Source organism: Leiobunum rupestre, chromosome 1 (assembly GCF_980474605.1).
Source record: "Leiobunum rupestre chromosome 1, qqLeiRupe1.1.hap1, whole genome shotgun sequence".
NCBI lineage: Eukaryota > Metazoa > Arthropoda > Arachnida > Opiliones > Sclerosomatidae > Leiobunum > Leiobunum rupestre.
In genome coordinates this window covers 87,229,025-87,301,113 of record NC_143384.1, presented here as the reverse complement: position 1 = coordinate 87,301,113, position 72,089 = coordinate 87,229,025, and the positions used below count along the sequence as shown (strand labels likewise).

General features: G+C 33.9%; 2 protein-coding genes across 2 annotated transcripts; both read right to left on the bottom strand.

The window, feature by feature from the left end:
- Positions 1-24,613: 24,613 nt before the first annotated feature.
- On the bottom strand, positions 24,614-51,656 carry LOC149968690 (uncharacterized). Its single transcript, XM_090156046.1, has 2 exons — positions 51,591-51,656; positions 24,614-25,036 (listed from the first exon to the last, which is right to left on the bottom strand). Exon 2 carries the CDS (start codon positions 24,989-24,991, stop codon positions 24,614-24,616), a length of 378 nt encoding a protein of 125 aa, XP_090012172.1. The 5' UTR covers positions 24,992-25,036; positions 51,591-51,656.
- LOC149968691 (uncharacterized) lies at positions 48,252-49,759 on the bottom strand. The gene has a single exon (XM_090173234.1). The coding sequence runs from the start codon at positions 49,698-49,700 to the stop codon at positions 48,306-48,308; it is 1,395 nt and encodes a 464-aa protein (XP_090029360.1). The 5' UTR covers positions 49,701-49,759; the 3' UTR covers positions 48,252-48,305.
- Positions 51,657-72,089: the final 20,433 nt, after the last annotated feature.

The window sequence follows — 72,089 nt, the reverse complement described above, 5'->3', positions numbered from 1 at the left end:
TAAGTCAAAAGTGGTTAGTTAGTGACTTAAACCCTACAGTTTGGGGATGTATGAATCAGTGGCGGCGGAAGCCAATTTATAGGGGAAGGGGGGTACAAACACGCAAACGCGTCCCACTTGGTAACGCGGTGGAGGAGGACAAAAGACAGTAATGTAGATGGGCGATCTGTGGTAATTGGTAGTTTTACTGTACTGCCAATAACGATTATTACAACTGCTTTGAATCTAGTTTAAACATACCTTTCCGTGAATTTCGTCGTGTGCGCTGGTTAAAAAACAATGCTTCATATATACTAAATTCGAATGCCGATTCAAAAGAATGTATTAAGTTGTTAACTTGTTACAAAGGTTAACCTTTAAGCAAATTTGAGTAAAAATTCCGCCAGTGTCAGATAATTTTAAATCACTTTTAGGAGCAACATAATAGTATTTAAACTATGTAGGTTATTAAACACCCGAGGCGCTAAATTAATAAAGAACAACTTACATTAATGGTTTCCAGATTTCTATAACTGGAAAATGGTAAACACAGTCAACCCATTTAATATCTTTTGCACTAGTCTATTTATTTAATTTGAATGGAACTCAGAATCGTGGCACGAAATTGACCAAAATAGGCGCCACGCCAACACCGTCCTGAGAAACCGTTGCATAGCAGAGTTGCCAATGCTGGAAAGTCGAAATTCCCATTGTTGGATAGTAAATTAGTACATAATGCTTGTACTTCACTTGAAGCATTTTCACCGTTGGGATAATTGTGAAACAGGTTTTCTGTCCGTCCATGTAAAACCATTTCGGTAATTCAGAATGAACTCAGCTAAGCGTAATATCACGGTCGTCAGCTAGTTTACTGACACTTAGCCCTAATGTTTTACTACACAATTGTACCTCCTCCGTCTTCAATTAAATATTTCGCGCTAGGCCTGGGATTTATTTGCCTTGGCTATAATCTGTATCATATAAATATTTTTTTCTTTCTTCCAAAGTTCGTTCAATGATTTCCTTTATGCCAAGAAGTACATCGAGCTGCTTAAACTCCAACAAAAGTTTCGCTTATTTAGTTTCTTCGTAACAACATTTTTATAGAATCATTATGCATGTAGAAAATGATACTTTTCAGAGTGCAATGTATGTATTTGTACCCCCCTAGTGAAATCGGGGGGGGGGGGGGTTCAATGTACCCCTGAACCCCCCGATTCCGTCGCCACTGGTATGAATTAAGATAATCTATTACGGACAAAAACAACTTCGCAACCGCCGGATCCGGGATGTCTTTGAAACATGATTTTTTGTAACTTTTTAAAAGGATGCGGAGCATTATGTGGTTGTCGAAAGCTCAGATTTCACTGTTCATCAGTTTTCGGTAATTAAAAAGTGCAATCAGGGCAAAATGGTGAACAGTAGAATCAACGATAAAAGAAGAAAAGAGCGATAAGGAAATAGACAATCCAGCAAACAATACAATCAAAGAACAAGAAAATAAGGAAATCGAAGAACCAGTGCCGCATTATAGACTAGGCCTACTAGGCACAGGGCTATGAGCCTCCACCAACGGCCAAAATAAATTGTGTACTCAAAATCAGTGGACTTTTATTTTTTCACTGATTTTGCAGTTAAAATTACACTCACTGATGAAATCAATGAATTTTGCTTCCCTTACTTAGACCCCCCCCCCAACTTAGTGCCTAGGGCCCTACTTTCAGTAAATGCGGCACTGCAAAGAACAGGAAGAAAATTAGATCGAAGAACAAGAACAAAATGGATACGAAGAACGAGAAGAAAATGGAAACGAAGAACAAGAAGCTCAAGGCTAAGAATAATAAGTTTAACAAACAATAAATATTTAGACCATTAAGTTATCATATCACCTTATTTGTGATTTATTTTTTTATTTATTTATTCATCAATAGTTTGATATTTACTGTTTAATTTTTATAACACTTTTTTCCAAAAATCTCTTTGGTACCGTTCGCTTTGAAATTGTATGTGCAGTGGTCGTGATGACCAAGAATGCCCTCTGGTGTTTGAATGTCAATTTGGGCAGTCTTGAAACTATATATTTTTTTTAAATAAGCGCAACATTTTGACTAAAAATTTGCCTTAGAGAGTTTTTCATTCGAATTTTATATTAGAAAACGAAGAATAGGGTATCAATTATTATTTAATAATAAAATAAATACTTGATCAACTAAAGTCAATAAAAATTAAGCCTTATCCAGAGCAACAGGGCTATTTAGGCATATTACTAGAAGTTTAAAGTGATATCGAAGAAAAATACCGTTTTTCGGTATAATTTAAAGATATTTTAAATTTGTTAGCCGGTGACCTTTAAGAGTCTATAGACTTAAACGCGCCTCCCCAATCGACCGCCATTACCGTACAGTCTACGGAGAGGGTGATAAAAAAACCGGTTTTGGGGGGATGAAATTTCTGCGGTAGAGCGCTTGCTACGATAATGGCGGCGCCCAGTAAACGTTTCTAATAAGAGTGTATAAGACCATATTCTCTTTCGATTGTGAAATTTTTATGTATGGCATATTGTTTTCGCGAAAAAAAAAACCTGGAAGCCATACTAAAAACATTGACACTGCGATTGCGCAGAAACGACTGTTCAGACGCTGAATTCACATAGGACCATTTTGGCCAAGAACGTGCTCAGAATAATTTCGTATTTAACAGTATAGCTGTAAAAGTAATAATAACGAAGATACTGGCGGTCATTTTCCCGCCAAATTTGTTTTTCATACACCCGAAACGAAAAAGTGTCTCAAATTGGTTGTACTTATATATAGGCTTCATCATATAAACATCACTCTTCTGCTAAATAATTATTATTTAACAAAGAACTGCTCTAACGAAAACCGAGGGGCAGATCACTTAGCTTTTGAGTGGCCTAATAATCATGATTAGATAAAAAAATTTATCATGATTAAATCACTTTAATCACGATTTAATCATTTTAATAAATATAATAATAATCAGCTAGACTAATACCCAAGGCACCACCCTAGGCCTAAGTCATCGATCGACTTTTAAAGCCCTTTTTTTAATCACGATTTAATAAATATAATCACGATTTAATAAATATAATAACGATTTAATCAATATAATAACGATTTAATCAATATAATCACGATTTAATTAATCGATACCTTTTCAATCTTGATTTCATATTTTAATTGGTTAGTAGTCTAATTTTTAATATCAATGAACTTAATAAAATACGTCGTAAAATACTAAGACAAGTAGTGTTTTTTAATAATAATTTTTGTAGTAAATATGGAGTAAATCAACACACATGCTTCTGCTTTTCTCTACCGCTGACGAGAGCGCCCCTAGTGGGCGATCGTCTCGTCTACTCTCCCTTATCAGTGCAGCAGCTGCTCGGCTAGCATTTTGACGAACCTTGGGCTTAGCCTAAGTTTTTATCTATCGCTCTGGCGGGTGGCGAATACTATTCCCAGAATCGCAAAACCCAATATACATGCGATATTGTATATAGATTTACTAGACCTTTTTATTTAAGAGGTAAATTATAAACGCAGGAATCGTAAATCGATGTTTCAATCATGATTAAATCGTTTTAATCGAGATTTAATCGTTTTAATCGAGATTTACTCATTTTAATCGAGATTTAATCCCTCTAAACATTTTAGTCGCAATTTGATCTTTCAATCACGATTAAATAATTTCAAACATGATTTAATCCGATTTCGTCATTCCAATCATGAATAAATCAGATTTCATCACTTGAGGGTGACCTAATAATCATGTTAGCAGTGCCGTAACTAGCCTTTTATGCGCCCGGTGCGAGCTTCTACAACTGCGCCCTTGAAAAAAAATTGTTTAAGAGGGGGTTTACATACGTAGCGTCGAACCATTCGAAGTCGCACCGTTACTAATCCTTTGGCTGGACGCGTTTTCGAAACGGGTTTACAAGGTCGAACTTTGACCGACGGGAAATCGGGGCGATCTTTTTTTAGGGTTTTTTTTGTATATTTAGGAGGACTTTCCAGAGTGGAAATGGACGCGAATCAAATTGGTCAAAGCTTATTTCAGTTGTTTAATATTTTTTGGTTTGTGACCAGTAGCGGCGCTAAGGTTTTTTCACGGGTGGGCTAAATATTTTGTGGCCCCTAAGAATTTTGTGGCCCTTACCATTTTAGTTACCCCTTATAATTTGGTAGCAGCTGTGGCTTGCCCTCCAATATGTCTCTTATAGCTTCTACATATTTAAAAATTTTAAAATTTAACTCAAAGTATAAATTGCACTCTTCTCTTTTTTTTACTAAACTCGTCAACAACCAACAAAGGATTGTCTCTTACCCTATTAGATAAATCTCTATTTATAGAGAGCAAGGCTAAATTTGTTAATCGATTTTCAGACATTGTTGTTCTTAAAAATGATTCGAGTCTATTAAAACTACGCTCTGAAATAGTATTAGCAACAGGTATGCATAATACAATTTGGAAATATTTTACGAGATCTGGGAATGCCTGCTCGTATGTCAATAAATATTTATAGCAATCGGAAACATTTTGCAAATTTTGAGGTTTAAGATATTCATTGGTTTCAAGCTGCGTTTGCAAACTTTCTGTGTTTATGTTTTCACCGCTTTTGGTACTAAATAACATTTTAGCAACGTTGACCTGATTTTTCAGAGACTCCATTTCAAAATTAAATCTTTTGTAGTTTTGACAAAACGCAGTAATTTTTTCAACGTTCAAAAACTCGCTCGAATTTGGGTCTGATGCGCAAAGTTCTTCATAAATAGAACAATTTTCTAACAATCTTTTTTTCATTTCTAATACGAATCTATCTAAAATTTCAAAATAAGTTGCTTTAAGTTGGTCGCCAATAGTTTTGAACTCCGTTTCCCGACTTCCTATAGTACCCGTTATTATGGTACCTTTTAACCTTTTCTTTTGAATAATTTTTCTTTTTATGGGTACTTTGACGGAACTATTCTTTTCTGGTACTGGAATTCAGGCTGAGAGAGCTAATTGTTTCGCAACATCCCAAATTTGATCGAATCTTTCAGAATTTCGGTCTGTTTCTAACTTTTTTATTGTGGCACCGCAAATTGCTACGGCTTGAGTTATAACTACTTTTGGATTTTGCAAATATTCAGACAACACATTTGTTACGCCTAAAATCTCATCTAATGCTACGACCATTAATAAAATGCTGAAATTTTGAATCTGGGAATGGTACCCTCTACATTCGGCTGCTTCCTCAGATTTGCCATTTTCAATTAAGTTTTCTAAAGCTAAAACTACAGCATTATATCTAGTTCTAAAAAAAATGTATACATTTTTTTTACTGGACCATCTAGTGTCACAACTCTGGGGTAATTTTAATATTACATCGTATTCAAGCTCTTTTTGGGCCTCTTGAAAATACTCACTTCGAAGTGGCGAATTACTTTGAAATTTTTAAATTGCCTGTAACAAACCAAGTGTTTCACGATTTATTGGTACATTCTTACAGGTATCCACCAAAACTAAATTTAGGCGATGGGCGTAACAGTGCACATATGGATACACCCACAGCATCCTTAATCCTAATGTTCACTCCCGACTTACTTCCACTCATTACACTCGCTCCGTCATATGTTTGCGCTACACAGTTTGATATTTTTAACCCATTTGATTAAATAATATTAATAATCGCGGAAGATAAAGATTCAGCGTCAAATTTATGTAAATCAACAAAAGACAAAAACCTTTCAAGAACCTCTCCCTTAGTGGTGGTAAATCGAACACAAACACTTAGTTGTTATACACCGCCTTTGTCCCTAGTTTCGTCAGCAATTATTGCGTAAAAACCACCCGAATCATTAATATCCTGAATAATCATTCTTTGAACAAGTGCACCACTAGTGTTAATAAGCTCGTTTTGTACTGATCCGTGGGTATATTTTGCTACATTGGGCATGCTATCTACTTTTTTCTTTAAGTCAGGTGAAATGCGCTTTAACAATTCTAGGATTTCAATGAAATTTCCACGATTTTGCTGATCGTCGTTCTCTCGATGCCCTCTTAACGAGATATCCTGTTGAGCGCATGTTAAAACAATTTACACATGGGCGGATAAAACTTCTCTGTTTCGAATAGTATCTAAACGGTGTTGCGTATTTATCTGTGAAGTTATAGCTCCTCGTTTCTTAGACTGTAAAAAATGAATGTACTTCGTTTCCGCTAATTGGTGGGTCGATTTCTCGGAAGTAAAATATTCGTGAAATTTCTCATTCATATTTTTCCAATTTTTAAAACCAGTTGTGAAATATGTTTTTTTGCCACTGCTTGGAAAATGACGGCAGCAAAAACAGTATACCATGTCATTTTCTACAGAATAACAATGCCTATTTTCAACTATATTTAAAGGCAACTTCCCTTGCATTTAATTCAGGGAAATCACTGAAAACACTGCAAATCAGTAGCTTCCATAACGTTAAATCAAAAGTGAAATCACGTGAAATCTGAAATCAGGGGTACAAAATTTTGCAACAGTGAATAACCCCTCGATTGAACCCTCATTAAAAACAACCTTGTCCAAGTCTGACTAGCTGTGTAGGTTAAAAAATAAAGTGGTAACATATATTTGGTGAAAAATTTGCATTAATTAAAGTTTGTCTTGAACTTGCAGATTCATAGTTTTCAGAATTATATGTAAGGGAAGTTGCCATTAAATATAGTTGAAAATAGGCATTGTTAGTCTTTGTTCACCCATAGATTATGGTAAAAATGGAAAATTTCCATTTAGACAACTTTTTCAAATTTGAGTTTTAAATAAATGATATTGGTAATGGTGCAGAGTATCTAAATTTCAAATTCAAATTTCAACAAGTTGTCTAAATGAAAATTTTCCATTTCTATACCATAATCAATGGGCGAACAAAGATTACAATTGAAAAAAAAGCTTAAGCTTTGTTGAGATTTTAATACTCTGCACGCTATATCACTTATTTAAAAGCTCAAGAAATTGTTTTTTCAAAAGTGATTGAACCCTCACTAAAAACAACCTTCCCCAAGTCTGAACCACTGGGTAGGTTAAAATGAAAATGGTGAAATTGTTTTTGAGTTCAATAATTCTGGTTCAGTGTGAAAAATGTGTATAAATTAACGGTTATGCGTTGAACAATCTTCAGTGTTTTCAGAATTAAACTTAATGGAAATTGCCTTTAAATATATTTCAAAATAATCACTATCAGTTAGAGCATAGCGCCGAACCAATTTTAAACGGCGGCGGCGGGAACGATAATTAGTTCGGCGGCGGCGTGGCGCGCCGATTTTCCGAAAATAATCGGCGGCGTTGAAAAAAATCGGCGGGGGCGGCGCCTAAGGGGAAAAACTGCCCCCCCCCTCAGAAATAGCGCCAGCCTTTTAATAGACCGCTAGAACTTAAATTGTTAAACACATTTAAAAAATACATGTTTAATATAATGTATTTTATTAAAATAGGAACCACTTGTTTCCAAAACAAAGAAAAAGTAACTTTGGTTACATACTATCAGATGTAACTTATTTAATCATAAGTGTGCCTGAAAGAATTTTTTCATATTGATACCTTGTTGCAAGGATATGACGTTATTGACGTCACTTCCCAGTCGATGACGGTTTTATCCTCATCAAAACTAGTTCTCGCGTAGGGGGGAAGGAAGTTAAAACCAGTATTACGCGACGTTAGTGCTGTATTTTCTTTGGTGGCTGTCAAAGACTATATAAAGTTACGCGTAGCTTTATATAGTCTTTGGTGGCTGTGAAACAAGGTCTCTTTTAAATTTTTAATACAGATATGTTAAACAGAGGCACACTTATGAGTAACTATGTCACATATGATACTATTAAACTAAAACATTTACGCTAGTAATAACAATACTGTACTAATTTACTACCATTTCACTAGTATTATTATCTATACACTCTTTTTAGAAACTTTTGCTGGGCGCCGCCATTATCGTACAGACAACCAACGAGCCAGCCCTCTACCGCATGAATTTCATCCCCCCAAATCCGGTTTTTTCCCCGCGCATTTAAGTCTATTATCACAAATTATTTTACCTTTGTATCAAAGGAATTTTTAAAATGTAATAGAATAGTTATTGCTGAATGCAGCCAATGCAGCTGATACGTTTCTGTACTTATTACAAAATACGATGCGAGGCAACTCCAAAGCCATTTTAATTTCTCTCTCTCCTATCCCAGCTATCTGCTGCAGAAAATCTTGGTGCACGCGGTGCAGTGGTGCCAGATCTTTTGGAAATTATTAATTATTTTTAATTTTATAACGCTAGTACGGTGCACCCAACAGCCTAGGAATCGTAGCACTACCAAAAGAAAAATCTATGTAGTTTAGATCTCAAAACGTAATTATTATACTTTAATAATGGAAATTAATTCGGCGGCGAAATGAAAATGTTTCGGCGGCGGCGTTTCGGCGTTATCGAAATAATCGGCGGCGGCGGCGTTTGATCGGCGGCGCTATCCTCTACTATCATTCTGTGTCCACTTATTGATTATGGTAGGAAATGGGAAATTTTCATTTAGGTAGTTTTTTTTTAAATTTGAGTTTGAAATTTTGATACTCTATACCATTTATTTAGAAGCTCAAGCAATTTTTTTTTTTCAAATGTGATTGAAATCTCACTAAAAACAATCTCCCCCAAGTCTGACAGGCTGTGTAGTTTAAAAATGAAATGACTAAATATTTTTGGTTTCAATAGTTGTACTTCTGGGTAAAAATTTGCATTTATTAAAAAGTATCGTGTTGAACGGTCCCGGAGCTTCAGTGTTTTTAGAATTAAATGTAGGGGATGTTGCCTTTAAATATAGTTGAAATAGTCATTGTTAGACTGTGTTCACCAATTGGTTTGGCTGAATGAAAATTTTCTATCTCCTACAACAATCAATGGGTAAACACAGATTAACAATGCTTATTTTCAACTATAATTAAAGGCAACTTCCCTAACATATAATTCTGAAAACACTGAAGCTCCGTTCAACACGATAACTTTAATAAATGCAAATGTTTCACCCAGAAATACAACTATTGAATCCAAAAATATTTAACCACTTAATGTTTAATCTACAAAGCGATTCAGACTTGGGGAAGGTGGTTTTAAGTGAGGGTTCAATCACATTTGAAAAAAAAAAATTGTTTGAGCTTTTAAATAAATGGTATAGGGTACAGGATATAAAAATTTCAAACCCAAATTTAAAAAAACTACCTAAATGAAAATTTCCCATCCCCTACCATAATCAATGAGTGAACACAGATTAACAATGCCTATTTTCAACTATATTTAAAAGCAACTTGAAAACACTGAACCTCTGTTCAACGCGATTACTTTAATTAATGCGAATTTTTCACACAGAAATAAAACTATTGAATCCAAAACTATTTAACCATCCTTATTATTGCTCTAATTATAGTTAGTTAGTATTGGGTAAAGTTGTTTATAAGTGAGGGTGAAAATACTATTAGGTGTGCTATTTTTTAAACTTTAATTTAGTTAAGCCTAGGCCATTTATTTATATGAAAATACAATGCATATATTTACTCAACTTTAATGACTTCATTATTTACTTAAGTATTACTTAATTATTATGAAATTCTACTTACTTATTTGTTGTGTTGATAATTTTATCTGCATGGAAATATCTGGCCAAGTCCGATAGAGTGAACCACGACCTAACCGTTACTCTTTGAAAACCGCGATCAGCAGTCTATCTCAACAAGAGGGCAAGACATAGGCAATTTGGTATTAATATGTAACACAGGCGCTCCCTAAACGACCCGTTAGATGCAACATAGATGTTCCATGTTCCACAGATGTCCTATGGACATATAGAGTACGGATTAGACCATTTAGAGTAAACGTTGAACATCTGTATTGCATTTGTAAATATGTAAATAGCATCTAAGTCATACATAATGAACATCTGTAAAACATATGAAGGCATTTTATGTGTTCAACCGATGTTTATAGGTGCTCTTTAGATGTCATAAAGATTTGCTGTGTAGACGTTGCTACTAGATCAGCGTAAATACCTCGTCTTCTTTGATTTGATTTTTAAATTAGCTAAACACTTTATTTTAGTCCATCAAAACATTAGGTACCATAGTTACCTTTCTTTCGTTATCGTTGCCCCCCCCCCCCCCCCCGGCAGTCCTGGTCGCGGATCATCTCAATCCACGGCGATATCTGCTCTTGGTCTCTTGCCGAATGAAGTACGCCGCCTCCACTTTCCATGGCTCCGTCTAGTTCAACCGTTGCGTGTCTGGAAACCATGTAACCTACCCCGCAGAGTTTGAAAGATATAATTATCTTATCTGTGTTAGATGTAATGAGGTCAAATGGAATGGAAAATATTTGGACGTATTATAGAACCATGGACACTGTATCTCTAATAGGACGGGAGAAGTAGCGTTATTAGGTACCCCATCCACTGTCCGTTTGCGGCCTACTTTGTTAGTGAAAGTAGTCGGCTGTACCGGAACTTCGGGCAGTCAAGGTCGTTTCGGAGGCAGGCGCTAAATGCAAAATGGCTCGTGTCTTGAGCGGTTTGGAAAATTTTGAAGTATTAATTTTAAAGAAAAATGGAAACGAACATTCATACTCAGGAAAGTGAGAATTTTTCTATTAAACTTTTTATGTGATTTATTTATTTAATTTTGATTAAATAAAAAATTCGCTTTTTTAGAGTATTAAAATAAGTTGTCAACCCTTGGCTAAAAATAATTTATTTTATATAGGATAACTACAATTAAAAAGAAACAAGAAGAATTTGAGGAAAACTATTATGGAGTAACTGAAAATAAGGGTGAAAGCAACGCTAAAACAATTTTGGAAGAGTATATAGACAGTGATATATCAAATCTAATTGATCAAGACATCGCTGAAAAATCCTTGTCTCCCAAGTTCTTTATTGCAAACAATAAAAAAGGATCATTTCCTCCACCAAAGAAAAAGCTCAAGAGACCATCACCTGATGGTTTATTTCGTAAGTGATTGTGAAAAAGGTGTGCTGACCAATGCCAAAATTCACTAATAGAAAATCCCCATGACAGGAATAGTAGTTTCCATAGATTTGATGGTCCTTCGCAATCGTGGAAATTTAATTTAGAGTGTACGAAGAATTATCCAAATAACCGAAAAATGCAACAGAAGCCAAGACATAGAAAAACAGGTACCTCGTCAAAAATATTACTAGAAAAATTTAATCATTAGTCAAAAGTTGTATTGCACTTGAACATCGCGTTTTCCAAACCTAAATATTCACATGTTTGATCAGTAACTTGGGTGGAACCACCACCTCAACATCCTTGTTTCAAAAATTATTAAAACCTTCGTAGACCTATTATCTAAGAATGAGATAATTATTCCTAATTCTAAGAACCGATGCTTCTACTAAAACAAAGTATTTTAATTTATTTATATAAAGATTAACTTGATACATTTACTTGGAATCATTTTTATGATAATTATTAAATTGAATAAATTTAGCGCTAACCATTGGTCATGGGGGCGAAAGTCATGGTAAATATTTAAATTCTGCTTGACTACGTTGAGTATGGTGCAACGCAACACTAAGCGACAGCTTCTTCTCAATAAAGGCGCGCGACGCCTCATCAGTAGCACGTTCCAGTTAGCACGTGCCATGGAGCATGCGTTGGAAGTGAGAAAGCCCTCCAGGGTTTTTAAATATCCCTTGCATACGATTCTGTAGACTCCTAATAGTTGCCCAAGAGCTCATGGTTATCAGATATGTACACTGCCCTTCTGAAAAAACATCATCCCTGTTACGCACATGTCAAACGTCCAACTTGGGTTTTTCGTATTGCATTCCTATACAACATAGGAAAAAAAGGGTAGACTCTGCCCTGCTAAAGGTCCTAAAATACTTCTATCATACGCGCGATTTCATATTTAATTTTATGCCAGAAATGTGCCTAAGACGCTTTTTTCATTTTGGTCAACAAAGGTTCACGATTAAAGCACATTTCAATATTAAATTTGAGATTGCACTGAAGCGATTGTTCGCATCAACATTTTTACATTTTTGAAATTTCCCCTAAAAATCATCAGATGTTACAGAACGTTGATCATTTCTTCAATCGCTGAGTGTCTCTGCTGTTGATATAAATGTTGACAAAATATAACTCGTATTTAGTGAGTTAGTAGGAAACTCTTAATTTACGGAATGTTCCTACTACAATTCATGAAAGATGCTACTAAAAATTATTATTTTTCCAAGTGGTACTAGGATAACATTTCTTTTTAAGGCTGAAAACACGGACGGTTCCGTCCACAAATCTTTTACCCGGAGCTGTCATTTTCTGCAAGCCGACCCATTTCGTGGTCGGCTGAGATACTGTAATAAGACCTTGTCGACTCTGAGCCGACTCGAAAACGACGACCGATTTCGTTGTCGGTTGAGATACTCTGATAAGACCTTGTCGACTCTGAGCCGACTCGAAAACGACGACCCATTTTGTTTTCGGTTGAGATACTGTAATAAGACCTTGTCGACTGCCAGCCGACTCAAAAAATACTACATTTGTAAGTTGTTTTTTAAACCTCTAATTTTATCTCACTTACAATTGTTAGTTTAACAGAAAGGAGGTAGGTATCTAGAGCTCGGCGTTTGGATAAGGGATAACCACTTTATTTATTCTTTTACATGTTAAATTGCTATATAGCCGTGGATAATATCCATGGATAAACAGGGTCATTCCATACGAAATCGACCAACGTTGTTGCTCGATAGTGGCGGATTTCTACCAAACTTTTTTTGCGGTTTATCTACCTAAAATATAAAGATTACAGTGAAAAAAAAAATGGAAAATTTTAAAAATTCCGTTACGATAGAAATAATAATTTCTCTCAGTCGATGCATAGCTTAAAATATTATTAAATTTCAAGTTTACGCTTTTTATAAATAAAACGATAAGGTCTACCCCCTAAGGAGCTACTGTAAAAGAGTTCAATGCAAATGTTGAAAAATCGAAAATTTCAAAAAATTTGTTTTTATAGAAATAAATGTTTCTCCAATATTAAATTTAATGACAATTGTTCTATATATAAGGATATGTTAAGTTTTAAGTTTCATTAAATTTCAAGGAGAAACTCCTGGTAAATATAACGTTGAGTGCAACCCCCCCATCGATCGTCTTCATTGAAACGTGAGCAGATACAGCAAAATAGATACCAAATTCGGCACCAGCAGACATTTTTAGCTAAGATTGCTATTTTACATATGTAAATAGTTATTTCCGGTGGCGATATTAAAACAAAATTAAAATAAGTCCGCTAAAAAAATAAGCCTAAAAGCGGTAAATTTCAAAAATTCATAACTTTTCAAATTTTTGAAATTACGCCGCCAAACTCCAGTAATCTTTATATTTTAGGTTAATGGAAATTTTTATGATTAATCAAAACTTTAGCGTAATAGATAAAAACAAAATCACCACGGTTTGTATATGTATCACCCGTTATACTTTTCCGAAGGTTTAAAAATGCCGTTTTTAAAAATGATACTGATCGGTTTCAAGCGTGATGTATCTACTATGTGATATATGTTACATATCACATATACGATAAGTTAAGTTAGAAGAAACCCCCTATGGTCATAAATGTAAAATTTAACCATGGTTAGTTTAAACTAGTAAATAGTAAGTAATATACTATAGAGACAGATACTTCATGGTTTAAAATAAACTTTTATTAAAAAGAATATTGGGGAAGCTTTTCGAGCCCACTCGCTCCTTTTCAACCCAGATAGAAATGGCGAAAAATCCAAATACAGACAGATAGCGAAATCAGCGTACAGTTATTTTTGTTGAACGCGCTCTTCCGTTTTTATGGCCAAGAAACCTTTTAAAACTGCCCCAATTACTCACTTTCACGGGGGAAAGGTGAAAGTGAGTAATTGGGGCAGTTTTAAAAGGTTTTTAAAAGTAGATTAGTCCATAATTAAAAGGGATAATATAGCTAAACCCTAAACAAATTTGAAGAAATTAAAAAACTTACTAATAACTCGTACCAATAGGTCTTCGAGCAAACAAAAAGACGCGAATCTTGGATCAAATAGATCTTCGAGTAATAAATTACATAAAAACTAAATAAAACAGCCAGAAATTCCAACGGTAGACCGGTTTCGTTCTATTTGGAACTCATCAGTACCGTGCGGGAAATCTGGCTGGCGACTGTACTCTAAAAGAAAAGCTAAGCCTAAACATTAAAAATTTCAAAACGCGTTGCAAAACAACGGAAAGCCGAAAAGTGGGGAGTGTGCTGGAGAATAGTATACGATAAGTTACCCTTACAAAAATATATGACTGTAAATTATCTGAATATATGCTGTATCTTGGATGGATGGCAGGAAATGGGCTATAATAAGGCTGAACTGGCCTGCAGGACAATTCAACGAAATTTTATTTAAAAACCCGTTACTGTAATTTGGCTGCAGTGGCTTCAATTTCTGTTTATAGGCTGGACTTTGATTGTAAAAGCAGCCAACTGTCTGTAGGGAATTTGTTTATATCTGAAAGGAAGCTGTAAAAGTAGCTATAAAGCAACCGTGACATAATTGCTGTAATTTTACTGTATTTTGACTACAATTGTAGCCTACGCGACTGATTGCTGTTATATAGCTGTTAAAACATCACAAAACAGAAATTTGGTATGACTGCATTTTGGCTGTAATTTAGCAAGCTGAATCTGAGCTGAAACTAAGTTATTTTTCCAGCCTACCAGCGCCATGTATTAGATATAAATAAAATTATGATATTCATTTCTAAATTTCTGTATATACACTCTTTTTCGCGCCGTTATTTTAACACTCTTACTTGCCTCCCGCTATTCAGCCATTGCTTCTGCCCTCTAGCATCCACTCTTTGGGCATCAGTGATGGAGGATGGTACTGAATGGGGGAAAACCAAACATGGACGCGCCCAGAAAATACCGCGAAAAAGATTGTAAACTGTTGTAAAAAAATTAATTATAATAATAATTTCATATTTATATTTTATATATGCCTGAGGTTTTATAAATATTTATGAAGTTTTATTAAAATTATTTGATTATAATTTTTATAATTAAATCAGACGATAAGTTCTTAAGATAAAAATACAAATAAGAGACACGAATATAGTAATAGTATCCGCCAAAAGCGCAGCACTAAATAAATTGCGGAAGCACTTCTAAGTTCGTTTTCGTACTTGCTTTGTGTGAAATATTTCTAAAGCCAGAAAAACCCTTGGGTACGGTCAACTTTGATTATGCACTTCCAAGTAAGCAAATGCGTTATTATAGTTGGCCGCGCTTTGAATTTACCTTTACTTGGAACATAGCCAACTTTGACTCACGCTGTTGGCGCTGTGCGAGTCAAAGTTGGCCGTGTTTGGAATCAGCTGACCGCGCTTCGGGTTACTCTTCTGTTTCCTTCTTCAACTGGCCGCGTAGTGCGTGATTATACGGTAATGTACGCTAGCGCTTTAAATGTTACAATTAGTGATTTAAATTTAATTTAAAAATGTATAAGATTGCTTTAAATGTGAAAGACCTTTTAAACCTTAGTCGGTTAAGACTCTGTCTAATAGTGAAAAGAATGATCATGCGAATGCCTTAAAAAAAAAGCAAGGCTTAGAAAGAAAGAAAACACATGTTGCTCCTGAAAATGCAATTATCTACTGGGTTGAAGAAAAAAGACTACAATTCTTCCATTAACTGCAGTAAAATTCCAATCAAACCGATATGAAGGGGCACGTACTAAAATATCTTATGGAAAAGAGTTATACGACGGAATTATAATAAATTTCAATTAAGTCATTAATTATTAATATGATATTTTTACCATTCATTTAAATTTAATACACAATGATAAATCGTTGTGTATTTTATTTATCATAAATGCACTAGTTGGAGTTTTTAGTCATACTTTGCATAGTTACTAATATCTATTTTACTCAAACAGAGAAAAGAGATCTAAGAATAAAGGAACTTGAAAGTTAAATAGGTTCAAACTGTGCAAAATGTGACAACTTAAATAGTGGTAAGTTTTAAATTGTAATCAGCTCTAGTTGTGACTATAGAATTAGTAAATAATATAAATTTTCAATAAAGCCACAAGACATATGGAGAACTTGATTAGGACAATAAAGGTTCCTTCATCAGGGTCATCTATCCGACAATCTCATGTGCAGTCACAAGTAAGTTAATATCAATACAATAGTAATATATCGCAATCCATGTACTAAAATTCAAGTTTTTAGGATCAGTTTTTCCAGTGGAAAATGAAAAAAACTGTACCTTTTATTCGAGGGGTGCCCAATTTTCATAACGAAATCTCCAAAGCAAAATCTTATCTTTTGCACCTCTCCCTAAAAATCAGCTATATCAATTTTAAATATGTTTCATAGAAATTTCTCAAATGAATGTTACTGAAAAAAATGGAAAATTCCTATTCCAAAACACGAATATAACGCTATAACAGGTATAAAATGCCTAAGAGTTCTAATATCATGTATATTAAAATAATTTATCTTAGTTTAGAACATTTAAAGACTAAATGAAAAGTGGAAAAGTTACTCAGAAGACTATTAAAAAGTGCTTAACAACCGCTGCAGTATTATTGTTCACAGTTTCAAGAGAAAAAAATAATTCCGGGATAAAGGAAGTAACAAAAAGACAAGAGAAACAGCTGGTAGTGAAGATTAAGATGATGATGAAGGTTCTAGCTAAGCTAAAATTATTTTTCTGTACAATTTTGAAATTTATTATTAACAACCAACATTTAATGATTTTAAAAATTACATTAGAAATTAAAAAATTAAATTAAATAAAAACATTTGAAACTGCATATTTGGAAAGTTTTCGTTTTATAATAGCATTATACTAATTAAAATTAAGCTGCATCGAAGCTGTTGGGATCTGTAAATTGGCTACATTGGGACTGGTAAGTATCGGTAAGAAGGCTTCTAATGGGCTGCTATTATCTGTAGGAGGGCTGAATCAAAGCTGTATATGTCTGTAAAAGGGCTGCTAATGGGCTGTTTTTAGGCTGCAAGGATCTGTAAGAGGGCTGCAATAAATTATTTAACTAGCACATATAGTACACTGTTAAAAAATAAGGTGCATTTTGGTACCGACTAAGGTATTTTATGTTGCATCCCCAGACGAACCTTTAGAGGTATCAAATAATGCCTCTTTAAGGAGGTGCTATAAGGTACGTCTTGGTGAAGGTATTTATTAAAACCTCCTTAATCCTAAAGGTACTGTACCATACTTAAATACGCATTTGATTATACCAAGAATGGTTCCCATTGCTACTTATAATTTTGTGTAGGTACTAAATAGAACCTAAATGGGTGTTTGATTATACCAAGAATGGTTCCCATTTGTACTTATAATTTTGTGAAGGTTCTTAATAGTACCTAAACGGGTGTTATATTATACCAAGAATGGTTCCCATTTGTACTTATAATTTTATGAAGGTTCTTAATAGTACCTAAACGGGTGTAATTTTATACCAAGAATGGTTCCCATTTGTACTTATAATTTTATGAAGGTACTTAAAAGTACCTTAATGGGTGTTAGATTCTACCAAGAATTCATTGTGGTAACAAAGAATTTTGGATACGAAAATATTTTCAACATGAATTATATTAATTAGCTTTGAAATATAACTAATGATATATTTCAAACAGTATGATATGAAGTAAATAATTTAAAATTATATATTTATTTCAGAACCCCGAAACTATAAAGTAAATTTGGTCATAACCAACTTGTTAAAATGGGAAAACGAAATCACGTGACAACCATATCACAGCCAACATGCATTCGGTAACTCCTGTTCATAGTTGGCCGTGCGACGGAAAATAAAAAAATATTCCTTTCAGATACTGCAGACAGCAAATTAATTTTAACCTTTCTATTAAGATGGTTTAAATAATAATAATAATAATAATAATACTTTAAATTAGATAATTTAGATTTTATTACTCAAAATTTAAACCGCCATTAGCAAAATAAAATGAATAGTGGTTCGTATTTCTTAGGATAGATGGCGCTTCAGTTCTCCACAAAAAGTCACGTGACTACCATCTTTTCAGCCCCCCTAGACTTTATAGTTTCGCCTATTGTTGCATTTAATTTAAAAAAGGCGAAATATTTTCACCTAGAAAACAAAGCGAAATGGTGCTGCCATCTGAAATACAGATGTAAAAAAAATGATAAGATAGTATCACTGTCGCCATCTCTTAGTAAATATACAAAATTGATAGATAAGAAAAATTATGTGCAACACTGAGTTACGACTAATTATTGTGAAAGAAACTTTTGGTTACCAAAAAAATTTATATATTTATAAAATTGAGGGTTTCGTACCACCTCAGGCGATAAAACTCAAAAAGGATTCGTTAAATGCCATAAATGTACAACATCAAGAGTTCAAACCCAAAACGTTTTCCGTAAATACCTTTAATGGTAAGAAATACCTTTCCCGTATCTCTTAATACCTGTGCCGATTAAACAACTCAAGAGTACCTTTCAAGGTACTATTCAATACCACGATATAGTTGTAAATACCTTTCCGGTATCACTTAATACCTGCGCGGATAATAAAACACAGGAGTACCTTTCAAGGTACTATTCAATACCACGATATAGTTGTAAAAACCTTTCCGGTATCACTTAATACCTGCGCGGATAATAAAACGAAGGAGTACCTTTCAAGGTACTATTAAATACCATGGGGTCTTTTTAGGTACCTGAACAATACCTTTATTTTTTACAGTGTAGCTGCAATTACAGATTTAAGTGCTGTAGTCTAGCTGATTTTGACCCAATTTCTGCCATGTTTTAGACCAAATACATCCATATTACAGTTTTCCAAATCTGCTGGAATATATCTGCGCGATAGCCCATTTACAGCCATGAAATTTTTGTAAGGGAAGTTAAGTTAAGTATTTGTACGTACAACCATCCGTTTGGGGGGGGGCATGTGCCCCCTGTGCCCCCCCTGGCTATACCACTGGAGCAATCAAAAAGGTGTGTTTAAACTAAATATAAATATTTCCCTGATGATGGACCAATAGAAGAAGATCCAAAGAAAATAGTTTGGAAGATTCAAATAATGAATGTCACCAGAAGAAGATAACAATCAGTTGCAAATAGGAACTACTCAGGACTCGCCACCGGAACCTATCGACCAAGTAAGTGGACAACCCGAGACAAAAGCACATGTCATTGGCCCGTACATTTCCCAAGAAACGAACTGACAGTGAGAAAGCAAATGTGCAGATGTTTAACATCAAATTGGTATTGTCAATGGGGTTAATCTAGCATACAGTACTGAAGTCGTTGTTCCATCAAGTTTTGAAGAAGCTATAAGATCCCCACAAAAGGCATATTGGAAGGAAACCATGGACCGGGAAATGAGCGTATTGAATGAATGAGAGGTAGCTATCGTATATTATCTCAAGAAAGATCATACGGTACATATATATCGGTATAAAGCTCGTACTGTGGCGTATGGATATGGACAAAGACAGGGTATTGATTACGAAGACGTCTTTGTCCTGTCATACATTTGGCACTTATCTGACTCTTTGTTTATTTATTCGTCATATGCCATGGCTGGGCACATAATAATGTGGATGTTACAAATGCGTATCCTTATGGGAAACTCACAGAAGAAGAACTCACACGGGCGAGAAACCCTTCCAGTGTGACCAGTGTGACTACACATCTGCATGGAAGGGGTAGTTAATTCCACACAGAAAAACTCACTCGGGCGAGAAACCCTTCCAGTGTGACCATTGTAACTACGCATGTGTACGGAAGGGGGATTTGATTCTACACAGAAGAACTCACACGGGCGAGAAACCCTTCCAGTGTGACCAGTGTAACTACGCATGTGCACAGAAGAAGGGTTTGATTTGCCACAGAAGAACTCACATGGGCGAGAAGCCCTTCCAGTGTGACCAGTGTAACTATACGTCTGAGCAAAAGAGTCTATTAACCAGTCGCAAAAGAAGACACTTGGGAGAAAAGCCCTTTGGATGTACAAAGTGTGGATATCGGGTTAACCATAAGTTTAATTTACTTCGCCACGAAAGAAAAAGGCACTCTGTGGAGGCAAAGGCCCACAAATGCCCCACTTGCGACTTAACCTTCGCTACCATTAAAACCCTCCAAGCTCACCTTCGAATTCATGGTCCATCTCGTAACCAAATTGGCGCCCCGAACAGTCATCACCAAGAAACAGTACGCCAATCACAGCCAAGTCAATGTGTCTCTAATTTTCAAACGGGAGGTGGGTATTGTTCGGTGCAACAACGACTTTTAACCAAGGAACAGTTTGAATATGTGACCGAAAAGCCTCACCGTGCCCACGCCATGAAAGTAGAAATTGCCCATACGGACGCACACAGCAAAATTGTTAAGAGAGAAAGCTCCGATTGCGTCAACTTCGATGTCAGCTGCGTCAAACTAGAACCTTTTTATGATTTCATTGACCAAGTTCCGATTACGACAGTCGTAACGAGAGAAGAGTTGGAATTTCGCCCAGTTGGCGACAATAACGAGGGTGTCCGAAGAAACCCAGATCAAGATCTAGTTTTATCCCGAAGAAGAAAATAATTTTGTAGAAAGATATTGTTCATTTTAATTTCATATTTTCGTTTGTTTTCAACTAATTTTAGAGAGGTTGAGCAAGGAAACAATTTGTTTTTTTTTTTATAAAATTAACACAAGCAGTGAAAGTAGTACTTATGTAGTGTTAACAAATGCTTTGATTAGGACTGATTTCGTACACGTCTTCAAAGACATATTTGGCATTTTTAAACTTTCTGATTTTTTTAAAAATTAAATATTATATTTGAGATGTTTTAGTTTATTTCATTTGTTTAAATATTAACTGTTATGGCAACGTTAATGGTATTTACAGGTGTAACTCATCCAGAAATAGTTTTTCTGGCCTGAAGTTTTTCCTGATAGGTCTCCTTTTACCTATGTACTGGAATTTATTATACTACCCCGAAATTTTCAAACTTTTACCATGAGACAGCCGTTGAGTTTTTTATTTATATTTCATTTTATACAAAAAAGGAGGGCTTTATCCAAAGGGGATTGGCCGGAGCCGAGGTGGGTAGAGGTTGATCTGGCAACTCTGGAAAAGGTTGCTACGGGCTGCATAGTTACGCCCCGGTCTCCAATGCCGTTCTAAGGCAAAGGCGAGCGAGACAACTGCTTCGAGCCCGCACCTCAAGGGCGCCCGCACCACAAACTTTTAAGAAGATATGGTTTTCAAAACAACTAGATCCTGGATCGAGTGTGCATTTTACTATTTCTACGAGTAAATTACAATTTTTTGTTTTTTTTTGTCACTTGTACTATACAATTCGATATTTGAGTGGTTATAACGCTGTTGGGGAGGGCCCACAGTGGCCCACACCACAAGTCTGCTTTGAGGCCCAAAATTGGTTAAAACGGCCCTGCCGGTTTCTATATGTCGACGTCGTATAACATCGAACAATTGTTATCGATCATCAGCTAGGCTACCTGATATTCGATAAGAATTTATAATTTGTTAACGTGAATTTCGTTTACAGAACGCAAGTGGTTTCTTATTTATTAACAGTTTAGTCTTTTAGGAATTATTTTCACCATAACCATCTGATTTTTACCTTATATTTATCAGCTTCTGATTAGTCAATTTGCATGAGGTCAAAGCAATTTAACCATAAAATGATTGATCCTCTTCTAGGCAGGTTGGCTGATTTAAATCAACTTGATTTTCAAAAACAATCATTGATTGGAATAATTATGATTTAATGTTATTTATTAAAAAACCCTCAAATCACTCCCAATGTTGGAATTAAAGCTATATTGCTTAATACTACCCCTAATTTTAGAGGACCCTTAATCGGAAAATATTCCATTGGGGGCCTAGCTTAATATTTTTAAACCAAGATCGTCGTTTGTTTAAAACTACACTTTCTCGAAAATTAAACGAATTTCCAAATACTGGGAAGGCAGCGAATAGGCTAAAGCTACAATGCAGTAACAAATCTAAGCTTTTAAACAAATAGCTAGCGAGTGACCATTAAGCTACTTCAGCAGTAGGCACGAAACGTTTTGGGTAAATTTTGGGTGGGTCCTTAAATGGAAAAAGAGCCTATTTGAAGCTTCAACATTTTGTTTATTTTAATCGAGAGGGAACGTTGTCGACCTTATTTATATTGTTTTAAAACCTAAGAATTTTACTACTTTAAACGAAACAACTGCCATTTACTCTCTCGGGAAATACATTTTTTCGTTAAAAATGTACTCGGTACCCGAAGTTGTCAACCCCATCCCACTGCATTCCCTTTCGACCTTTTCCTTTGCTTAGCATGAGGTCCGCGAAAATTTTGATTGGATCAAAACTTGGACCGATCCAATGGGGATCAAATAAAAATTGGGTCAGATTTGAATCAAATCTGGTATAAAACTGGATCAAATGCAGTTGTTATCTATTTTTTTTTAAGACATACTTCAGCGTGACCACCGTGATCTCTGACGTCAGCTTAGGCTTCCCTTGGTTGTGACAAGTACCATCGTAGTAGTAAATTTTGAACCCGATAGATAGCGTTGAGGTTATTCAAACTCTCTTGTTATAAAAACAATGTTGTTATTGGCGAGGTAAAGTGTTAAATACTTTGTTCTAAACTTAATGGACCCAGATATTTTGGATCAAAATGAAATAAAAAACATTGGATTCAAATAAATTTGATCAGAAATCCCATTGTCTTTAAAAAATTAAGTTTTGATCTAAAGCATTTGATCCTTTCCGGATATGATTTGTTCTGATTTTGATCAAAAAAGCAACATTTAATCGAGTCATTTTCGTCAGGGATCCGGTACCACAGTTAAGCAAAAACAACATAATCCGAATATTGCGCCGTCCCGTTCGGGTCGTCTTTGAAAATCGAAGGGCAGCAGTAGCGCCGCCAGCAGTAGGCACAAGTAGGCACGTGCCTCAGTAGTGGCGCCAGCAATAGGCCGGGGTAGGCCTGGGCCTACTCGAAATTTAGGTAGGGGCCTCCAAAATTTAATATATGGGCCTCCAAATTATTTTATATAAATTTTCTGTAATTTCTTTGCGAAATAATTTATTTATTTATTTATTTTCCAATATTCAATGCGAGTGATTGGCTTAACGCCACTGCTGTTTTTATTCCTTTTAAAGCTACAAGTAACTTTTCTTTGACTGTAGTTTATTTTTTTATATCCGTTCACAAAAAAGGATCAACACACTCAGTTCTTAGTAATGTTTAAATTCATAATAAACTATAAGTTTTTCGTCGCGTACCCATTTTACCCAAATATTTCACCCCTTGCTTCAAAAAAATTAAATTATCCACGTGGAAGGATTTGAAAAAATTGTGGTGGGGGTCCTCCATTGAGTTGGGAATAAATAGAGGTACAACTAAATCTGGCTGGCGCGGGACCAATTTCATTCCATAAGGAGACAATATCAACTTTATCGTTCTACCGTGGCGGCATCTGTCTCTAGTGGTGGCAACTATATTGAAATTGAATTTTTACGCGAATCTGACGCGAAATTGAAATGTATGATTTCTTTTAACAAACAAACCTTTGAAGTTGTTTAAAAATAATTTTATTCTGTCAACACGATCCTTACTCAAGTTACGGTTAGTTAGCTAATAATTATTTATTTTTAGCCATATAACTTTACAAAATATAGATGGCGCTACCAGCCTAATTATAAAGATGAATTTCGTACAGTCTTATCCGAACAGGTCCCGCGTAACCATGGCAACCGAAAACGTAATTGTAATTTGTGAAGATAAAATTAAAGATACAATTTAAATAATATTTCAGATTTTCAAAAATTTTCGGGTCCTCTAACATTAGGCTATGCCCTCCTAGCTTAAAGCAAGTGTCTTCTCTATCATTGCCTACGTTATTTTTGATTGGGGCTATGTATCGAAGATGGCTATGGTTGCTCAGATCACCGGGAAGGTGCTTCCACCTAGTATCGACTTTCAAAAACGTTTTATCGTATATTTTCAAGTCAACAATTACGTGTTTGCCGAAAAGCCAATCAAAGCGAGGTCGAATGAGCACGTGATTACATATAATCTTTCTGATACGTTATTACGATTAACCAATGAGCTAAAAGCATGCTTTTTGGCCACGCCATATGGGTAAATTATGCTGGGTAATGTGCCTAATCAACTTGTTTAAATTTGCACGGTGGCGACAAATGTCGATAAAGAACGCAATTATACTAGGGCCAACACTTGCTTTAATATGATATTATAGTCGCTCCAAACGCTAATTCCGAGGGGTCCGTTACTCTTGATTCTTTGATTATACTTCGATTCCGCGATACTAGTTCAGTTCCGCGATTCTTGTTCGGCTCCTCGATTCTGGTTCGATTCCGTGATCATTAATGTTCGGAGTTTCCATAATATAGTGTAAAATAACTTAAAAAAGAAAAACTCCAAAATATAAGGGTAGCAATGTCAACCACCAAAAATTCTTTAATTCCCACGCTGTAAAGGGGCTCACTAAATTTTCCGTCTGCTCGAGATTCAAACCTTGCCTTCCAAGTTCCAAATTCGAGCCGATTCGAGCCGTCGAAATTGAAATCGATTGCTATACGCCCGAGAATACGCCAAGCTAATACCGAAGCTAAAACGCTGGTCACACGAGAAGGGTTTCTCGCCCGTGTGAGTTCTTCTGTGGTTAATCAATGCACCTTTATGTGCAGACGCATAGTTACACTGGTCACACTGGAAGGGTTTCTCGCCCGTGTGATTTCTCTTGTGGTAAATCAAACTACCCTTATTTGTAGACGCGTAGTCACACTGGTCACACTGGAAGGGTTTCTCGCCCGTGTGAGTTCTTCTGTGGCGACATAAATTATTCTTATACTTCGTTTCGTAAACGCATTCTGTGCATTTGTGCATCTTCTCTCTTTTGGATTTATGAACTGGTGTGGCTCATACAAAAGCCTAAGACAAATAAAAATTAAAATATTAGCGAAAATCAATTAGGGTTGTCGAACAACTTTATCATTGGGTACCAGTAAGTCGAAATAGAGACACTGATGACCCTTAAATTTCATTAGTTTTAGTGGGATTTTCAAAATATGTATAGTATATCTGATCGTTTCTTTTCGTCGAATTAACCTATCTTTAATATTGTATACCCTATGAAGAAGATTCTTCGTGTGCTTTACTCTTTACCGATGGGGTCATATGCTTCTGTGTTTATTTATTTTCGGCATAAAACCATACGCCTCCGTAACAAGTTTGGTGTAGAAGGTTACACAACTTCGGAAATTTTGTCTTTCAATACTACATTGAAATTAAGTGAATATAATAACTCTGCAGGGTTGCCACAATATTTTTATATTCCAATCCCCGATTTTCCCTGGTTATTTTAAGATAATTACCTGACTTTTTAAGGGTAAAATTTGGCAATTCAGAACTTAATATTTGACTTTAACTGAAGTTAATAAATTTAAAACAATTTATATTTCAGTACAAAAAAATAAAAAAAGCAAAACTTTCAAGGAACTAAATAATTATCACAGAATTAATCATAGATCTAGAGTAAAACTACCTTTAAAAAGTGTCAAGATCAAATTTTATTACCCTGACATTTTACAAATTCTAAAAATTTCCTAATCTTCTTGGCTCATTTTGAAATTCAGTGACTTTTCCCTAATTCTCTGACGTTTGGCAACCCTGCTCTGATACATACCAATATATCTAGACTTCCAACTTAGAGGAATTTCGGCTACTTTTATTATTGTAAATTAATTTTCTAGGTATTTCTAGAGGTTTTTTTTAAGAATTATTAGCGCGAAAACCGTTAATTTGTTAAAAAAATAAAGAATAATTTATCGATAACGTAGGATTTGCAACGTATAAAAGAAATGTAAACAAACAACACAAATTTTTATAATTTTTTCATTTAAATATCTTCAGTAAAATTTCGCGTCAAAACTTGGCAATAAAAACCGTTTTCAAGGTTTGACCAACGTTATAAAATCAAGACTATTTAATCATGGATTAACTATCGGATTGTACTCTCTGGTACATTTTAGCTTGTATCAGTTGAAAACGTCGTCAGGGAAGAAAATGATTAGATTACTTATCATTCTTAACAATCATCTACAAATACAAAATTATTTGAATTTACATTAATAAAGGTAGGTTTATTTCATTTATTTATTTTGTTTTGTTCAATGAGAAGGAGGTGTACGAAACTAACCCCCGGCCACAGTTCATGATGTTTCCCTTTTTGCCCATGCAAATCCATCAAATTATATTTTGGTCACTCCATGTCAAATGTCCCGTGCGCGATTCCGACGAAAGCTTACACGATAATAATTTAGATAGTTTTAGTGGGAAAGGCATACTTAGGCATATAACTAAAAGTTTTAATTAATAAGCGATATCGAAGAAAAATACTGTTTTTCGGTATAACTTAAAGCTATGTTAAATTTGTTAGCCGGTTAACCTTTGACGTTTTTAGAGATTATACAGCCGGATAAGACAATTTGAAGAAGAATGACACCTCTTTTGTTGAGTTCGGGTAAATAGATTTGGATTTAAAGGTGAATCGAAGACTCGGGCCATTTTCCAAGATGGCGTAGAAAGTTGGCACCGCAGACTATAGATTTCGAAAAAAAAAACATTGAAGCCGTACTAAAAGCATTGGCACTGCGATTGCGCAGAAAAGACTGCTCAGACGCTAAATTCACATAGGCACATTCTGGCAAAAACGTGCTCAGAATTATTTTTCTATTTAACAGTATAGCTGTAAAAGTAATAATAACGAAGATATTGGCGGCCATTTTCCCGCCAAAAAAATGTTTCATATACCCGAAACGAATATAAAGGGTCTAAAATTGTGTGCACTTAAATATAGGCTTCATCATATACACATGCCTCTTCTGCTAATTATTTATTATTTAAGAAAGAACTGCTCTATCGAAAACCGAGGGGCAGATCACTTAGCTTTTGAGTGGCCTAATAATCATGATTAGATAAAAAATTTAATCATGATTAAATCAATTAAATCACGATTTTATCATTTTAATAATGATTTAATAAATATAATCCCGATTAAATCAATATAATCACGATTTAATCAATAAAATCACGATTTTATCATTTTAATAATGATTTAATAAATATAATCCCGATTAAATCAATATAATCACGATTAAATCAATTAAATCACGATTTTATCATTTTAATAATGATTTAATAAATATAATCCCGATTAAATCAATATAATCACGATTTAATCAATAAAATCACGATTTAATCAATATAGTCACGATTTAATTAATTTAATCAAGATATATACAATTTAATCAAGATTTAAGCAATCGATACCCAGGGTTGGCAAAATCCCTTTTTTTTTCAAAAAGAACAAAAACAATGTTTTTTATTGTTTTAAACAAGATTCATTGTTTTAACTGTTTTTAAATCAAACAATAAAAAACTAGGGATGTTAATTTTCCGGAAAAATAAAATGCGGAAAATTTTCCAGAAAAGTTTCCGGAAAATTTTCCGAATTGCGGAAAATTTTCCGAAAATCGGAAAAAGAAAAATTTGAAACATAAATTACCTTTTAAGGGTTTTTAATGTGTTTAACTTTTTATTGATATAAAATGTCTAATATCAGTAAACATACTACAAAACATTAATAGCGTTACATTGTTATTCAGTTTAAACTAGTCTAGAGGTTTAGTTTTACTTTCAGATTCGAAAAAATGAGGCGAAAATACCGCTTTATTTCAATTTGCAAACAATACATTAGACTAATCATGGAATTAAAACTTTTTTTATTTTTTTTCGGAAAAATACGGAAAATTTTCCGGAAAAAAGGCCTCGGTCATTTTCCGCGGAAAATTTTCCGACTTACAACACTATAAAAAACACATAATAATCAAACTATGTTTAAAACACGTTTTAAACTATTCATTATACTTAAGAATAGAATCAGACTCACGAATAAACTCATTTAAAGAAATATAACGTATCATTAAACGTATTATCATAAGTGGCCTAATTACCCTAAGTGTGTCAATAAGATGAAATTTTCAATGATACCTGTTTTAACGAAAGTGACGTAAATGACGTCATTTTTCCAGTGACGAAATTTACGTAATGTGTTTGCGAAGCGGCGTCTGCGGCGCGAGCATTAAAAATACCATATAGGGTACTTGTACGGAATTCGCGAGTCCTACGTTTCTTTGGTCTGTTTAGAACAAGCTCAAATTGAAGATTTTCTGTGGCCCACTTAGGGTAATTATGACACTTATGGTATTATAAATAAACTCACAGGGGAAGAACCAAAGAGTACACGCTTATTTAAACGAGCCAAGAATTTGGCGAAGCGTTGTTGACCGACCATTGACGGCCTTAGGGTTTTCGATGCCCCATGCAAATACTACCTAACCTGTAGTAGGGTTTTTAATATAGCTATCAACCTGGAATTTTAGGTCGCATAGTACTAGGAAAAGGGAAAATAGCTAGTTATCCACACATTGTTTTTAGTTTTGGTTTATTGAAATGTGCACGTCTGCAGCAGTCATAAATCATCACAAATAAACAATGTTATAAAAAATAAGAACTTAGATACCTCTTTAATCTTAAAACTTCCATCCAAAAATCTAGGAGTGCCGCCTAGTCGGTTTTAACCCGATCCGTCCAGACCGGCCGTGTTTCTTGTTACTTTAAACCCGGCACAACCCGAGTAAACAGCAACACTACTTTTATCTCGTGCATAGGTAGTGTCCCAAATAGATGTATATTGACAGCTATATACATTCTATTTAAACAAAAAGACAAAATTCGTAGGTTTTTGCACTGGTAGGAAATTTATGAAATCATATCGAGCCCTTTCAGTCACTCTTTTCAGAAAATCTTAAAATCAAACTACCCGTTATCAATACAATGGAATGGTTTTTTCAACCTTTTCCATTTATATTGAATAACCAAAATCTTACCAAAAAATTTACCTTGTACAAAACATGTTTAAAACAGATAGTTTAAAACGTTTAAAAGAAATTGGTGTTTGTTTAAAATGTTTGTTTTAAACGTGTTTTAAACATTTTGTTTTAAACTTGCCGATACCTTTTCAATCTTGATTTCATATTTTAATTGGTTAGTAGTCTAATTTTTAACAACCATGAACTTTATAAAATACCTCGTAAAATACTAAGAAAAGTAATGTTTTTCTAAGGGTTTAATAATAGTTTTTGCGGTAAGGGTTTCAATCTTGATTTAATAATTTTAATCACGATTTAATCATTTTAATCACGATTTAAATATTTTGATCACGATTTAACTATTTTAATCACGATATAATCATTTTATTCTTGATTAAATCATTTTAAACGAGATTTAATCATTTTAAACGAGATTTAATCATTTTAAACGAGATTTAATCATTTTAAACGAGATTTAATCATTTTAAACGAGATTTAATCATTTTAAACGAGATTTAATCATTTTAAACGAGATTTAATCTTTCTAATCATTTTAGTAGCAATTTAATCTTTCAAATCACGATTTAATCATTTCAATCACGATTTAATCATTTCAATCACGATTTAATCATTTCAATCATGAATAAATCCGATTTAATCACTTAAGGGTGACCTAATAATCATGCTAGTGATATGCCCCTCGCCGAAAACCCCTTTAAATGCTTATCTGTATTACACCAAAAAAGACCCGTAAGGGATCATCAGCACAATCTTTTTAAAAGCATATTAGTTAGGTGTGCACATTTTCATAATATAACATAATTCAACCGAAAAGACAGGCTTGAGAAATGAGTTTCTCCCTTTACCTGCGATCAACAGATAGGTGGCTAGGGCTTATAGCGTATACGGGATTTACGAGAGCATTTCTGTGGGCGCCGTCATAAGATGTCGGCACGCCTTTTTCATTGGCTGACATTCCTTGTCGGTGCATCGAAGCCGGTAGCTTCCACAGCACTATCCTCCAAAAAGGGGGCGGTTACCTCGTAAATCGCGTATAGGTAATTCCATAGTCGAGATTACAGTTTATATTTCAACAGGTTCACGTCACTTTAAAATAAACTCCCTCGCCAAATCGAAAAACGGCAAAATCGCCTAGGCCTTACATCTCTATAGTTTTTGATACGCAATTTATACGAAACCTGCTAAAAGACTATACTTGACATTCGATACTAAAAAAAGTTGTAAACCGTGCTAATCATAAAACGCCTCGCCAGTAAAATAAGATAATTTGACAATATAAATCTTACCAAAATAACAGACAGACAAAGCCACGAACTCCGTGCTCGCACAAAACTCACCGGAATTAATCTGTCAGAATCTGGAATGTGTCAAGAAATATTTGTACAGATACAGCAGGGTACACGATGAAAAAAACGATAAAGAAGTTTAAAGGGATAATGAAATCGGAAAATAAAGTACCTTCAAACTATTCAGCTTCCAAAACTACATATTTTTCCAATTTACAGTCATTAGAAAAAATTTAAACTCAAATTTTAAGAAAATAAAAACTACGCTGAAAAAAACCGACGCCGCCAACGCGAAATCGCCCTGTGTTTTGAAAATCCCGGAATCTTTACGGACGACCAATAAGAGGCGACTTTTGAAGTTAAAACGTCACCTCTCATTGGGTGTCCGTACAGATTCCGGGATTTTCAAAACACAGGGCGATTTCCCGTCGGCGGCGTCTGCTTTTTTCGGCGTAATTTTTATTTTCTTAAAATTTGGGTTTAATTTTTTTCTAATGACTGTAATTTGGAAAAAAATGTAGTTTTGGGGAAGTTGAATAGTTTGAAGGTACTATATTTTCCGATTTCATTATCCATTTAATAGAGTATTTCTGGTTAAACGTAACCCACGTTCCAACTATAAGAAGCAGGAAACTATATAATTTTAATATTCTAAAATAAAATTATATAGTTAACATATAAACCGTTTTCCCGCTTCTTATAGTTGGAACGTGGGGTACGTTTAAATTAATTATTACTGATCTTCTATTATGCCTACCCTGAAAATTGTTACGCCGTTCGACAGGCCGCATTAAATAGTATAAACTATGTAAATTTAAAAGCGATGATATGTGTCAATTTTTAGTAAATTAAAATTAATTTGCAGAAAAGGCAATACTTGTTTATTTTTACTATTTTATATGTAGTAAAATATTAAAAATGAAAGTTTTTTAAGGCCTACCCCAAAAATTGTTAAGCCATTTGACCGGCCGTTTTTTAAAGTATAAACCATGTAAATGTGAAAGCGCTGACATGTGTCATATTTAAGAAAATTAATATTATATATTTACATATTAACCGTTTTATCGCTTCTTATAGTTGGAACGTGGTGTACGTTTAAATTAATTATTACTGATCATCTATTACACCTACCCCGAAAATTGTTAAGCCATTCCCCAGCCCGCTTCAAATAGTATTGCCAAAATGGTATTCGAATACACATTTATTAATGAAAGTGGGGACAGTGGAAACAATTATTAAGCTTTGGAATGGCTTTGTAGATGACTTATTTTTAAATAAAAAGAAATCTTCGGACAATGAACATAAATAAGTTAATAAATATAGTTAACGGCTTCCCTAAAAAATATACAGTTTACACACGAAGAGATACAAAACACTTTATTATTTTAAAACATTTTAGGCCATTATTAGACATTTTAGTCATACCATGATAATAATTCTTTTAAGTGTAGTTTGTATCAAAAACTTACCCTTACAAAAACGTTTCAAAATTTTTTAATCTTCCCATAACTATAAAATAAAAAAAATCTTAAAATCGTTATTAAACAAATTCGTAAAAACCGGTAAAAGATAAAATTAAATTAACGAAACAATTTATAAACATTGGGCATCCGAAATATCTAAAACCCAGGCCTTGACTACCATGGTTGGAATCCTCCCACAAATATCTGCCCATTAGGGTTTTTACCTGTTGAAGAACTCCTTCCGGGCAGCAACCCCGGCCAAAATTAGGAAGAATTCTAAATACGTGGCCTTGAAAACCGGTTTATTTTCACTGCGGTCGCCATTAAAACTCTCGGAGCTTTCGGGCGGGATGGTCTCCCCTTCACGGATCAGGGAGGTACCTGGCAAGCATGGGTCGGTGGCTTTCCTCTCGCTACGCATCGCCGTCCAGAGGGGCAACACGGCCTCTGTGTTAAACACTTTTCCCTCGGGCACCCCGTGAGGCAATTGTTTGTTGTCTCTGCCTTAAGTGCGTGTCGGTGGTTATTTTGTTTTATTATTTAAAAAAAAAACCAAATATATATGAATATGGGTCTACTAGATTCGGTATTCAATACAAATTCAGTTAGAAATTAAAACCAAAACCAAAATATGCCATAGATGACATTGTTAGTCTAGTTCATAAAACCGATAAAACTCTAAAGTCAGAAGTAATTAAAAATAAACCTAAAGAAGATGAATTAAAAAAAAACAGGTGTAGTATATAAAATTGATCGTGAAGTTAAAAACCGTATATTTGAGACGCCTATATTAGAAGGCGGTCCTTCAAACCAAAATCCCGTATCTTTTCAGGCTCATTTTGCTGAAATTAACATTATCATTATTATTAATATTTATTATTATTATAATTTATTATTATTATTAATATTTATTATTATTATTCTTTATTTTTATTATTTATCATTATTCATTATCATTTATTGCACAGTAAAATATTTAACTCTGTAAAAAAGAATTACATTTATTTTAATAAAAAACAATCAGAGTTTTACTAGTCTTCCCTATTATTTAGCACAGGGAGACTTTCATAAAAATGAGTTTTTCTGGTTCTTGTAAATTTCTAGTGGTGTATCATAGGCTCTTTCTAAACGGTAGCTTTTCAAGCTTAAAAAACCAATAGCACGTTTAAGGAAGGAGATTGGATTGTTGTTTTCGTTCTCTGTAATTTTAGAGGAGAGCATAAGTCTAAGGGGAAAACATTAGATAAAAATAACGGACTGGCAGCTCTTATTTAAAACATAACATAAGATCATAACATTGACTGGGTCTCAGAAGAAGTAGTATGTCAAGAAAGTGAACTCGACGGATCCCTCGCGAATTATGGCGCTTTATTTGGCTTGTACGGAAATAGTCATGTCAGCACTGTCCAAATATTGCTTGAGTGCGGAGCTTCCTCCAAAACGCGAAATACTCGATCTAGCTAAAAAACAATGCTACCAAAATAAATCCGAGTTCCTTGAATGGTTGCAGTCGCGTAAGGACATCGGAGCTTTCATTTCGACATTGCCACCTCGAATTACAACCGATGATTAATATTTCCAGAATTTGATTGACGAACTCAGTCGACAGTTGGCCGAGAAAGAAAAGGAATGCACTCTCTTGCAACTAGAATCTGTCGCGTTGCAAACCAAAGATTTGTCGGAAATTGACATGCCGGATGACACGAGTAAATTGCTCAAGTGCGCAAGCTCTAATCGAGAGTACTACCAAGATAGTTTCGCTGCATTCGCAGATAGAACTGATCATGGGGAAATGGTCTCGAAGGAAGAAATCCGGACTGCTTGATGAGCAAGAGACCATGTCACTCAAATCTTTCTTGACCACGTCGTTTAAGTTCTTTACCGACAGTCTAAAAAATGTCTGGTCTTTTAGAAGCCGTTACTGCCAGTCTTGAATATGAGACAAATAGACGCCGTTGCTCTTCTCCTCCGCATACAACCTATCTTCTGATAGCTGACAAGGCGAGGCGCGAACGTCAACCACTCTATGACGCTTCTGAGACGGTTAATCTCTTTTGGTCGATTGTTTGTTGAAGAACAAGGTCCGTGTCAGTACTCCGAGGGCAAATGGCAACGTCTTATTCGTAGAAGTGTTGCCGAAGAGAGGTAAACTTAAAGTGAGAAGGGTCTATAAACAGCTTCACGAGCCACGGAAGAAGATATTAATATTTCCGACAATGAATCTACAGTAGTCAAGAATTAATAAGAGCTCGTCATTCTGAAGGCTCTACACAATCTACAAGAAAGTTTCATTTTCGCTATCATGGAAACAGTGCATCCCTTTTGGAGTACAGCAAATATGATTATTAGATTTACTGTCCTAAACCTAAACCAGCTACACAAGTGTAGACGTACGAATCAATTTAACTCTCTACTATTTTGAGTAAATAATAGTAAATTTTTTAATAATAAATTATATTTTGGTAAATAACGGTATTTTGATGATTTTTCTTAAATAGTACATATTTTGTGAAATTAACTTAAGTAAAAATGGCACAAAAATAAAACTGCAACAAAAAAGACAGAAGAGTAAACCGCAAAGGCTTTAACTTAAAGATAAATCTCAGAAAATATTTTCCATTTGAAGTGCGCGTCGAAACATCAAACGTTAACAGAAACGTAAAATAATTAATTTTTTCCTTTGGGTTTCTGAATATTTTTCCGTGGCATTTGTACGAAAGCGAGATCTAGGCTTAAGTATAAATTAATACATTGTTCCTTAAAATGTAAAATCTGGAAAACATGGTTTAAAAATTAATTCATATTGCTACGCAGTTTGATTTCTACATTTTACATCGTCAGGTGAAGTATTACCATCGATAACTGCCCCATGAGGAGGCTATAGCCTACTTTTTCTGGGGTCAACAAATCGATTATAACAAGCTCTTCAAGTAGTAGAAGGAAAGTAAGGTCGACACGCCAGTCCCGGGATCGGGATCGTAAGGATCCGAGATTTAAGGGGTGAAATGGGGGTAAAATCGTCGAAAAGTCAATGTATTTATGATATTTCTTGCGACGATTTGTTTTCCCGTATATCAACATATTGTGTCCAGGCCAACTTGTTCATTTATCTACGCTTATCTCGAAAGATACTTGAACGTATATCTTATCAAGTTTTATCGTACGGAATAAGTTGAAATGATGTAAAAATTGATAACCTAGGCGACGCGTGCGCAGATTACCCCGGGGGACGCGGTTAATTTGAATTTAATAGTGTTTTGACGTCATGGAATATTCGTTGTTAAAGTAGAATGGAAATATTTTTAAACTTCATTTTAATATCATTGTAGTACGCTTGGCACTTGAACCAATCTCATGAGTATTTCTTAAAACGAATATCTCGATCGCGTTTTATCGTACGAAATAAGTGGAAATTATGTAAGTTGTATGATACTTGATAACCTAGGCAGGAAGATAGCGCGCGCGTGCGCGGATTACCTGGGAGGCGCGGATTGCCCGGGCGCGCAGTTAATTTGAATTTAAAACATGGATTCCCTCTCCGAAATAATTCATGTAACCAAAATTGGACCGCAAGTTTTTTTTCTTTTTAGGGGAATCTCTATGGGAGTTTAACATTACAATAAAGCTAATAGGTCCAGTTTGGGGTACGTTTGGTCCGAAATGGGGTACATAGGGCCGAAAATGGTGACTTTGGTCGTTTTTAGGGTACTTTTGGTCTATTTTGGTCCATTTTTGGGTACATCAGAAAAGCAGTTGGAAAAACGAAGAGCCTTATTTTTTTTCCACCCATCTCCAAACTCCAAAAATTTATTGCTATAATTTATTTATCCCTTCCGTAGGTATAAAATAAGATAAAAACCACTTACCTATATTTTAATTACGGTAAATTAAAAATACTTAATTAGTGTACTAAGTTACGTTTAAAAGAACCTTTTGTAACAATTCCCATATGTAAATATAGGTATAAGGATTGAAAAAATACTTAAAGTGGTTTTACTGATAAAATCTAAAGAATTTAACTTTAAAGGGTATCTTAGATTATTGTTTTTAATTTTATTCAAGTTGAAAACGTATTAAGAGTCCTTCAAAGTACTATAAAAGGATTTTATTTACGAACTTAATTCATATTTTCTTCAAACTTTCAATTCGCTTTTATAACTATTTAAATACGGTAAAATATAATTCTTATACACAAATATAGTCAGAAAGATACTATAAAACACTATAATTAAAATTAAATTAAATTTGTGTGGATAAGATTTGTAAATATCATTTTGAAACTAGTAACTTTCACGCTTTATTTAAGTCAAGCCAATAAAAACAATTACCTATATTTTAAATACGGTAAAATGTAAATAGGTAGAATTACACTATGAAAAGTTCCTTTTTCTTCTTTTAATACGACAATACACAACTCTGATACGCAAATATATAAAGAAAATAAAAAAAAAATTTACTCTACGTTCGATACGTTAAAATACATTTCCGATACACAAATATAGATAAAGAAATACTATAAAATGTAAAAAGGTAGAAAAATACTATACATTAACCATTATGAATTTAAGCTTACAACATCCTTCACGTATAGAGCATAACATATATGTTCAGAGTTAACTTGTTTCCTCGTTATCTTTATCGCATGTGTTTTAAATAGCGTATGGAATAAGTTAAGAATGTACTGAAATGGTGTATGTTTAAACCTCGTAGAATAAAGAGTAAAACATATGTTCAGAGTCGGCTTGATTACTAAAGCGAATAACACAGAGACGTTTCCGGTGTAGTCACGTAGGAAGAAAAATACTACAACACTCTCTATACTCTACATTCAACACGTTAAAATATACTTCCGAAATGCCAATATAGGTAGTAAAATACTACAAAATCTCTATACTTTACCTTCAATACGTTAAATTACATTCCAATATGTAAATATAGGAGGAAAAATACTACAAAAGCCTCTTTTCTTGGCGTTCAATATGTTAAAATAGATTTCTGAAATGCAAATGTAGGTAGTAAATACTACAAAAGCCTCTTTTCTTGGCGTTCAATATGTTAAAATAGATTTCTGAAATGCAAATATAGGTAGTAATTGCTACAAAAGCCTCTTACTCTACGTTCAATACGTTAAATTAATGATATGCCTCCGATCGAATCGTTCATTTTTCCTATTTAAATATACGCATTTAAATTAGAATTGCTTCTAGTGTTCGGCAGTCGATTAATTTTTATCCACAAACTTTCCGATTTATTTAAAAAACGTTGGTAAAAAGAATATCATTTTAACTTATTTAATTGTGTTTTTTACCCAACCAAGCATTTATTTGAATAAAAGTGGTATTTATTTAAATAACCAATAGTTAAATAAAAATTGTTAAATGTTTAAATAATCGAAAGTGAACACGCCTATTTTTTAAATAAAACAAACAGACTTTAGAGTTGATAAGATTTGTAAATATCATTTGAAATTAATAATTTTCACGCTTTATTTAAGTCAAGCAATTACATTTTTAAAAATGAAAGAAGTTAAACAATATAAAAATTTGTAAATATTGTAAATATTTTTAGGTAATAAAGAAATTAAGAAATGTTTTAATTAAAATATCTTTCATTTTCTACTACATTTTTAAAAATGAAAGAAGTTTAACAATATAATTATTCTAATATAATTTCAAAATCAGGTATTATTTAAAGTACAAATGCGTAATTTAGTGAAGCAATTCTTATTTAAATACTTTTATTTAATTAATTTGTGTATCTGAAATGTATTAATTGAAAAATAAGTGGGTTTTACTATTTATCACGGTTTTTTATATATATATATATATATATATTGGAATTGTTACAAAAGGTTCTTTTAAACGTAACTTAGTACATTAATCTATTTTGGAAGTTCAAAACGTATTAAGAGCCCTTCAGAGTACTATAAAAGGATTTCATTTACAAACTAAATTAATATTTTCTTCAAACTTTCAATTCGTTATAATTTGAATTTAAATGAAAACATCATGGATTATAGGTGCGTAATCTACTATTAGACCGAACTAATTAAAAAAAATACTTAAAGTAAGTGAGTTTACTGATAAACTCTAAAGGAATTTTGGAATTTTCTAGAATAGCAAAGAAAAACTAAAACGTAAACCAAGTTTAAAACGAAACTAATAACTGGGAGAAAGGTTGAAGTAATTTTTTTGATTTTTCGTTTTTTAATTTTTGAGTTCCCTATATTATTATAAACTAAATTAAATATAATTTTTGAAAATTTGTGATAAAAGATCTGCTCCTTCGTGTTTTACATATATTTAAAAACTCGAGATTTTAATGAATTGTTTTCAAAGCATGAAAAATTTAGCAGATCCTTTGATTTTAATTGTAGTTAGTAGTTACTTAAAAAAAAAGTCGCTAGCTGACTTGGAGCTGGTGTAGTTAAATTTTAAAAATGTGTATTTTAAATTTTGTTTGTAAAAGTTTTTTTTGAAAAAGTTTAGTATTATAATTTAAATTTATTAAATAAAATAAAATATAAATTATACATTTGGTTTAGTATTTTACTATTGCAAGTAAAATTAATAGTAATTTCAATTACGTTTTTAGTTTTTTTTTTGACAAATATGCAAACTATTTAGTTATTTCAAAAACAAATACGTCGAATTATTTGGTATTCGAAATACTATTGGTTAGTTTTTATATCGTTAATTTTATTTTTCAGAACAATTTCTCTTTGTCTAGCTTCTTCTAACTTTAATTTAGATGGCCTTAAAGCCAAGTATTTAACAAATTTTGTAACCAAGTAGATGGAGCTTTAAACAATTTTTCAGTCATGTAGTCAAGGAAATGTTCAAATATACGTGTATTTGGTCATTTTGATGGTCAAATAGCCCATTATGGAACTGCGAGATGATAGTCAGACATTGAGACGCGGGTGGCGCCCGTGCTCCAGCGTCCGCGCCAGCCCCGTCGGTGCCCCATTTCACATTTCAGACGTCGACGGAGCCTCGGGGCACCATCAGGGCGAGGGCGCGGACGCTGGGGCACGGGCGCCACACGCGTCTCAATGTCTTACTATCATCTCGCAGTTCCATACTGGGCTATTTGACCATCAAAATGACCAAATACACGTATATTTGAACATTTCCTTGACTACATGACTGAAAAATTGTTTAAAGCCCCATCTACTTGGTTACAACATTTGTTAAATACTTGGCTTTAAGGCCATCTAAATTAAAGTTAGAAGAAGCTTGACAAAGAGAAATTGTTCTGAAAAATAAAATTAAAGATATAAAAACTAACCAATAGTATTTCGAATACCAAATAATTCGACGTATTTGTTTTTGAAATAACTAAATAGTTTGCATATTTGTCAAAAAAAAAACTAAAAAAGTAATTGAAATTACTATTAATTTTCCTTGCAATAGTAAAATACTAAACCAAATGTATATTTTATATTTTATTTTATTTAATAAATTTAAACTATAATACTAAACTTTTTCAAAAAAAACTTTTACAAACAAAATTTAAAATACACATTTTTAAAATTTAACTACACTAGCTCCAAGTCAGCTAGCGACCTTTTTTTAAGTAACTACTAACTACAATTAAAATCAAAGGATCTGCTATATTTTTCATGCTTTCAAAACCATTCATTAAAATCTCGAGTTTTTAAATATATGTAAAACACGAAGGAGCAGATCTTTTATCACAAATTTTCAAAAATTATATTTAATTTAGTTTATAATAATATAGGGAACTCAAAAATTAAAAAACGAAAAATCAAAAAAATTACTTACTTCAACCTTTCTCCCAGTTATTAGTTTCGTTTTAAACTTGGTTTACGTTTTAGTTTTTCTTTGCTATTCTAGAAAATTCCAAAATTCCTTTAGAGTTTATCAGTAAAACCACTTACTTTAAGTATTTTTAATCCGTTCGGTCTAATAGTAGATTACGCACCTATAATCCATGATGTTTTCATTTAAATTCAAATTATAACGAATTGAAAGTTTGAAGAAAATATTAATTTAGTTTGTAAATGAAATCCTTTTATAGTACTCTGAAGGGCTCTTAATACGTTTTGAACTTCCAAAATAAATTAATGTACTAAGTTACGTTTAAAAGAACCTTTTGTAACAATTCCAATATATATATATATATATATAAAAAACCGTTATGGGGTAATTCCATGCCAAATCACCCGTTTTCGGAAAAATTTTCCCACGGCACCATGCGTGATTTCGACGTTACTTTACACGTTAGTAAGTTAGATAGTTTTAGTGGGAAATCCAAATTTTTAGCCCTAAATTCAACGTAGTTTTTAAAATATGATTTTTTGGAAAAATGATGTCTAGGGTGTACATTTTCGAAATGCCGATAATCTTGGTATGTGCGTACGAATAACTCATAACGTATTCAAGATAGACCCACGAAACTTTTTATACTATAAATATAGGTAACAGGGAGTAACTTGGAAGTTTGTTTTCCGAAATTTGTAAATTAGGTTTTTAATAAAAAATATTTGAAAATGGCGATTTTAACTGAAATTTCGTTTTTTGAGGTATACTAAAGATGATGTTGTCGCCAAGATATTAAATCGGAGATAAATATGAGAGTTGATATTATGTTAAATGGACCCAATGAACACGAAAATAGCGCTGAAAGAAATCTCAGGAATTTAGTTTTTGAGTTATAGCTACGTGAACCGACCTATTTTTTTGAAAAACTACCAAACATGGCAGTGATTGCGGCAAAATTACGGTACGTAGGGAGTTGAAAATCAAAAAAATATTGCCACCGCTAAAAATCTAAGATTTTAAGCTACAAAATACGTAAAGAAAAAAGTTGTTTATGGGAGACCTAAATAACCAAAATCAAGATTCAATTTTAAGTTATTTCAACTTGCTACATAAATTCCAAAACTTCGCACACGTGTCGCGGCAAACTGTAACGTTTGTTTCTAGTTTCTACCCTTAGATATTCCTTTTTTACGGATTATGTCGTGGGCTTATCAGATTATAAACAGATAAACTAAAGATTTGGTCTGCTACCAACTTCCAAAATATCGTCTAGTCACAGTATACAGGGTGTTAACTAAAAAACGATACAGAGCCAATTACTCAAAATGTGTTTTATGTAAGAATTGGAAATTTGCAGGTTACATAGAGGGTGCAGGGGGACAAATGACAATGGAAATTTCAATGACCTTGAACCAGGTCTTCAAGGTCATTCAAATTTTATCTCTAGAATCGTTAGGATTAAAAGAATGGTTCCAATTAGAAATGTGTTCTACGTTTAATTTTCAGTCTAAACAGCTTTGACCCGATCTAATTTGACTAATGGGAAGCCGAGAAATGTTAGACCAAAAACAATAAGGTCGTGTGTGGTATTCTAATCAAGACACGACCTTTAAGGGCTTATCAATCGAAAACTACCAGATGTAATGAATCAAAATTGTCGTGAAACTCTAAACTGAGTTCGTACATTGTAACTTGTGATGACCTTGAAACATTAGCTCAAGGTCATTCAAAATTTATCTCGAGAACCATTTTGCAATAAACGAACTTAAGAACTTAAGAATGGTTCTAATTAGGAAAATGCCCGCCAAGGTTTTTTAAGTCAAATTACTTTTTACCCGAGGTAAATAAACCAATAAAACCCCAAAATAAACGTTAATTAATTGATTTAAGACGTACCAAGTACTTTTATTAACATTTGTTTAGTTTAAATGTTTTAAACACAAAAGAAACTAAATAAGTAATTGAAATAAATTCTAAAGTTAGAATTGGGGGTACCGTGAAACGGCTAGTGGCCAAGGCGAGCCTACAGGCAACGAAAACCTCCCAAATACAAAAAACCTGAAGAAATGTTCATGTGGTGTACACAAAATGTTAAAAAACATCCATTTTAGCTGTTTAGACTTAAAATTAAACGTAGAGCACATTTCGAATTGGAACCATTCTTTTAATCCTAATGATTCTAGAGATAAAATTTGAATGACCTTACAGACCTGGTTCAAGGTCATTGAAATTTCCATTGTCATTTGTCCCCCTGCACCCTCTATGTAACCTGCAAATTTCAAATTCTTACATAAAACACATTTTGAGTAATTGGCTCTGTATCGTTTTTTAGTTAACACCCTGTATACTGTGACTAGACGATATTTTGGAAGTTTGTAGCAGACCAAATCTTTAGTTTATCTGTTTATAATCTGATAAGCCCACGACATAATCCGTAAAAAAGGAATATCTAAGAGTAGAAACTAGAAACAAACGTTATAGTTTGCCGCGCCACGTGTGCGAAGTTTTGGAACTTACGTAGCAAGTTGAAATAAGTTAAAATTGAATCTTGATTTTGGTTATTTAGGTCTCCCATAAACAACTTTTTTACTTACGTATTTTGTAGCTTAAAACCTTAGCTTTTTAGCGGTGGCAACCTTTTTTTGATTTTCAACTCCCTACGTACCGTAATTTTGCCGCAATCACTACCATGTTTGGTAGTTTTTCAAAAAATAGGTCGGTTCACGTAGCTATAACTCAAAAACTAAATTCCTGAGATTTCTTTCAGCGCTATTTTCGTGTTCATTGGGTCCATTTAACATAATATCAACTCTCATATTTATATCCGATTTAATATCTTGGCGACAACATCATCTTTAGTATACCTCAAAAAACGAAATTTCAGTTAAAATCGCCATTTTCAAATATTTTTTTTTAAAAACTTAATTTATAGATTTCGGAAAAAAACTTTCTAGTTACTCACTGTTACCTTTATTTATAGTATAAAAAGTTTCGTGGGTCTATCTTGAATACGTTTTGAGTTATTCGTACGCACATACCAAGATTTTCGGCATTTCGAAAATGTACACCCTAGACATCATTATTTCAAAAAATCATATTTTAAAAACTACGTTGAATTTTGGGCTAAAAATTTGTATTTCCCACTAAAACTATCTATATTACTAACGTGTAAAGTAACGTCGAAATCGCGCATGGTGCCGTGGGAAACTTTTTCCGAAAACGGGTGATTTGGCATGGAATTACCCGATAAATAGTAAAACCCACTTATTTTTCAATAAATACATTTCAGATACACAAATTAATTAAATAAAAGTATTTAAATAAGAATTGCTTCACTAAATTATGCATTTGTACTTTAAATAATACCTGATTTTGAAATTATATTAGAATAATTATATTGTTAAACTTCTTTTATTTTTAAAAATGTAGTAGAAAATGAAAGATATTTTAATTAAAACATTTCTTAATTTCTTTATTACCTAAAAATATTTACAATATTAACAAATTTTTATATTGTTTAACTTCTTTCATTTTTAAAAATGTAATTGCTTGACTTAAATAAAGCGTGAAAATTATTAGTTTCAAATGATATTTACAAATCTTATCAACTCTAAAGTCTGTTTGTTTTATTTAAAAAATAGGCTTGTTCACTTTCGATTATTTAAACATTTAACAATTTTTATTTAACTATTGGTTATTCAAATAAATGCTTGGTTGGGTAAAAAACACAATTAAATAAGTTAAAATGATATTCTTTTTACCAACGTTTTTTAAATAAATCGGAAAGTTTGTGGATAAAAATTAATCGACTGCCGAACACTAGAAGCAATTCTAATTTAAATGCGTATATTTAAATAGGAAAAAATGAACGATTCGATCGGAGGCATATCATTAATTTAACGTATTGAACGTAGAGTAAGAGGCTTTTGTAGTAATTACTACCTATATTTGCATTTCAGAAATCTATTTTAACATATTGAACGCCAAGAAAAGAGGCTTTTGTAGTATTTACTACCTATATTTGCATTTCAGAAATCTATTTTAACATATTGAATGCCAAGAAAAGAGGCTTTTGTAGTATTTACTACCTATATTTACATATTGGAATGTAATTTAACGTATTGAAGGTAGAGTATAGAGATTTTGTAGTATTTACTACCTACATTTGCATTTCAGAAATCTATTTTAACATATTGAACGCCAAGAAAAGAGGCTTTTGTAGTATTTTTCCTCCTATATTTACATATTGGAATGTAATTTAACGTATTGAAGGTAAAGTATAGAGATTTTGTAGTATTTTACTACCTATATTGGCATTTCGGAATTATATTTTAACGTGTTGAATGTAGAGTATAGAGAGTGTTGTAGTATTTTTCTTCCTACGTGACTACACCGGAAACGTCTCTGTGTTATTCGCTTTAGTAATCAAGCCGACTCTGAACATATGTTTTACTCTTTATTCTACGAGGTTTAAACATACACCATTTCAGTACATTCTTAACTTATTCCATACGCTATTTAAAACACATGCGATAAAGATAACGAGGAAACAAGTTAACTCTGAACATATATGTTATGCTCTATACGTGAAGGATGTTGTAAGCTTAAATTCATAATGGTTAATGTATAGTATTTTTCTACCTTTTTACATTTTATAGTATTTCTTTATCTATATTTGTGTATCGGAAATGTATTTTAACGTATCGAACGTAGAGTAAATTTTTTTTTTATTTTCTTTATATATTTGCGTATCAGAGTTGTGTGTTGTCGTATTAAAAGAAGAAAAAGGATTCTACCTATTTACATATCGGAAATGTATTTATATTTTACCGTATTTAAAATATAGGTAATTGTTTTTATTGGCTTGACTTAAATAAAGCGTGAAAGTTACTAGTTTCAAAATGATATTTACAAATCTTATCCACACAAATTTAATTTAATTTTAATTTTAGTTTTTTATAGTATCTTTCTGACTATATTTGTGTATAAGAATTATATTTTACCGTATTTAAATAGTAATAAAAGCGAATTGAAAGTTTGAAGAAAATATGAATTAAGTTCGTAAATAAAATCCTTTTATAGTACTTTGAAGGACTCTTAATACGTTTTCAACTTGAATAAAATTAAAAACAATAATCTAAGATACCCTTTAAAGTTAAATTCCTTTAGAGTTTATCAGTAAAACCACTTTTTTTTCAATCCTTATACCTATATTTACATATTGGAATTGTTACAAAAGGTTCTTTTAAACGTAACTTAGTACACTAATTAAGTATTTTTAATTTACCGTAATTAAAATATAGGTAAGTGGTTTTTATCTTATTTTATACCTACGGAAGGGATAAATAAATTATAGCAATAATTTTTTGGAGTTTGGAGATGGGTGGAAAAAAAAATAAGGCTCTTCGTTTTTCCAACTGCTTTTCTGATGTACCCAAAAATGGACCAAAATAGACCAAAAGTACCCTAAAAACGACCAAAGTCACCATTTTCGGCCCTATGTACCCCATTTTGGACCAAAAGTACCCCAAACTGGACCTATTAGCTTTATTGTAATGTTAAACTCCCATAGAGATTCCCCTAAAAAGAAAAAAATTTTGCGGTCCAATTTTGGTTACATGAATTATTTCGGAGAGGGAATCCATGTTTTAAATTCAAATTAACCGCGCGCCCGGGCAATCCCCGCCTCCCAGGTAATCCGCGCACGCGCGCGCTATCTTCCTGCCTAGGTTATCAAGTATCATACAACTTACATAATTTCCACTTATTTCGTACGATAAAACGCGATCGAGATATTCGTTTTAAGAAATACTCGTGAGATTGGTTCAAGTGCCAAGCGTACTACAATGATATTAAAATGAAGTTTAAAAATATTTCCATTCTACTTTAACAACGAATATTCCATGACGTCAAAACACTATTAAATTCAAATTAACCGCGTCCCCCGGGGTAATCTGCGCACGCGTCGCCTAGGTTATCAATTTTTACATCATTTCAACTTATTCCGTACGATAAAACTTGATAAGATATACGTTCAAGTATCTTTCGAGATAAGCGTAGATAAATGAACAAGTTGGCCTGGACACAATATGTTGATATACGGGAAAACAAATCGTCGCAAGAAATATCATAAATACATTGACTTTTCGACGATTTTACCCCCATTTCACCCCTTAAATCTCGGATCCTTACGATCCCGATCCCGGGACTGGCGTGTCGACCTTACTTTCCTTCTACTTCAAGTTAAGAGATATATATATATATATATATATATATATATAATTAAATATTGTCCCAAAATTGCGCTACCCTTGTAGCGATTTCTTGAATTATACACATAATCGTACGTTACCATTATAATTATAATAATCAGCTAATATCCAAGGCACCACCTTAGGCCTTAGTCATCAAGCGACTTTTAAAGCCATTATTTCAAGTGTCCGGGTTACAGTGCGTAGGAGGTTGGTGGCAGTGCCGTAACTAGGAAGGTGCGACCGCACAGGGCCCAGAAGACAAGGGGGGCCCACAAACTAGGTGGCGCTGAGATTATTTAGAAATAAGTAGGCCCCTCATTTTTATTATTCTTAAAGCTTAATATGGAGATTCAGCGTCTACATTTCAATTTCTTTGTCCATTAGAAAATGCCAATTATTATACGGGAATTTAAAAGTATTAAAATGCTAGATAAAATTTTTTGACCGCCTTTCAAATGACAAATTCAGCCGTCACTGAAAATAACTGAACCACCTAGGGTTCTATAGTAGCGGGAAATGAAGCTAAATGTTTTGAGACCAAATTTACAATTCCAACATTGTCAAATATTTGAAAGGGAATTTAACCAACATGCGTTATTTACGGAAGACCGCGTCACAATTTGAGCAAGAATTCACGAAATAGCGCCTAAATATTAAAACCCATACGAGGAAGCGGGCAATGTTGAAGTTCCACACCAAATACCTCAGGTTCTATTTCCTTTCAAACGATCAATTACATATTAAGCAATATACGACTCACAATGTTCAGGTAACACCGAAAATTCAGCTCTACATTAGACATAATTAAGCCCTTTATTATTTCCTTCGATTCAATTAAACTTATCTCTGATCGTCGTATTTTTTATTATTTTGTTAACTATCGATGCCCGGGTATCCAATTGATTGGTAAGGACATAGCCTAGACTAGGCAGAGGTGTAGCGACGGTACAGCATGTTCTTGAGGTACGGAGGCCCTTATTATTTCAGGTGTAATAAGGGTGAGGAGAGTATGTCCAAAAACTGTAAGTACGCTACTATCCCTAGGACCCGATTTCAGATAATTTTATTATCTTAAATATAGTTAAATAATTGAAAATTCGCCTAGAACCCTCACCAAATCCATAAAAAAATCTGTGAAATTAAATTTTTAAACGGCTGATGGTCATTTTAGATTTTACCTATACTAAAGGTTCAATAAATTTCAAGCAAACTAAATTAACGGAACTGACGGCGGCTATTAAAGTGGGACGCTGTACTTAGAATTTCAGGGGTTCCCGTGATGCAGGACACTCTTGTTGCTGGGTGTAGCACAGCCAAAGCAAAAAATTTGATTTTAACTATATATAATCATGATTTAGTCATGTGAGGGTGTCCTAATAATCAGGCCCTAAATCGGTTAGTGTGTGCAATAACTGGTGGCTTTACCGGGGAGTCGGGGTCCGGCCCTTGTAACCCATAAGGGCGGTGACACACTGGAAGGTGTTAGCTCTGATCAAATGGTCTTATCTCCACCTCCGACTTCGGTCAAGTTTGGGCTGGAAACTGAGCTTCAGCTCAGGCTAACGGAGAGGGTCTAGGCATACTGGCCGCCTCGGCGGATTGGGTAGCCTCAGCCTGCTGTGGGGCGGCGTGCCTCCCGGCCTTTTGGAACTCACCGGAAACTCCGGTGCCAGCTGTGCCGGGTTATGTGGACCGCTGTGTGCCGTTTAGGAGCTCACTCAAAGGGTATGACTACAGCAGCCACTCTTACTCCACTCTTACTTGGTCCACCCATTGCTGAACCTTCTGCTGGGTTAGTGGCTTGCGTCTAAGGTGCGACCATTAGTAGTAGGGTACTACTACCCATGCTGGATTTGTCACCAGTCCTGATTAGGGGGACGCTGGCGTAGGGCACTATGATGATAGGCCTCCGGTGGTATGGCCCCTGTTCCTAGGTACACCGGGCTATAAATTCTGACGAATGATAAAATACGCGAAAAAGTAGATTAGTCCATAATTAAAAGGGATAAATTATCCCTTTTAATTATGGACTAATCTACTTTAATATCGCTAAACCCTAATAAAATTGAAACAGAGAACTTCAATCACTAAAGTACAGGTAATAATTATATACTTAGATATTACATCTAGTTTTCTGCGGAGTGCGCCTTCAACACACTTACTGGCCACTCTACCATCGTCCAAAACAATTCCTGGATGAGTAACACCTGTAAATACCATTTACGTTGACATAACAATTAATGTTCAATAAAAATTAAAAACTGAAACATCTCAAATCTAATATTTAATTAATTTAAATACGAATTAATTTAAGATCAATATTTCAAAAAAATGTAAAATTCAAAATACTTTCATTGCTATTGTTAAGTTTAAAAAATATGTATTGAAAAGTATTTCCCTTGCTCAACCTCTCTCTAATTAACTACGAACAAATGAAAATATAAATATCAATGTCTTTTATCCATTAAAAATTTCTTCTTCGAGAGGGAACTCGATCTTGATCTGGGTGTTTGGGTTCCTGGGGACACCCTCATTTTTGAACCCAATTGGTCGAAATTCCAACTCTTCTCTCGTTACGACTGTCGCAATCGGAACTTGCTCGATGAAGTCGTAAAATGGCTCTTGTTTGACGATGCTGACATCGATGTTGACGCAATCGGAACCAAACACACTTACTCTCTCGACGGTTGGGGTGTCTGCGTTAGGTTGAGAAACTTCCGGTTTCACGGTGTGGACGCAATGGGACATTTCAGTGAGAGATTCAATCTGTTCCTTCGTCATACGTCGCAGTCGCACCAAACAATACCTACTTCCTCTTTGACCACCAGAGAGGTCAAATGCACGTGGCTGTGATTGGCGCACTCGTTCTTTGTGGTGACTGTTCGAAGCGCAAATCTGGATTCCAGATGGACCATGAATTCGAATATGTGCTTGAAGGTTTTTATTTGTAGCGAAGTTCCGGTCGCAAGTGGGGCATTTGTGGGCCTTTGCCCCCTGAGAGAGATGTGCTCTTTCGTGGCGAAGTAAATTGCTCTTATGTTTGACCCGATATCCACACTTTGTACATCCAAAGGGATTTTTTTCCGCGTGTGTTCGTTTGTGGCTTATCAAATGTGACTTTAGCGAAGAAGTATAGTTACACTTTTTACTGTGGAATGGTTTCTCGCCCGTGTGAGTTCTTCTGTGGGGAATCAAATTCCTCTTATATGCACATGTGAAGCTACACTGGTCACACTGGAAGGGTTTCTCGCCCGTGTGAGTTCTTCTGTGTGGAATTAAATCCCTCTTCCGTGCACATGCGTAGTTACACTGGTCACACTGGAAGGGTTTCTCGCCCGTGTGAGTTTTTCTGTGGTGAATCAAACACCCCTTCCATGCACATACGTAGTTACACTGGTCACACTGGTAGGGTTTCTCGCCCGTGTGAGTTCTTCTGTGGGGAATCAAATTCCTCTTATATGCACATGTGTAGCTACACAGGTCGCACTGGAAGGGTTTCTCGCCCGTGTGAGTTCTTCTGTGTGGAATTAAATCCCTCTTCCGTGCACATGCGTAGTTACACTGGTCACACTGGAAGGGTTTCTCGCCCGTGTGAGTTCTTCTGTGGTGAATCAAACAACCCTTCCATGCACAAGTGTAGCTACACTGGTCGCACTGGAAGGGTTTCTCGCCCGTGTGAGTTCTTCTGTGTAGAATCAAATCCCTCTTCCACGCACATGCGTAGCGACACTGGTCACACTGGAAGGGTTTCTCGCCAGTGTGAGTTCTTCTGTGGTGAATAAAATTACTTTTTTTGTTCGTTGCGTAGACGCATTCTGAGCACTTATGCATTTTCTCTTCTCGGCTGCTCATTTGGAAGTTTTACTCCGAATCCAAGGCTCTTTAGGATTTATGAACTGGAGTTGCTTATACAAAGGCCTACAACAAATAAAAAATTAGCGAAATTGAACTAGGACGGACGAACTTATACACATGACTCTTCTGCTAATTATTTATTATTTAAGAAAGAACTGCTCTATCGAAAACCGAAGGGCAGATCGCTTAGCTTTTGAGTGGCCTAACAATCATGATTAGATTAACAAATTAATCATGATTAAATCATATTAATCACGATTTAATCATTTTGATCACGATTTAAAGCAAGTGTCGGCTCTATCATTGCCTACGTTATTTTTGATTGGGTCTATGTAGCAAAGATGGCTATGGTTGCTCAGATCGCCGGGAAAGTGCTTCCACCTAGTATCGACTTTCAAAAACGTTTTATCGTTTATTTTCAAGTCGACAATTACGTGTTTGCCGAAAAGCCAATCCAAGCGAGGTTGAATGAGCACGTGATTACAAGTAATCCTTCTGATACGTTATTACGATTACCCAATGAGCTAAAAGCATGCTTTTTGGCCAGGCCATATAGGTAAATTATGCTGGGTAATGTGCCTAATCAACTTGTTAAAATTTGCACGGTGGCGACAAATGTCGATAAAGAACGCAATTATACAAGAGCCGACACTTGCTTTAATTAATTTAATCATGACGTATACAATTTAATCAAGATTTAATCAATCGATACCTTTTCAATCGTGATTTCATATTTTAATTGGTTAGTAGTCTAATTTTTAACATCAATGAACTTAATAAAATACCCCGTAAAATACTAAGACAAGTAGTGTTTTTCTAAGGGTTTAATAATAATTTTTGCGGTAAATATCGAGTAAATATGGGCGAAATCAACACACATGCTTTTGCTTTTCTTAACCGCTGACGAGAGCGCACCTAGTGGGCGATTATCTCATCGTCTCTCCCTTATCAGTGCAGCAGCTGACGGCGGCGGCTGCTCGACTAGCATTTTTAATCTTGATTTAATCATTTTAAACGAGATTTAATCATTTTAATCGAGATATAATCATTTTAATCATTTAAGTCGCAATTTAATCTTTCAATCACGTTCTAATCATTTCCATCACGATTTAATCATTTCAATCGCGATTTAATCCGATTTAATCATGAATAAATCAAATTTAATCACTTGATGGTGACCTAATAGTCATGCTAGTGATCTGCCCTCGCAAAAAAACACCCTTATACCCTATTCAGACGAGGCTAATAAAACTGGGTTCAGTAAACCAAAGTTAAATTTTAAGAGCACATTTCAGTATAGCCAAATAAGCTCTGGTTTCAAAAACGGGATCTAAACCCGGGTTAATAAGCCTCATCTGTAAAGAGTATTAAGATGCTTCCCGGTATTACACCAAAAAGGACCCGTATGGTATCATCCCCTGTCGAAGACGCGGTATCATCCCCTGTCGAAGACGCGGCGCGATTTCTCAGATTAACCGTTAAAGAAATTAATTAATTCAGCACAATCTTTTTATAAGCATATTAGTTAGGTGTGCACCTTTTCATAATATAACAAAATTCAACCGAAAATACAGGCTCGAGAAATGAGTTTCTACCTTTACCTGCCATCAACAGATAGGTAGCTAGGGCTTATAGCGTATAGGTAATTTCACGTAGTCGATATTACAATTTATATTTCAGCAGGTTCACGTCACTTTAAAATAAACTCGCCAAATCGAGAAAAGGTAAAATGGCCAAGGCCTAAAATCTCTAAATTTTGAGATACACAATCCATATGAAACCAACTAAAAGACTATACTTGACACTCAATACTAAAAAATTGTAAACCGTACTAATCATAAAATATCTCTCCAGTAAAATAAGATAAATTGGCAATATAAATCTTACCAAAAAAACAGACAAACAAAGCCACAAGCTCGAACAAAACTCACCGGAAATAATCTGACCGAATCTGCATTGACCCGAGAAACATTTGTAACAAATAGAGCAGGGTACGCGACGAACCAAAATGAAAAACAATACCAATTATTAAGTATTTCCGTATTAGAAGCGGCAATACAGTTAAAATGTAAACTATATAATTATAATTCACCAAAAATTGACACATGACATCGCTTTTAAATTAACATGGTTTATACTATTTATATAAAGTAAACGTTTTTTACGGCTACCCCGGATATTGTTGCGCCATTCGACAGGCCCTTTGAATTGTATAAGTCGTGCAAATTTGAAAGCGATGACATGTGTCAATTTTTTGTAAAATAAAATTATATAGTTTACATATTAACCGTTTTCCCGCTTCTTATAGTTGGAAATTGGGGTACGAATAAATAAATTGTTTCTGATCTTCTATTAGGCCTACCCAGAAATTTCTTAAGCCATTCGACAGGCCGCTTTAAATTTAAAAGCGATGGCATGTGTCAATTTTTAGTAAATTAAAATTAATTTTCAATAAACGCAGTACTTGTTTATTTTTGTTTATCGTTTTGTTCGTCGCGTACCCGCTTGTATCTTTTACAGATATTTCTCGAGACATTCCAGATTCTGGCAGATTTACTAGGTTACAAAAACTCCCAGAATATTTTTAGCAGGAAAATACGAATACCGGGCGAAACTTCATAAAAAGAAGGAAACATAACTAATTCTATATTATTTTAGACTAAAGTATATATTAAATTTCATTTTAGAATTTTAAAGCTAGTGTCGGCTCTAGTATAATTGCGTTCTTTACCGACATTTGTCGCCACCGTGCAAATTTAAACAAATTGATTAGACACATTATCCAGCATAATTTACCTATATGGCGTGGCCCAAAAGCATGCTTTTAGCTCATTAGGTAATCGTAATAACGTATCAAAAGGATTATTTGTAAACACGTGCTCATTCGACCTCGCTTGGATTGGCTTTTCGGCAAAAACGTAATTGTCGACTTGAAAAGAAACCATAAAACGTTTTTGAAAGTTGATACTAGGTGGAAGCACTTTCCCGGCGATCTGAGCAACCATAGCCATCTTCGATACATAGACCCAATCAAAAATAACTTTGGCAATGATAGAGCCGACACTTGCTTTAATAACACATTTGAGATTTGATTTGTGAATTATATTTATTTTTAAATCACCTTTATCGTGATTTAATCAGATTAGTCGTGATTTAATCATATAAATCAATATTTAATCGTATTAATCGTAATTTAATCGCGATTTAATCGTGATTTAATCGTGATTTAATCGTGATTTAATCGTATTAATCATCTTAATAATAATTTAATCGTATTAATCATCTAAATAATAATTTAATCGTATTAATCATCTAAATAGTAAGTTAATCGTATTAATAATCTTAATATTGATTTAATCGTATTAATAATCTTAATTGTGATTTATTCGTATTAATCATCTCAATTGTGATTTAATCGTAATCGTCTCAAATGTGATTTAATCGTAATCATCTCAATTGTGATTTAATCGTAATCATCTCAATTGTGATTTAATCGTAATCATCTCAATTGTGATTTAATCGTAATCATCCCAATTGTGATTTAATCGTAATCATCTCAATTGTGATTTAATCGTAATCATCTCAATTGTGATTTAATCGTAATCATCTCAATTGTGATTTAATCGTAATCATCCCAATTGTGATTTAATCGTAATCATCTCAATTGTGATTTAATCGTAATCATCTCAATTGTGATTTAATCGTAATCATCTCAATTGTGATTTAATCGTAATCATCCCAATTGTGATTTAATCGTAATCATCCCAATTGTGATTTAATCGTAATCATCCCAATTGTGATTTAATCGTAATCATCCCAATTGTGATTTAATCGTAATCATCTCAATTGTGATTTAATCGTAATCATCTCAATTGTGATTAAATCGTAATCATCCCAATTGTGATTAAATCGTAATCATCCCAATTGTGATTTAATCGTAATCATCTCAATTGTGATTTAATCGTAATCATCTCAATTGTGATTTAATCGTAATCATCTCAATTGTGATTTAATCGTTATCATCTCAATTGTGATTTAATCGTAATCATCCCAATTGTGATTTAATCGTAATCATCTCAACTGTGATTTAATTGTAATCATCTCAATTGTGATTTAATCGTAATCATCTCAATTGTGATTTAATCGTAATCATCCCAATTGTAATTTAATCGTAATTATCTCAATTGTAATTTAATCGTAATCATCTCAATTGTGATTTAATCGTAATCATCCCAATTGTGATTTAATCGTAATCATCCCAATTGTGATTTAATCGTAACCATCTCAATTGTGATTTAATCGTAATCATCTCAATTGTGATTTAATCGTAATCATCTCAATTGTGATTTAATCGTAATCATCCCAATTGTGATTTAATCGTAATCATCTCAATTGTGATTTAATCGTAATCATCTCAATTGTGATTTAATCGTAATCATCTCAATTGTGATTTAATCGTAATCATCCCAATTGTGATTTAATCGTAATCATCCCAATTGTGATTTAATCGTAATCATCCCAATTGTGATTTAATCGTAATCATCTCAATTGTGATTTAATCGTAATCATCTCAATTGTGATTTAATCGTAATCATCTCAATTGTGATTTAATCGTAATCATCTCAATTGTGATTTAATCGTAATCATCCCAATTGTGATTTAATCGTAATCATCTCAATTGTGATTTAATCGTAATCATCTCAATTGTGATTTAATCGTTATCATCTCAATTGTGATTTAATCGTAATCATCCCAATTGTGATTTAATCGTAATCATCTCAACTGTGATTTAATTGTAATCATCTCAATTGTGATTTAATCGTAATCATCTCAATTGTGATTTAATCGTAATCATCCCAATTGTAATTTAATCGTAATTATCTCAATTGTAATTTAATCGTAATCATCTCAATTGTGATTTAATCGTAATCATCTCAATTGTGATTTAATCGTAACCATCTCAATTGTGATTTAATCGTAATCATCTCAATTGTAATTTAATCGTAATCATCTCAATTGTGATTTAATCGTAATCATCTCAATTGTGATTTAATCGTAACCATCTCAATTGTGATTTAATCGTAATCATCTCAATTGTGATTTAATGGTAATCATCTCAATTGTGATTTAATCGTAATCATCTCAATTGTGATTTAATGGTAATCATCTCAATCGTGATTTAAGCACTAATTCGATTGAATAATTATTTAATCATATTAATTTTTATTTTGATTTAATACAATTAATCACTATCTAGATTTAATAAAATTAGTCACCTTCATCGTGATTTAACCAAATTAATCACTAACTCGATTTAATAATTATTATATATATATATATATATATATATATATATATACTTTTCGGTTGTGTCTTTCCCCGGGGAGTTTATATCCGACTAGGATACTCTATCGTACCACGCCTTAGTCTTCCTACATTCTCATGGCCCCATCGAAAGACATTTGCCTTAAATGTAAAAAGAATTTTTACGGCAGACAAAGCAGTGCCCCTTGCCTTCTTTGCAAAAAGCGAATACATCGTTCATGCGCTACTCAATTTACCGAAGACCAATTTTCTGCCTTATGGGACGGAATTAATCCCGCTTCCAGTTCATATTCCTGTCCATCTTGTAGTGCCAAGCAGAAGAAGGCCAAGAAGAAATCTGGTCATTCGGACACATCCCTGGTGTCTGGTTCCTTGGCTGAGAATAGCGATTCGTCTCTGTCTTCGATTATGAATTCTACTATCAACCAAGCCGGCCCCGTCTCGGGTGAATACTTGGATATTTTAAACGAATTTTTCCTGGTGGATAGTTTATCTCGTCATAAACAATCGAGTATCGACTGCAACAACTCCAACATGAGCCTTCTTATTGACATGGTGAGAGAACTGCAGGGTACTGTCACCAAATTAGTCAACGAAAACGCAAAAATTAACTTGGAAATCGCTCAATTGCGATCTGATCTTAAATTTAGTTTACCCACCGGGTTAAACCCTACCGCTTCCGCTTTCGATCCTCTATCACAAACGAATGTAAAGGAGTCCTTTGCAAGCTCAGTCGCCTCGGATAGCACTCCTCAAAATTTGAAAACATCTAAAAAACCTAGGGTTGTTACGCAACCTAAGGCTAACTCGGACGTGAAGAAACCCGAGAGGATTGGAATCCAGGGCACTAAATCCGAATCTAAATTGAAAGCGGTCACTCGCCACGCACGCCCCATTAGGAAGGCTTTATTTATCACACGACTCTCACCAGATTTAACTGCGCAAGAACTTCACGACGTACTCCTGGAAGAAACAAAACTGACAACCCTAATTTGTGTTAAGCTGAAGACCAGATACGACAGCTACTCCTCTTTTCATATCAGTTCGGATGCCCATGAATTTGAGGAGTTGGGGGCTCCCAACAACTGGCCCGACCACTGTCTGATAATGGAATTTCATGGCAAACTTCACGATGATCAGAAATTTGATTATGTTCCTTCCACTACCGCCAATGACTAAACAACTCGCAATTGCCTATCAAAATGTTCGGGGTCTTCGGACCAAATCTCATATATTTTTCACTAATGTCAATTTATCTAATTTCGACGTCATCTGTATCACCGAAACGTGGCTCAATAGCACTCATTCTAACGACGAATATTTTCCGAACACATTTAACATATTTCGCTCGGACAAAGATTATTCGGCTGATAATGGTATCCGAGGCGGTGGCGCCTTAATTGCCATTAAAAAATCTTACATGGTTATACGACGCACCGATCTGGAAAACACTCCCGAATCCATATTTTTAGAAATCAAAATTAACACCAATAAATCCGTAATCCTTGGGACTGTCTACTTTTCTCCTAGCAATAGTGTGAAGATCTTCGAGGACCTTAGTTCGCATTGGCAACGCTGTGCGCCCCATCTACAACAAGACATTATCATATTGGGCGACTTCAATTTACCTAAAGTTAACTGGTCGGGGAATGACACATCCGACTGCACTCATTACGTCCGTAAAAAATCTTGCCATATCTTTGACATGTGTTACGCTAGCAACTTACACCAAGTTAATTATTTAAAGAATCACTGTAACAACGTCTTGGACCTTTGTCTCACTAATGTATCTAACGCTAAAATTTGTCCTCTCCCTGATCCATTTGTTGATGTAGATGTCGCTCACCCACCTTTTGTATTGCATTATACCACGTTATCCGATGGTACAGTGCCATCTAGCGTTAAAAATTTTAATTATCTTAAAGGTGATTATCACAGCCTATATACATTTCTGAGATATTCCGACTGGTCTGAATTCTACAATCAAACAGATGTTGACTTTTGCGTAAATGAACTTACGAGTAAAATTGAATCGGCCATGAATTTATTTATTCGGAAAAAAGTGTACAAGAGGTCCAAAAATTATCCAGATTGGTATTCACCGGAATTAATTGCTTTATTTAAACGTAAAACATACTATCACAAAAAATTTAAGAGAACAGGTAATCCTCTGGATTACGCGCATTATACCGAGCTCCGAGCTAACTCTAAAATTTTAATTAAAAGAGACAATTGCGATATGAATAAGAATTTGTGTGATATGGCACTAAAACACCCTAAAATGTTTTGGAATTACGTAAATCGTAATATTAAGAGTCAACCAATGGACATTAGGTTAAAACAAGGGGGAAATTTCGTTACCAGCCCAAAGGATTTAGCAGATATCTTCCTGGATAATTTTTCTAATATAGCGATTGATACCGTCAGTCGTGACCAACCTTTTGACTACGGTGCTTCTAATTCTTTCTCAGATAACTTTAACACTTTCACAATCACTAATCTTGACATTAAAGCTGCTATTATTAAACTTAAACTTACATTTTCTACTGGAGTTGATAACATTCCTCCATTTATAGTTAAGGGCTGTGGCGATATTTTTGCGCCTCTACTCGGTCACATTTTTAATCTGTCCATTCGTTGTAATAAGTTTCCCAATTTATGGAAATCGGTGATTGTTAGTCCAATTTTCAAAAGCGGTTTCGCTGGTGACGCCAAAAATTATCGTCCTATTTCTTTGTTATGTGTTTTTGCTAAACTTTTTGATAGTATTATGCACGCGAAATTATCTAGTTGGTTCAGCGCCTTTCCAAACCCATGTCAACATGGTTTTACTAAAGGAAAGAGTGTAGAAACCAACCACGTCACCTTTCTTAACACCTTAGCACCCAATATTGAAAATAGGCATCAGGTTGATGTGATATTTTTAGATTTAGCCAAAGCCTTTGACAGGGTGTCACATCACTACCTTCTAAAAAAGCTCGACAGCTATGGTCTTCATGGAAATTTATTAGAATGGGTTCGTGATTATTTGAGCCAGCGCAAAAACGTCATCAAATGTAATGGAGTCGTCACTGACGTAACATATCCGGTCACTTGTGGAGTCCCGCAGGGGTCCTCACTCGGGCCGCTCCTATTCAATATGTACATCTACGACCTTCAATTTAGATTAAATCATTCGGAACTCTATCAGTTTGCTGATGATAATAAAGTTTGTCGTGTTATAAGGGATGTAGGTGATTGTGACTCTCTGCAAAGTGACTTAAATATAATTAATTCCTGGTGTAAACAAAATAATTTACCAATTAATCCCACAAAATCAGTAGTCGTCTCTTTTTCTAGAAAAACCAATATCATTCGGTATAATTATAGAATTAATAATGATGAAATCACTCGAAAAAGTAGCACTAGAGATTTAGGGGTCATTTTTGACAAAAACCTAAATTTCCGGGAACAAATACAGAACATTATTAGCTCCTGTAAACGTTTATTAGGAGTAATCCTTAAACTTAGCAAAAACATTAAATCTAGTAAACATTTTATTTTATTATACATGTATATAAGCTTAATTCGTTCCAAAGCTATGTACGGGTCATTAACCTGGGGAGGTTGCAGTAATTATCTGTTACTAAACATAGAAAAAATTCAACGTAAATTTGTAGATCAACTATATTATTTCTTTCTTCGAAAACACTGCAGATATAATTACAAAAATATACTTAAGACATTGGATTAAATACCCTATCCACCATTCGTGAGCAAACTGAGCTAATATTTATGTTTAAACTAACAAATAACATTACACTATGCTCAAATCTATTACCCTATATCAATCTATGTGTGCCTAATTATAAAACAAGAAATTTTAATTTGTATAAAACCGAAAAAAGCCCATTAAATCCAATTAATAGAGTACTAAACACTGTAAATAAATATAGTGGCAAAATTGATATTTATAATTGCAGAATTGCCCATTTAAAACAAGTAGAATATTAAAGCTCTCATTTATATACTCAAAATACACTCAAAATTGTTTAAATTGTTTTGAAATTTTCCTTTTTTTTCTTCCACAAGAAACATGTATAATTTTTTAACTGTGTGTTAACTTGCTGATACAACCCTGTATTGTTTTAATGCACATTAAACTACTTTTTCATTTCATTTCATTTCATTTCATTTTAATTATCTTAATCATGATTTAATCAATTGAATCCTTTTGATCATGATTTAATCAATTTAATCATTTTGATCATGATTTAATCAATTGAATCATTTTAATCATGATTTAATCAATTGAATCATTTTAATCATGATTTAATCAATTGAATCATTTGAATCATGATGTAATCCATTTAATCGTCTTACTCTTAATCATGATGTAATCCATTTCATCTTAATACGAACTTCGTACCTCAAAGAATGGGAAATCCTCTTTCGGCACCCATTGCCAAAATGGTATTCGAATACACATTTATTAATGAAAGTGGGGACAGTGGAAACAATTATTAAGCTTTGGAATGGCTTTGTAGATGACTTATTTTTAAATAAAAAGAAATCTTCGGACAATGAACATAAATAAGTTAATAAATATAGTTAACGGCTTCTCTAAAAAACATACAGTTTACATACGAAGAGATACAAAACACTTTATTATTTTAAAACATTTTAGGCCATTATTAGACATTTTAGTCATACCATGATAATAATTCTTTTAAGTGTAGTTTGTGTCAAAAACTTACCCACACAAAAAAATTATAAATTTTTTAATCTTGTCATAAACATAAAATAAAATTAGGAATCGTAAAATCGTAATAAAACAATGTCGTAAAAACCGGTTTAAGATAAAATTAAATAACCGAAACAATTTTTAAACAGTGGGCATCCGAAATATCTAAAACCCAGGCTTTGACTACCATGGTTGGAAACGTCCAACAAATATCTGCCCATCGGGGTTTTTACTTGTTGAAGAACTCTATGGCCATACCTAAGTTGTCGTATCTCTTCCCCCTTGCCCCTGTTTGGCATAACGCTTCTGGAATTACGTCGTTTTTTGAAACCCTTCGGTCGGCGGTTCACACCGTTACGAACACGTTGATGGTCGAAGAACCTTGGTTGCAGTCGTCGTTTCCCGTATCTCAAGGGGGCCTGGGTATCCGCAACGCTTCCACTCTTGCACTCGCCGCTTTTCTCTCGTCAGTAACCAGCGTGGAGGTTCGCGCTATTCTCCCTGCCTATATTGACTCTGATGACTGGGATTTTCGCGATGCCACACCGCACGGGAACTTCTTTCGGGTGAGGTCTTACCATCCCCCGATCTCCGAAGTCATCAACGTGCGTGGGTGGCCCCACTGGTCAAAAAAACAATCGCGCAGTTGGCTGCTCTGACATTCAGTGAAAGGGAGAACGCCAGGCTACTCTCGGTCAACTCTGCATTATCTGGCTGCGGGATCAACGCCCTACCTTCGCCGTCCCTGGGTACAGTTTTAGACGATGACTCCTTCCGTATTGTTGTCGGCCTTCGATTGGGTGCCAAAATTAGTGTACCGCACGCTTGCAACTGCGGTAGTCAAGTTGATTGCTATGGCACCAACGGATTGAGTTGTAAACGAATCTCTGGTCATCTTTCGCTCCACGGCGCCGTCAATGACTAACTTAAACGGGCCCTTACATCTGCCGGTGTTCCACCTATCCTGGAACCCCCGGTTTGACGCGGGACGATGGAAAACGGCCGAACGGGTTGTCCTTGGTCACCTGGTCAGGTTAAAATTCCTTGGTGTGGGACTTTACACGCACCCACCCTCTAGTCTCATCCTACTTGGCGTCTTCCTCTTCAGTCTCCCTCTGGGCAGCAACCCCGGTCAAAATTAGGAAAAATTCTACATACGTGTGTCTTGAAAACTGGTTTACTTTTACTGCGGTCGCCATCGAAACTCTCGGAGCTTTCGGGCGGGATGGTCTCACCTTCATTCGGTCGGCCGTCTGATCAGGGAGGTAACTGGCGAGCATAAGTCGGTGGCTTTCCTTTAGCAACGCATTGTTCAACCCTTTCCCTCCGGGTGCCTCGTGTGGTGATTGTTTGTTCTCCGTGCCGTAAGAGCGTGGCGGTGGTTGTTTTTTTGGCTGTAGCATTTGTATTTAAATAAAACAAAATATATATGATTATGGGTCTACTAGATTCGGTATTCAATACAAATTCAGTTAGAAATGTAAACCAAAAACCAAATATGCCATAAATGACATAAATTAAAAAACTGGTAGACAAATAAATACTAACGATAATTTAGTTCATAAAACCGCTAAAACTCTGAAGTCAGAAGTTATTAAAAATAAGCCTAAAGAAGATTAAATAAACAAACGTATATTGGAGATACCAAAAGTAACAGAAGACCCAAAAGTGTGTCAGCTGTACATCATACGCGCCTATTAAAATTTCTAGTGAGACCTAGTCACACTATTGACTACATAACCTACAAGTTGGAATAGTACTAGCAACTGTATATGTAGTTTATAGTCTAGTGCGATTTTCTCTCTTCGATTAATTAACCCGAAGACATACGTTCTAAAACGCCTCACTCACAACGTCAGTGGCGCTGGAGTACGTCTATTTTTATGACGTTTATTCCTACCCCCCTTCTTTTCCCTTTTTTACTTTGCGACAAACTCTCATACACACTTTTCGGTCTTATGCTACTTTTGGAGATACTAAAAGGCCGCCTAAATTAGAAGGCGGTAAACCAAAACCTCGTATCTTTTGAGACTCATTTTGCTAAAATTAAGATTTTAGTAATTAGAAAGTCTTGTGAAATAATATATTATTGTTTTTAACTTGGGTAAAAGTTAATTACTTAACTACGTTACTAAAAAAATGTATTTGGTTTAGACAAAGCTTACCTGATCCGTTTAAGTTCGAGATACGTGGTTTTGTGCTGTAAACTGATTCCTGCAAAGCCTATATTTTTACTTACCTGCTTTTGTATTACAACCGTGGATATGCCGAAGATATTAAATAATTACAGGAATTCATACACTGTCAATTTTGCACATCAAACATCACTTTATTTTTACCTTAATAACTTTATTTAGTAAAAAATAATAATTTACATAATTAAATAAAAGTATTACATGAAATCTAATTTCACTATTGCCCAGTAAAATATTTCACTCTGCAAAAGTGGAATTAAATCTACCTAGTAATAAACAATTAGAGCTTTACTACTCTTCCCTATTATTTAACATGGGGAGACTTTCATAAAAAGGAGCAACATCTCTTGGAAGGAATTTACACAGCCGGATGAGAAAGTTTTTCAGGTAAATTTCTAGAGATTAATCATAGGCTCTTTCTATACTTCAAGCTCAAAAAAACCAATAGCACGTTTAAGGAAGGAGATTGGATTGTTGTTTTAGTTCTCTGTAATTTTAGAGGAGAGCATAAGTCTAAGGAAAAAATTTAATAAAAATAACGGACTGGCGGCTCATATTTAAGAACATAACATTGAACGGGTATCAGTAGAAGTCATATGTCAAGAACACGCAACTGGACAAAAAGGGTGTTTAAAGAAGTTGTCTATATTAATAAAATGCGAAAACTGAATTTGCATCGAGGATAAATAAATATGAAAGGTTGGGGGAATTTTAAAATTAAAACCAGATAAATACTGTATCACATTAAATTCTAAATTAATTTTTTGCACGTGTTTATATAGTGGAAAGGTTAATATTTTTTGTCAAATGATATTTTATACATTAGGGATATCATTCAATTTGTGTAACGCGGCCGACGAAGGACCTCGATCCGAAAGCTCTCAAGATTTTACTAAAATTAACATAAACCACGAAGTAGCAGATATTTTATATTTTTATTATGGTCGTAGGGCTTACAAGTCACATTGTTATATTTGTTTCACTTCTAGAACGGTGGAAAACTTACAGTATGCATCAAAAATTCACGAAAATAATAATTGTAGTAATTGTACTTCAAATTGCTTAAAAATAGAAAAAGAAAAGAAAATAGCTGGGGGGTAATAACAGATAAAATTTCCAGTGGAATGAGCATATAACTTACTTCACTAATGAATTTGAAATGTTTTGGAATTAAAATGGATAAAAATTATATATTACGTTTCAAATTCAATCAATTATATTATATGGAATAATCGACTGGAGAGGTACTTACGAATATACTATTGTGCCATTAGAAACATTAATATACAGGGTCTTTTTTTTGCTCGGAAAAGTGTTTTTTTTTTCAAAAACTATTTATAGTACCGATTTCAAATTTGGAAGGTCAATTCTCTATACCGGGGGACATCAGTTTGAGAAATTTGAGCGTTTTCGGTAATGTTTTTCACCAATTTTGAAAAATTATTTTTCGACCACTAGGTGCGAGATAAAAAATTTCTATTACAAAGTTGTAGGCCGTCATCGAAAACCCTTAAAAATTGTTCACTCGACGAAAAACAATTTATTTATCAGTGAAAATTCGAGCTTGAAAAATTTACAAGTTGGTGAAGCCTAATTACGATTGTTTGAAACGATAATTGAAACCGAATTACCTAATCCAGTTGAAACTTTGGTTAAAAAAACGACCGGATTTAAAAAACACGAGGCTATAGGTCAATCCTAAACATGCATTGGGTATTTAAAGGAAAACTTTGGGAGGTTATTATCAGTGTTTGATAATATTTCGAACAATGCCTCGTTATTCAGTAGCTGAGCGTACCGAGATAGTTGCCATTTACTATGGAGAAGCAGCGCAAAACCTTAGAAGAGTGACTGAAATCTTCGCAGAAAGACATCCAAATGGAGCACCATCTGTAAATACAGTAAGACGAGCAATTCACGATTTCAATCAATTTGGTAACTTGCAACCTAGGTTTCGCGGATTGGGTCAACCGGATTTAGACTTCGAGAACAATGTACTCGCGTACTTTGTGGCATATCCTCGTCACAGTTGCGCTAACGCCGCTGCTGATTTGGGTTGTTCTGCAAATCGTGTGTGGAAAATTCTTCGTAAGAATCGCTATCACCCATACAGAGCTACGCTCCACCAAGGACTAATTGACGGAGACCATCAAAGACGTTATGAATTTAGCAACTGGTTACTAAATGCTCTCCAAGAAGATAGACAATTTTTGCGCCATGTTTTGTTCTCCGACGAAGCGTCATTTTCTAGAGATGGGCCCTTTAATCATCAAAACAGCCATCTTTGGTCTGACATCAACCCACATTGGGGTTTTGAATATCATCACCAGGTTCAATTTTAACGGGTCAATGTTTGGGTTGGACTTGTTGGAAACCGTTTGATTGGTCCCTTTTTCCTGCCGACGAACCTCAACGGCCAAAGGTATTTACATTTTCTACAGAACGAACTGAGTGACGCAATCGACGACCTTCCATTGGCTGAAAGACGTCAGTTGTGGTTTCAGCAAGATGGCGCCCCTCCGCATTTTTCCCGGCAAGTAACTGAGCACCTCAACAACGAGTTTCCTGAAAGGTGGATAGGGAGAAATGGTCCAGTGCATTGGCCAGCAAGGTCACCTGACCTAACACCGCTGGATTATTTTCTCTGGGGATTCGTTAAAGCAAAGGTATACGCCACGCCCATTGAAACTAGGGAGGAACTCATTAGACGAATAATCAGTGCTTGCCGAGACGTCACACCAGAAATGGTAGAGAAAGCGTTTGAGAACTTAATTGTCCGCGCACAAACCTGTGTTGCAGCCAATGGTGATATTATTGAAAATGTTTTGTAAAAATTTATGTGAATAAAATATCTGCATTTAAAAACCAAACGTGTACATTTTTTCAAGTGTGAAAACTCTACTACGTTTGTATTAGACTTGTTCCCTTTTCAATTATCGTTTCAAACAATCGTAATTTGGCTTCACCAACTTGTAAATTTTTCAAGCTCGAATTTTCACTGATAAATAAGTTGTTTTTCGTCGAGTGAACAATTTTTAAGGGTTTTCGATGACGGCCTACAACTTTATAATAGAAATTTTATATCTCGCACCTAGTGGTCGAAAAATAATTTTTCAAAATTGGTGAAAAACATTACCGAAAACGCTCAAATTTCTCAAACTGATGTCCCCCGGTATAGAGAATTGACCTTCCAAATTTGAAATCGGTACTATAAATAGTTTTTGAAAAAAAAACACTTTTCCGAGCAAAAAAAAAGACCCTGTATTAATATTTAAAAGTATTCCGTATCTGTGTGAGACGAAATAATTATTTATATGCTAAACAAATTTTTAAGTATAGTATCGTATGGTATACTTTCAAGCACACACAATTTACGGAACTGTTTAAAATATAGTCGAGGGAAACTTATTTACGCAAAGATCCTACAGAAATATCGGTGAAAAACTGGTTTGCTATTTAGGCACGAAATTGTATGATTTGTTAAAACCAGATTTAAAAAAAATGCAGAAATTTTCATATATATAAAGAACTAGTTCTAACATGGGTTTCAAAAATTGATCTTATCAAATAAAATGATATGCTAGATTCTTAATTCGCGAAATTCTTTTTTTATTATAGTACGCGCCCGAGTTCGACTGAGGGTTTTAATGACCCTTTTCTAAAGATTATTCAGAAACTTAAAAGAGGAAAAGCTGCTGGTACTTATTCGCTTCAATCTGAATTTATCCTAGCCATAGGACCTCGAGCTATACGTTAGATCCTTCTCATTTGTAATGAAATTTGCGTATCTAACTTCTGTTATTTATAAACTTTACGCCAAATGTATAAATAACGCTTGTCGACGTATGTTGAACTAAATGGGGTCATCAATGAAGCTCAATACGGAAAATAGCAGATAACTTGTAAAATGCAACTTTTAGGGGATGTGCAGTGTACGCAAATCAAGACCCATGAAAATCTTCGTAATCTTGGTAGCCTTCCACAAAAACTTGTTGAGGTTAACGGTAATAGTTAGTGTAGGGAGCTGTTGGCTCGATCGTGTGGCATGCAGGGCTTGCCACCACCCTCCTACGCATTGTAACCCGGCCACCTGAATTAAAGGCTTCAAAAGTCGCTTGATGACTTAGGCCTAAGGTGGTGCCTTGGGTATTAGCCTAGCTGATACTTGGCTTTGCACAAAATGCAAAGGCCAATTTAATACTATAAGACTACGAAGTATCTTTAAAATTTCGTCAAGGTGTCGAATTCTATTATCAATCAAGTTCGTAATGACATATAACTTGTCCCAGGATGTATAAGAACAAGAGTTCGGAAAACATAGGGCGGCCTGTGGAGCAACTCCCAACCCAGATGTACTACAATACGCGCAAAATGTAGACCGTTTCATCGAATTAGGAAATTAAATAATTGCAAAAATATGCAACTTTCTTTCAAAATTAATGTGTATTTACTTTCAATAAATGTACTTTTTTCAATGCCTTGTTTTAAGTAGGAACTCATTTAAATAAGTGCTTTTAATAAGGAACTACTTATTATCACAAGTACTTTTAGTTAGGAACTCCCTATTATCACAATTACTTTTAGTTAGGAACTCATTATTATCACTTGTCTACCATCAGAAATTTTATCAACAGCACTACCATTACCGGGTATATTTGATAACTATTTTGGTTGCCATAAAGTAAACCCGCTCGGTTAGTTTTGGTAATAAACGCTGTAGTTTGTAAATTAGAAAGTTCTTTGGTTAAGTAATCTTTAACAGTGTCATACGATCCGTTTAGAGCTATACGTAATTCTGGAATTTGTTGGGCCTTTAAGTCATTTTCTAGGCTTCCCGCAACAGGTTGATGTTCATCTTGATTATTTCCATTTCATTTGTATTTGCAATAAGACTGTAGCTAACCTCAAAAATTCTGCTCCGCATGACCGTTTCAAAAAAAAGTGAATATCAAGAAAACATGTATCTAAAAGTTAAATTTCATCATTAGGTAATTGCCAAATATGTTCTTAGTAAATAAGACAAAAGTTTACTGGTGGGCCTATTGATGATATGTATGTAATAGATTCGTGCAGTAGATAATCATTGGACTGTACTCTCTGAGCGTGTGATCAGAGTTTAATATTAATAAATTCATTGTAAATTGCATTATAACCTTGGTCCCAAAATTTGGCTTGCTTTTTTCGCCAACGTCAATTAATTCCTTGAAAACTAAAACCAAATCAGCATTTGGAGTTTCCAGTATTTCGGAAATTTTATCAAACTTTCATTTATCATTTCTTTAAATTTGTCGTCTGTCAAAGCTATAGAAATAGAACAGATTTAAAATTTTATTGAAACTAACCAAAAATTATATACAGGTGCTCAACCTACTTAGAAGAACTCCACATGGCTTAGGTTTTCTTTTCATTTGTATACCCTTCAAGTTTAGATATATAAATTCTGGTTTATGATTCACCACTCCAAGGAAATTGTCTTCTAATATATTATAGGAACTGAAATCTGGAACGTATTTCCTATAAATAACTATTTCTAGAAATATTTTAATACATAAAACAAGATTCTGTAAACGTAAAACTAAAAACTAGACTTTCTGAATAAAAATGGTCTTTATGCGGCTCATTAAATTAATCTTGACACCTTCCCAATGCGAGCCATTTTTAAACTATGTAGAAATAACCTTGAAATTACTAAGTTTTATGTACAGCCGACAAGTTTTTGACGTGCGAAATTGGCCACAAACGGATTCTTCCATTGACGTATAAAATAGCTGAATAACCCGTCCCTTTAGGTACGATAGAGTCCGTGATCGGACTAATAACTCCTACACGTTGTAAGCCGTCCACCTGTTTAAAGGCATTATAAGTCGCTAGATGACTTGGGCCTAAAGTCATGCCTCAGGTATTAGCCTAGCTAGCTGATTATTAATATTATTATTAATCACTATGTCGATTTAATCGGGATTTTATCATGATCAAATCCATTTCATCATGATTTAATCCATTTAATCATGATTTAATCCATTTAATCATTATTTAATCCATTTAATCATTATTTAATCAATTTAATCATTATTTAATCCATTTCATCCTGATATAATCAATTTAATCATTATTTAACCCATTTAATCATTATTTAATCCATTTAATCATTATTTAATCCATTTAATCATTATTTAATCCATTTAATCATTATTTAATCCATTTAATCATTATTTAATCCATTTCACCCTGGTTTAATCCATTTAATCATTATTTAACCCATTTAATCATGATTTAATCCATTTAATCATGATTTAATCGATTTAATCCATTTAATCATGATTTAATCCATTTCATCATGATTTAATCCATTTCATCATGATTTAATCCATTTCATCATGATTTAATCCATTTCATCATGATTTAATCAATTTAATCATGATTTAATCCATTTCATCATGATTTAATCGAATTAATCCATTTAATCATGTTTTAATCCATTTCATCATGATTTAATCGATTTAATCCATTTAATCATTATTTAATCCATTTCATCATGATTTAATCCATTTCATCACGATTTAATCCATTTCATCATGATTTAATCCATTTTATCATGATTTAATCCATTTTATCATGATTTAATCCATTTTATCATGATTTAATCCATTTAATCATGATTTAATCCATTTAATCATGATTTAATCCATTTAATCATGATTTAATCCATTCAATCATGTTTTAATCCATTCAATCATGATTTAATCCATTTAATCATGATTTAATCCATTCAATCATGATTTAATCCATTCAATCTAGATTTAATCCATTTAATCATGATTTAATCCATTTCATCACGATTTAATCCATTTCATCATGATTTAATCCATTTCATCATGATTTAATCCATTTCATCATGATTTAATCAATTTAATCATGATTTAATCGATTTAATCCATTTCATCATGATTTAATTCATATTAATCATGATTTAATCCATTTCATCATAATTTAATCCATCTCATCATAATTTAATCCGTCTCATCATGATTTAATCAATTTAATCATGATTTAATCGACTTAATCCATTTAATCATGATTTAATCGATTTAATCATTATTTAATCCATTTAATCATGATTTAATCCATTTAATCATTATTTAATCCATTTAATCATGATTTAATCCATTTAATCATGATTTAATCCATTTAATCATAATTTAATCCATTTTATCATGATTTAATCCGTTTTATCATGATTTAATCCATTTTATCATGATTTAATCCATTTTATCATGATTTAATCCATTTTATCATGATTTAATCCATTTAATCATGATTTAATCAATTTAATCATGATTGAATCCATTTAATCATGATTTAATCCATTTAATCATGATTTAATCCATTTAATCATGATTTAATCCATTTAATCATGATTTAATCCATTTAATTATAATTTAATCCATTTTATCATGATTTAATCCATTTAATCATAATTTAATCCATTTTATCATGATTTAATCCATTTTATCATGATTTAATCCATTTTATCATGATTTAATCCATTTTATCATGATTTAATCCATTTTATCATGATTTAATCCATTTAATCATGATTTAATCAATTTAATCATGATTGAATCCATTTAATCATGATTGAATCCATTCAATCATGTTTTAATTATTATTTCTGTCCACTTAAAATATAAAACACTTCATAATCGCAATACATTGCATGGTTTACTCGACATTAGGTAAAATCCTACCGAAGGCTTTGCTTTATTGAAACATTTTTGACATGACGGCTTTACTCACGGCCAACTTTGATTTCGCGCTGCCGCGCTATAGCGGCCATAACAAAATTTTCAAATCCCATGTAAATAAGCGAAAGAAAATTGTCCCGCTAGGGCGCTACGTCTCCTCACAAAATATGTAAATTTTATTACAGGCAAAGGCGGGGGACTCGAATTAAATCCGGAAAAAACGTTTTCTCTCGTAATAACATAATGTTTTCGGAAAAAACACGTTGGCATAAATGAAATGAAAATAACATGTTTTAGAATTATGTTCGGGTAAAATTGCCAGATAAACTAAACTAATTAAAGGAAATGTTTTTTAGTCAAAGAGGGGAGAATTTCATATAAAGAGACGAGTAATTGATACAAGGCGCCATTTTTGAAAATCGGGCTTAGAAACGTCTCGGTAATTTTTTATTTATTGTTATTAATAATAAAACGTATATAAATATGAAACCATACCGTCTTGTACCTCAAATACAAAAATATGACAGATTTGTCTTTTCACGAGTTCCCAAGCAATGAAAATCTTCGGTTATTATGGTTAAAAATCATTAAATGAAAAGATTTTCAAATGAGTGAAAATGGTAAAGATGTAGTCTACATTTCAAGGACGACGATTATATTTCAGGTTTGTATCTTTATTTAAAAAAATATTTATCAGTCATGTTGAAAGTGCTAGTGCAAGTTCTTCAGGAAAAAAATATTTCTGAGGTGGCTGAAGATGAAATCGAAAAAGAAATTGTAGAAATATAAAAACTCAATAAAAGTCACCATAAATAACTTGCAATCAAAAATTTGGCGTCAAAAGTCAAAACCTAAAATTACAGGTTAATTAAAGGTTACCAATTTTCAAGGAAAATTGGTTTCCTCAAGCTCCCATCAAAGATGACACTGAAGAGATACGTTGGAAAAATTAATGGTGAAACGGGAGTTACAAAAGCCATCTCCTTGGTGTGATACAAGACCTTCTAAATTGTCCGACAATCAAATTCCTGAAGACTATAAAAATATTTTAGATGCCCTTTTGATCACTCCTGAAACTCAATGTTCTACCTTAAAATTAGCCTGTGAAGCATACTTAGCTGGGTATGTTTTGACTTTTGAGGGAATTACAAAAGAAGGAATTTTGTGGCTGCTGCGTTCTAAACATTTCCCAGCCATGTCACAGCTCTCCACTATTGGATTTGATTAAAAACCAAGATAGAGGAAATCTTAAATATCCAAGTCATCCATTCATATTAATTGTATCAAGAATAGTCACCTTTGTGCAACATTTGCGGGTCTCGAGGTGTTTACGATGAACTTGAGAAATGCATTTTGCCAAAGCACGAACTCTGTCCACTATTTTATAGTTGTGATCCAGAACCTGCCAAATTAATTGCAGGAATAGTCTGTCAGAAAATAGTCCCTCCGGTTATGGATAACATAACGCGCACAATTTCTGCTAAGCATGAAAAAGTAAAAGAGCTTGTATATAAGCCAATATCTAGAAAAGAATACAAACTTCAGTAACATTTACTTTGTTATTCAAAGATTCACTTTACAACTATACTAAAAATATATCTATTTAATATCAAGAATAATTATCAACAACATTATTTTAAAGATATAGGTAAATAATTACCTAATTTAAAATATTTGAATTATTGGTTTTATAAAAAATACTATTCATAATTACGCATTACCGTGATAAGGTGTTGAACACATCTGCCGGAGCAGAGCCGGAGATAAACATTTTTATTTTTATTGTCGTAGAATATAAATAGAGTATTAAAAATATTTCAAAGCTAAATTATAATTTAAATATAACTAAAATATTAATTTACTCTTTCGTTAATTAAAATAAAAATATAAAACCTGGGGAAAAACGACTTTTTCTTTGAAGAATAACAGCTGATTGCACTGGAAGGCGGCAATAAAAAGAGAAAATATGTGAGGAGTTCTAGCGCTACTTCTCCCTGGCGGGAAAAATCTTATTTCGCAAAAACACGGCGATTGTTATGGCCGCTATAGCGCGGCAGCGCGAAATCAAAGTTGGCCGTGGCTTTACTTATCGGCTGGGAAGTTCATGAGCAACCCTGTTCCAAAGTTTGAAAATAAAATTTTTGGTCAGTACCGCCTTAAAAGTTTTAAATCTTCTCAGTGTTAATAAACGTATTATTTGTAAATAAATTTGGTTGTGATGCATTAAATTATACATAAAGAATTATTTAAAAAATAAAATAACCATAATCTTGTGTAAATTAATTGTAATCAACATTTAAAAACTTAAGCCTTTGCACCCCTGTAATATGGTAATAGCTAAATTATACAACTTTGGGCTTGACTAATCGACACACCGACACACCGTACACACCCGTCA

Bases quoted from the DNA above. Each gene is read 5' to 3' on its own strand.
- LOC149968690 (XM_090156046.1), bottom strand. From the start codon at position 24,991: ATGCACAAATGCACAGAATGCGTTTACGAAACGAAGTATAAGAATAAT.
- LOC149968691 (XM_090173234.1), bottom strand. From the start codon at position 49,700: ATGAGCAGCCGAGAAGAGAAAATGCATAAGTGCTCAGAATGCGTCTAC.